The sequence below is a fragment of the Onychomys torridus genome, chromosome 1 (genome assembly GCF_903995425.1).
Source record: "Onychomys torridus chromosome 1, mOncTor1.1, whole genome shotgun sequence".
Taxonomy (NCBI): Eukaryota; Metazoa; Chordata; class Mammalia; order Rodentia; family Cricetidae; genus Onychomys; species Onychomys torridus.
Genome location: NC_050443.1, coordinates 28,276,983 through 28,346,131, shown reverse-complemented (window position 1 = coordinate 28,346,131; position 69,149 = coordinate 28,276,983). Strand labels below are relative to the sequence as shown.

The window sequence follows — 69,149 nt, the reverse complement described above, 5'->3', positions numbered from 1 at the left end:
CCCTGGAGAGTGATTCGGAAGCAGGCTCCTGCCTCCCACTTCACTGTCCTCACTCAGACCCAGCTTCTATCCGCAACCCCAGAGTCACAACAGCCTCTGCCTGGTCTCCTGCCCCATCTGCAGTTCCTGTATTCTATCCTCAACTGCAGCCAGAGGAAGCCTGAATGGCTGAGTCAGCTCCCACAGCCCTGCCCCAGAGGCATCTCCTTCCAGCTAAAAGCCAAGGTTCAGTGTCACCCTGTGTAAGTCCTATATCTGACCCCTTATCACCTCTGGATTCATGATCTCCATTAACTCACCAACTCAGCTCTGTATGTCAGGCCTCTCTACTGTCCCTTCCACACGGCAGCCACCTAGGTCCCCTGGCCTTGGCACATCCGTGAGGCATCTTTCCTAACAGTGTGCTCATCCCATCCCTCCCTCATCTCCATTCTCCTGGACTCCACTCGGGTACCATCTTCCCAATGAGACCGCTCAATTTAAAGTCACAGTGAGTGTGTGTATGTGTGCGTGGTGCTCAGAGGTCAACACTGGCTGTCTTCCTCAGTAACCTAACTTTGTATTTTGAGCTCACAGATTCTAGACTGGCTGACCGGTGAGCTCCAGAGACCCTCTTGCCTCTTTTCCCAGTTCAGATTGAGGGAGTAAAGTTACACACACTCCCTGGGAGGCAGACAGAGGAAGAGGGGCAACGTCTGGGTAATGAAGATGGTGGACTTCAAGATGGCTGACTTCTCCCCCTTCTCCTGACCTGAGTCAAAAGCTGGCAGCTAGAGGTCTGGCAGGGGTCCTTTTCTCCTGCTAATAGGGTCCCCTAGTGATGGGCTGGCTCGCCGAGGTCAAGGCCAGATCTGGACAGTTTGAACAGCTGTGAGCCCATCAGCCAGCCTGTCTTTCTTCAAACCCACTAACCCTAAGTTAGGTGAGGAAGGCCCTTCAGACTTTGGCCTCAAGGAGAAGTGCTCTGTGTGTGAGAGAGTCTTTTTTCTGTGTGCCTGCTGCGGCCATGTTCCCTCATCCTAATAAAAGCCTTTCTCCAACTGCCAGGCCTTTTGGTGCTGTCTACACTGTTCACGATTTCTTCACTGCTGACTGCCGCTTGACATGGTTTTTGTGCCTTTTAATTCTTTAACTGGCAGAGAAAACAAACCCAGCTAGGATTCCTAGACCGTCCCATTGCCATGTCCAGCTTTTCTGTCTCGAAGATTTGTTTTGTTGCTGTCTCTGTTTTATTTATTTGTTTATTATTTATTTTGAGTTTTTTTTTCTTTGTGTGTGTGGGGGGGGTATTTTGCTTGCATACATGTCTGTGTACCATGTATGTGCAGTTCCCAAAGAGACCAGAAGAGGACATAAGATCCCTAGGAACTGGAGTTACAGATGGCTGTGAGCCACCATGCTGGTGCTGGGAACTGAACCTGGGTCCTCTGGACAGGCTATTAAGAACAACCAGTGTTCTTGACCACTGAGCCATCAGCTCCTGTTTTTTTGTTTTGTTTTAGACAGAGTCTCACTATGTAGACCTTGCAGGCCTGGACTCACAGAGACCCTCCTGCACCATCATTCCGGGCTCTAATGTTTTAATATGTGTATGTGTGCCTGTGTGCACGTGTGTATGAGAGAGTGCAAGTGTCTGTGGAGGCCAGAGGTCTCGGATCCCCAGGAGCTGGAGTTACAGCTATGTGAGTCACTGACATAGGTGCTGGGTCCTCTGCAAAAGCTGTATGTGTTGTCAATCACTGAGCAATCTCTCTAGTATCCATTTAAAAAATGTGGGTGCTGAGGATGAAACTCAGGTCCCCATAATTGAGCCATCTCCTCCAGGCCCCTTAAAGTCCACTTTCTGCCTGACATCACTTCCTGGCACACAGTTTAGTGTCTGGGTATTAATTGTGTCTCTCTCCCCTCTGGAAGGGGCTGAGGAGGGAACTTGGCTGTCTCACAAGTTGCCACCTGCCCCACATAGAGTACAGATGCCTGGCAACAGCTCAGAGATTATTTCCTGAGTGGGAGCCACACTTGTGAGTTCCGGTGTCCCAGACCCTGTCTTCCTGAAGGCAGGCACCACTGCAGAGAATACAGTAAGCCTATGTAGGTGGAGGGGGAAAGAACTCACAGCCAGGCACCTGGGATCAAATCCCTGTGCTGACACTTTCTCATCATGTGGCCTCAGGTAGGCACAGCTCTCACTCAGGTCCTCAGTTTCCCCTTGTGGCAACTGGGATAATAATAGTCAGTCCCCCGCAGCGCTGCCCTTTTGGCTTCAATGGGGCTGTTGTGTGGGATACAGACAGCGTGACTAATTCTGGAAGCTGGTTCCCTTCCTGGAAGGCAGAGTGGCAGGGGTGGAGCTGGGGGGGTTTTCAACAGTCAACAAAGGAACCCTTGTGGGCAGGGGCCCTGGGGGGTGGGGGAGGAAATGTCCAGCCCTGTGGGTCCTGGACAAAAGTCCCGGGTCTCAGAGAGGATTACCAGGGCGGTCACAGTCTTTGAAGACTGCAACAAGTAATACTGGTTTTGGAGGGGAGACACTGCAGTGTCTGGGGTTTCCTATGTCCCCCTCCTTGCTATGAGCAGCAGTGAAGCTGGGGAGAGGTTGCCCCCGCCTTCAGATGAGGTAGTTAAGGTGACCTCCTGGTCACAGTGATTTGCTTGCATAACAAAAGTGAAAAAAAAAATAGAATTTAGCTGTACAAAGGGCTAATCGTTTTACCACCATAAGAAAGGCCAAACTGAGGGTGTTTGTGGCACCCACCCATGGCCCAGCCTGGGATTTTCCTCACATCCCCCCAAAAAGAAGAGCCAACTTGAGAACAAACCTAATATTATAGAAGACCACAGACCTGGAGTAAAGTTGAGAAACCAAATTAGTACCTCAATCAAACCATGCCTGATCTCTGACCTGGAAATATTAGCTACATAATCTAAAAATCTGACTCGTTTTGGTTTTGTTTTAATGATATTTGCAGTTACTTGTACCCCAAACAGCCACACTGGTATATGAAAGGGTTCTGTGGACCCACAATCTGTGCTTTCACTGGGAGACATATTGTCTATGGTTTCTCACTGAGTCTGAGCCATTGTGTGGTGATTTGGGCTTCAGTCAGTAAGAGAGTCTCTGGGCATTGTGTTTACTCCAACCAGGCCAGGGGCCCCTCTCTTTACAGACAGTCAGGGTTCCACCAGCCTGGACCTGAAAACTATGGAGCATTTGGACCTGTTCTTCTTTAAAGCACAGCAAGCAAGAGGAACCGTAAGACAAAGACAGCCCTGTGGGGTCAGGGACTCGAGTGTCCTCTTGCCGATGTGGTGGGATGGGAGTGCCCGGTTGTGTGACAGGCGCCAGGAGAGGGTGGGTGGCACCAGGAGGTATGTCCCATTCCTCTGCCCTGGCCCACCAGAGGATGGGGAGCAGCTCAGTGCAGGTAGAGCAACAGGGGGCTCACACACTCTGCCAGAAGGTATCTCTAGACATGTGCACCTGTTCACATGGGGCAGCCGTGCTGGACTGAGCCGCTCAGCGGACAGTGCCCCTGAGCACAAAACACAAGTCACACTGGCAGGCCTCCTGATAGGGTGCCAGGTCAAAGGGCAATGTGTGCACGGGAACTGGGACATGAGTCTCAGAGCCGACAGTGGCTGTGGGAAGAGCAGGTTAGTGCTAGAGGAAGACGGCTTGGCCTACATGACTCTGCGCATTGCTCGGCTGGAGGCATTTCCTACCAGAAGGGTACTGTAGGAGCAGAGAGGGACCAGTATGAAGATGAGGTGGCCATGTGATGGTGATAATGATGGATGTACTGGGGTGACAATGATGGTGATGGTGATGGTGGCCACAGGGTTCTGGTGCCAGGCGCACTGAAAAGGGCCTGAAGCGATTTGTTAGCTCCCCAGGGCTGGGGTATGGCTCGGCAGTGGCCCCCTTGCCTAGCATGCAGGAGGTCTGCATTCTGCCCTCAGGGCTACAAAAATAAATAAGCAAAAAAAGTAAATGACCCATCATCACAACTGAATGAAAAGAAAAGAAAAACAAACAGGACCTCCGTGAGCTGCTTCACATGGGGCCTGTCCCTGAAAGACTCCACATGTCCAGTGGCCTGCCAGTAGCTGGGAGATCACAGGGTCTCTCAGCAGGGCCACCTCCAGGCCTCTGTCCTGGCCAGCCCTCACCACCAGCCCCTGCAGCTCTCTGTCCCATGTTGGAAACCATTAAGGTCCTCGGGCCAAAGTCCAAACAGTTTTGTTCTGTCTCGGCGGGAGTAGTAGGTCTCAGGTTTTGCAGTCAAACCTACTTGTTTGCCTTCAAGTCTCAGCTCAGCCACCTGGGCAGGTCTCCCAGTGTGTGCCACCCAGCACCGCGGCCACCAGCCCCAGCAGCCAGGGCAGCCCCTGTGTCTTCGGGGCTGAGAAACTTCACACTTCTGGAGCTATTTCACACTCAATTTGTGTTTGTTCCTTGAGGTAAGATTTTGTGTGTAGCCCAGACTGGAGTGAACTCATAATCCTCCTGCCTCAGCCTTCTCAGTGCTGACAGGCCTTGGCTGCCACCCTAGGCTGCTACTGTTTAGTGTTACGGTGGCTGGCAGCTGCATCCAGTGTGGCAGGATTGAACTGTGGGCAGTGCTGTGTTTCCTGTCCCCTTCTAGTGGTGGGGGACATGAGTGTGCAGGCGTGCCTGGCTTCTACCTGAGTCTCGGTGTCTTCTCTTCCCGAGAGTGTCATTCCCACTGGCAGTGAGCCCCTGAGCAACAGGCTATGTGGCCCTGCGTTGGTTGACTCTCACAACTGCATAGGTGGGTGTGACAGCCTCACTCTTGACATTTTTTTTTTTAATTTTAAAGGGTACAGAGCACAGAAGTGTTCAGCGACTTTTCCAGGGTCACACAGAAAGTGGTGGAGCTGGGTTCTCATCAAGGCAGCCTGGCTTTGGGATCTGGGTTTTACTCAATGCTGCACAGGCAAGTGGAGACATTCCTTACCTTGAAGGAGAATGGAATGAACTGCAATCCCAGAACTTGGGATAGGCTGAGGCAAGAGGACATGAGATCAAGGCAAGTCTAAGCTGCATAGTTTGGGAGAGAGAGAGAGAGAGAGAGAGAGAGAGAGAGAGAGAGAAGGAAGAAAAGAAAGAGGAAGAAATAAATAAATGAATGAATGAATGAATGAATGAATGAATAAAAAAAGGAAGGAAGGAAGGAAGAAAGGAAGGAAGGAAGGAAGGAAGAACAACAGCAGAGCAGGTCCTAGCAATGTGGACATGCAATCTCAGCTACACTGGAGGCTGAGGATAAAGCATGGGAAGTTCATGCCTATCAGGGACAATTTAGCAAGTCTGGTCTCAAAATAGAAAACACAAAAAGGTTAGTCATGTAGCTTAGTGGAAAGCCCCTGCCTAGAATCCCCCAGTGAGGAGCTGGGGTGTGCTCAGTGGTAGAGCCCCTGCCTAGAATCCCCCAGTGAGGGGCTGGGGTGTGACTCAGTGGTAGAGCCCCTGCCTAGAATCCCCAGTGCGGGGCTGGGGTGTGGCTCAGTGGTAGAGGTCTTCTCTTACATGCACAAAGCCCTGGCTTTGATCCTTGGAACTGATCATAGTGACTGCTGAAACTGCTTAATGCTCTTGATAAAGATTGCCTGGCAGCAAGACGAGGACAAGGGAAGTGGACGTTTGTCCTTTGGGCACTGGCCAGTACCTACTGCCACCACTAACCTCATCCCAGCCTCTGCCAGGCCATGTCCCCAGGGGCCAAGCCTGGGTCAGGCAGACACCAACTGGAGGATTCTGTTCCCCGGCTACAGGACAGATTCAAGAAGGAGCCAATCAAAGTTGCTGGGACATTGTGAACTGATGTTTGGGCTTCCTTGGGACTCTTTCTTTTGCCAGGCAGAAATTGAGGGACTGCCAAGGATGTTCTGGGAGATTTTGTCTGTAGGAGGAGCCAATAGGGTGGGAAGCAATGCAGAGCCACTGAGGCGGGGCTGATAACAATACAATTGAATTCTTAAAGGAGACAGGGCTGAAATCCCACCAGTATTCATGAGGGAAGCCAACCCAGTGAACAGTCTAAGTGGGAGGACGCAGTGGGCTTGGTGAAATCCAGGGCAAGTACCCCTTACCACACACTCCTCAAGGCACTGAGGTGGGCGTGCATACAGCCACCAATCAAATGTAGAGGATGAGTCTGTCCAGACTCTTGAGACTGAGACACCCCATCTTAGTTTCTTTTCTATGCTGTAAAAAAACACCATGACTAAGCTAGAGAGATGGCTCAGAGGTTAAGAGCACTGGCTGCTCTTCCAGAGGTCCTGAGTTCAATTCCCAGCAGCCACATGGTGGCTCACAATCATCTGTAATAAGGTCTGGTGCCCTCTTCTGGACTGTAGGTGTACATGCAGGCAGAACACTGTATATGTAATAAATCTTAAAAAGAAAAAAACCCACCATGACCAAGGATGAATTTGGGGCTCAGGGTTCTAAAGGGTTAGAGTCCATAGTGGTGGAGACAGCATGACATGAAAACAGGGCACAGAATGGTGGTTTGAGCAACAGCTGAGACCTCACATCTCAAACTGCAAAGAGGAAGCAAAGGCCACATGCCAGAAATAGGGCATAATTTTTGAGACTTCAAAGCCTGCCCCCAGTGACATACTTCCTCCAACAATTCCATGCCTCCTAAACCCACCCAAATACTGTTATCCACTGGAGACCAAGCATGGGGACATTTCATGCAAACCACCGTACTCCCCTATAACCTTTGGGGTGTGACCCTGTCTCCTTAGATGGATGCCATACCCTGAACTGGCTTTACTTGTATCTGTCAGTCAGGATGTGAACCAGGGAGCATGGAAATGGGGGGGAGGGGACTTGTCAAGAAAGTTTTGGGTGGGGAATGTAGCCTTGGATCCCGTCCTGGCACCACTACCCCCAGCCTATGCTACACAGTGAGACTCAAAAGAAAAGCAAGGTGCTGGGAAAATGTATTGCCTTTGCACAGAGCCAGAGTTTGGTTTCCAACACCCACATCGGGTGGCTCATGACTGCCTGCAACTTCAACTCCAAGGGGTCCAATGCCCTCTTCTGGCCTCTGCAGCCACTGTGCACACACACACACACACACACACACACACACACACACACACACAAATAAAAATAAAACAAACAAACCTTGGAAAAGAAAACTAAAACACACCATGCCATCCCCAGTTAGCTCTTTTGGGTCAGGATGTAAGCACTCAGCTGCTACTCCAGCACCATGCCTGCCTGACTGCTGCCATGCTCCCCACCGTGATGGTCAAGAACTCTGACTCTCCAGAACTGTAGGCCACAAATTAAATGTTTTTTTTTTTATAAGTTGCCATGGTCGTGGTGTCTTATTACAAGATAGACAAGTAACTCGGACTCAGATCTGTGGCTTTCCTAGGACTAGCTAACACTTACCCAGAAGGGCAGTCAGGGCAGGCCCACAGCTCTGCATCTCCACAACTTCCCATGATGCTGATGGCCAGGGATAGCCTCTTGAGGACCAAAGATGTAGAAAAGGAGGCATTGGTGCAGGGAGTCAGGGGCAGTGACAGGGTGGCCTGGAGTCGGGGGAGAGGGGACCAGTGGATTGGGGAAGTGTGGGTAAGTTGGCCCTTAGGTTCAAGGTCACAGGGGTGGCGAGGCCTGGTGTGTTCAGCTGCTTGTGTCTTGTGATTTTTCTGGGGAGAGCTGAAAGAAATGTTTGTTTGTCCATCCCAAACAGGAAGGAAGATGATGGGCCAAAGAAAGTTTCCCTCCAGCCAGCCCAGGCAGGAAATACTTTTATTAGGGTTACTAATAGGAGCGTGGGCAACTCAGAGCCACTGCACCCCAAAAAAGTTCACCTTAAGTCAATCTCCCACTCCTTCTCCAGTATCAGCAGCAGAAGGGCAGGAGGGAGTGGCGACTTAAATCTTGGGGAGGGTCTCATGAGGGTGATATGACCCTCCCCATCCATTGCTATAATACTTAATCTTTTAAAATCATTTAAACTTTATTACATTGTGTGTGTGTGTGTGTGTGTGTGTGTGTGTGTGTGTGTGTGTGTGTAAGTCATGGTGTACATATATATGGAGGTCAGAGGACATCTTGAAGAATGAAGTTGGTTCTCTCCTTCCATCATGTGAGTCCTAGGGATCAAACACCATCATCTCACAGGTCCAGTATGGTGGTATTGTGTTCCCCAAAGTATTGTGCACCCTAATAAACTTATCTGGGGTCAGAGAACAGAACAACTACTAGATATAAAGGTCAGAAAATGGTGGCACTCATGCCTTTAATCCTAGCTTTCCAGAGGCAGAAATCCGTCTGGATCTCTGTGAGTTCAAGGCCACACTGGAAACAGCCAGGCATGGTAACAAGAGCCTTTAATCCCAGAGAGTGATGGCAGGAAGCAGAAAGGTATTTAAGGCATGGGGATCAGGAACTAGGGCTGGTTAAGCTTTTAGGCTTTGAGCAGCACAGTTCAGCTGAGATCCATTCTGGATGAGGACTCAGAGGCTTCCAGCCTGAGGAAACAGGATCAGCTGAGGAACTGGCGAGGTGAGGTGGCTGTGGTTTGTTCTGCCTCTCTGATCTTCCAGCATTCACCCCAATACCTGGCCTCAGGTTTGTTTTTATTAATAAGCCCTTTAAGATTCATGCTACAGTCCAGGTCCTTGGTTTGGTTTGGTTTGGTACTGGAAACTGAACCGAGAGCCTTGCACTTGATAGTGAAGGTTCATCATCATTGTCAACACGAGTGGATTCTTTAAAAAGAGCCCATTTCTCTGCTGCCAGCTGCCTGCTGGTTCCAATGGCTGCTCTAAAACAGTGGTCCCCAGCTCTGATGTCCTCCCTACTGAAAGGCAGAGTGTTTGTCCCTGCCCCTAGAGTTCAGACAGATTGACTGACCAAAGAGTTCAGACAGATTGACTGACCAAAAAGCAAAAACAAGACTGGGCGCCTTTAATCCCAGCACTTGGGAGGCACAGGCAGGCAGATCTCTGAGTTTGAGGCCAGGTCTACAGAGGGAGTTCCAGGACAGCCAGGGCTACACAGAGAAACCTTATCTCAAAAAACCAAACAACCAAACAAGAACAATGAAGCAAAAACAAGGCTAGAAAAGGCAGAAGCCTCTGAAATGCTATCCCTGGAGCCCTGGGCTCACTTGTAAGAAGTGCAAATGTCCTGAGGCAGCCATGATGGGAGAGAGCTCACATCACTCAGACAGAGGATGAACTAGTGGTCCCAGCAGAGGCCAACCTTCCAGCCTAGACACAGGTTATGGGCCAAGAAGCCTCCACAGTCCCTTACCACGTCCTTCCATCTTTTTGTTGCTTGCCAGGTGCAGCACATTATGGAGCAGACACAGTTATCCCTGGCCAACCGTTCATGCCTTGGAACCAGTGAGCCTAATAGAAGGGTTATTACCCTGCTGGTTTGGGCGGTTTGTTTTGCAGCCACAGGGTAGAACAGCGGCTCCTTGAGTAACGTACATTATTGTAATAACATGGCTTTTTATGCGGAAACCAAAAATCCATCTCCCTGCGCACACCAGTATTTGAACCTTCCCAACAATTACTTCTGAATGTAAAATTAATGGCCTTCACAGCCCTCGTTAATCATGGCAGCGTTTGCACTTGAGAAAGAGCCTGCACATTACTCCCTGCTTGGCTGTGCGGGTGCTAGCATCCTCACGCGCAGAGCCCACCGTTGCAGCTAAGCACCGAGGTTCTGTAGGCAGAAGAGAAGAATAAAGCCAGATGTGGAGGTAATCCCAGGAGTCCCAGGCAGGAGGATAGTATGTTCTAGGCTAGCCTGGGCTACAGCCATGGTTTGAATCTCAAATGTCCCCCACAGTCTCCTGCATCTGAATACATGGTTCCCAGCTAGTGGTGCTGGTCCCAGAGCCTATGGGATATTGGGGTAGGAAAGCCTAGTTGGAGGACGAAGTTCACTCGGGGTGGCAGGTGAGGGTGATGGTTACGGCTGGGCTCTGCTTCTGGTTTGGTTCTCTCTGCTCGTCCTGACCCAGCAAGATGTGAAGCACTTTGGGTTCAGGTTCCCACCACTATGACTGACTGTCCCAGCCTCCATGCCTCCCCACCATGATGGACTATATCCTGTGGTGATATTTTATTTGTACTGAAATGTGATTTTATTTGTATGTTAATAAAGTTGCCTTGAGGTCAGAGCAAGCCATAGCAGAGGCCGGGCGGTGGTGGTGCACGCCTTTAGTCCCAGCAGGAATTCTGCCATAGCAATGAGAAAAGTGACTATCACATGTGCAGAGAGATGCTGTCTCAGCAGAAGGGGCAGGGTGGGTTTATGTCCATCACGCCAGCACCCAAGAGGCTGAGACAGGAGGATCAGGGCTAAAGGTCATCCTCAGCTACATAGTGAGTTTGAGCTAGCCTGGGCTATGTGGGACCCTGGCCTTCCTGTTTTTCAAACAATGTGAACACAGGAGTGAAGAGAGAGAAAGTTTTCTGGAGGCTGAAAAGCCAAGGCTGGGAACCCCTCCCCCGCCAGTTGAGGGCATTAGGGTCTCATGGCAATGGAGATGCTGGGGTACCCAGAGTGAAGGGCTCCCTTCTGCCACACAGCGCTGGCCCTGGTGTTCCTCTGTGGTTTACATCTGGTGAGCCCCTTTGCGGCCCCTTGGAAGCTTGGTCATCAAGGACCTAGAGAAAGGGTTTTGGCGTGCTGGTGCTTGGAAGGAAGGTGTCTTAGTCAAGATTCCTGCTGGTGTGATTGACAGAACAGCATGACCAAAAGCAATCTAAGGAGGAAAGTGTCCATTTCAGCTTACAACTTCCAGCTCACACTCAGCCACCGAGGGAAGTCAGGGCAGGGACCTGGAGGCAGGAACTGAAACAGGCCACAGAGCAATGCTGCTTACTGGCTTGCTCTGCATGGCTTGCCCAACCTATGTTCTTATAGCAGCCAGTCCCACCTGTCTAGGGGTGGCACTGCCCATAGTGCCTGGACTCTCCCACGTCAATCATCAGTCAAGAAAATGCCGCACAGTCTTACCCACAGGTCAGTCTGATAGAGACATTTTCTCAAAGTTTCCACTTCCCCAATGGCCCTAACTTGTGTGAAATTGACATAGAACTAGCCAGTACAAGAGGAATCACTAAGCACCAGTGGGGCCCAAGAGTGATTATTCCAGAAGGGCAAGGCTAGTCCCTGCCCGTTCTCTGCTTGCAGTCTCCTCTAGTGATCTTTTCTCCAGGGGCCTTTCCACAGCATTACTGGATGCCATGGGTGCCCGTGAGCTGCATCACTCTTGGACTTCCAGCTTCTCAAATGGTGTGCTGTAGGAAAACACCCCACCTCTATTTTGGGACAGGTTCTCTCTGTGTAGCCCAGGCTGGCCTCAAAATCATGACCTTTCTACTTCTGTTCCCTGAGTGCTGGGATTATAGGTGGGCACCATCCTTCCTAGCTTATACCTCTTTTTTTATTTTATTTTATTTTTTGAGACAGGGTTTCTCTTTATAATAGCTGGAATTAGCTCTATAGATTATGCTGGCCTCGAACTTACAGAGATCGCCCTGCCTCTGCCTCCCGAGTGCTAGGATTAAAGGCATGCACCTTCACTGCCCGGCTCAGCTTACACCACTTAAAAATTGTTTGTTTTTTTTTTCCCCAAGTGTGTGTGTGCACACGTACATATGTGCAGATGCTCTTGGAACCCAGAAGAGGATGCCAGATCCCCTGAAGCTGGAGTTACAGGTGGTTGTGAGCAGCCCAATGTGAGTATTGGGAACTGAACTCAGGACCTTTGGAAGAATACCATTCACTCCTACCACTGAGCCATCTCTCCAAGCCCTTAAACATCATTTCTTTTTTCTTTTTGGAGCTGAGGATCAAACCCAGAGCCTTACGCTTGCTAGGCAAACGCTCTACCACTGAGCTAAAGCCCCAACCCTAAACATCATTTCTTAATAACCACCCTTCGGTGTCTTGTTACAGAAATAAAAAAGAAAGAAATACATGTTCAAATCTCTACCAGATCCCCTAGAATATGGCCACATCTCCTCCTCTCAGGCAGGGCCATGCTCTAGGCTCCCTACACTGTGCCCTCTGCACAAACATACTCCTTCCTCCAATATATCTGTTCAGACCTTCCACAGGGCATTATGCTCCTGGGGAGGTTACAGGCTTCTAAAATACAGGAACAGCACACTTTTTCAGTGACAAATACAAAGGGAACATTTATGGTCACCCCATCCAACACTCTGTATACATTTTCGTGTATGTAAGTGTGTTTCTGGGATTCAAACCAGGGCTTTGAGTATGCTAGGTGAATCTTGTTCATTTCTAGCAAATTAATGTTTAACTGACCCCTGAAATGCCACAGACAAGACAGTTTTGGGAAAACCCTGAGGGGCAGTGTTCTGTAAGAGATGAGTGGGGCTCGAAGGCTCTGGGCTGGCAACATAATGGTTAAGATCGACCCTGCTAAGGCTTTGAGGGATAAGGTGCTGATGGCTAGAACATTTCCCAGACAAGTGGACTGTGAGTCCCTCCAAGTTGCATCTGAAGAAATTTCTCCGGAGCTTGAGGCTGGCCACCTGTGTGTTCTAACATTTATCAGTTACAATCTTAAGCTGGCAGTGGTAATACACACTATTGAATTCCCACACCGGAAAAGCTGAAGCAGGAGGATTGTCACACATTCAAGGCCAGCCTTGGCTACATAGAGTACCAGACCCGTTATAGCTCCATAGTGAGATTCTGCCCCCCACCACTACCCCCCCCCCAAAAGGCTGGATGCAGTGGCCCTTGACCACTTGGGAGGCAGAGGCAGGTGCATCTCTACAAGTTCAAGCTAGCTTGATCTTCATAGAGAATTCCGGGATAGTCAGAACTACACAGTGAGATTCTGTCTCAAAAAGAAAAAATCCCAAAGCAAGAAAAAAACACCAAAAATAAACTTAGAATTTTTTTTGAAAAAAACTTGAGAAACAGCCTCTGTTGAGCACTTTCTCCTGGCGGTGAGCGGAGTGCCCCTTTTCCATTTAAGCCCAAAGAGCCTTAAATTCTCAAGCGCCAAGGCAGCAGCTCCCTCTGGTGGCCACCTCACTGCCACTGCGATCTTCAGGTTCAGGGGAAGAGAAGATCCAGCATCAAGAGAAGCTGGTACCTTGGACCCAGCCCTGAAGAAGGAAGGGATGCAGAGGGGCGGGTGCTTCGTGCTTCCTCAAAAGGCATGTCACTCACTCCCTCTCTGTCACACAAGGATTTGTTTTCTGTTGCCCCAAAGCAGATGTATTTATTGTTCCTGAGACACTGATGTCCACTTTTTTCTGGAAACAGCTCCTCATTTTCTTTTGAAGAGTCTCCCACAAGCAGCTCATGTGGTTCCTGAAGACCCAGCTCCCATCCCCAGGCAGCATTTCAGGTGCAAGATAATCCAACCAGATCATGTGACCCATCTGACCACTGAAAGCTGGGCCTCCTTAGGATTTTTCCCCCCTTTCTGGTGTTCTCATGAAAGGAGCATCCCCACCCCTTACCTCCACCCTCAGGCATCCTGAATCTGGTCCCCAGCACATATCCTCACTTACATAGAAATGGGGATATTTAACCACATTTCTTCTGGTTGTGGGAAAGCCTGCTTGGAGATGAAGCTGACGCAGAAACAGAGATTTGAGAGTTGCTGGATTGAGCAATGCCTAAAGTCAGATTCTCTTGGGTGTTTTAAACCCTCCCCCACCTCTCTCTCCTTTTTATTTTTTGAGATAGGGTCTCACTCTGTAGCCAAGGCTGGCCTGGAACTCACAGTGTAGTCCAGAATAGCCTTTACCTTGTGACCATCCTCCCGAGTGTGGAATTACAGGAGTGAGCCACCATGTCAGGCTTAAATGTGTTCTCACATGGGTAGGAATCCACCCTGATGTGCCTTCAGCCCTCTCTGCTGTTATCACAATGTCCACATTGCTGCTCAAGAATGTAAACTCAAAGACCCATTAATCAAAACCACCTTTATTATTTAAAGAGTATTCCCACTGGGGTGCCTGGAGAGCAACCCCCAGAGAACAGAGTAACATATATACATGGGGTGGGAGGTTGAGGCTGAGTGGCCCCAAGACTGAGTGGGCCAGCCACTGGGGAAGAGAGTCCTCGGACCTGTGGACTGGGTCTGTGAAGAAAACTGCTCTGTGTGAGGCCCCGTGTGGAGCCTGCCATGTGAGGCTGGAGGCATCACCCAACTCCATGGAGGCATGTGCAGCACAAAGCAGCGAGGTGAGGCTGGGTCAGGGCTGAGTCACCATGCCACTGGCTTCGGAGTGAGTCTAGGGAAAGAGCCATAGGCTTCCAAGGTCTCAGAGACTCCTTGAGACACTCTAACTACTGACACTTCCCCAGAAGCCTATGGGGACCCCCCTGTGCTCCAGAGTGCCCTCTGGTAGGCCCAAACACAGGTTTCCCCCAAACTTCCACCTTCCTTAGCAGAGTCCCAGATGGTCCTGCCCTATACCAACTCACCTTTATGGCCTGGAAGATCCACTCCCGGAAGTCAATGACTTTGGTGTACACTCCTGGCTTCTGGGCTAAAGCGCAGCCCGTTCCCCAGCTTACGATGCCACATAGCCGCCATCTTGACGTCCCAGAGATGCTGTCCTCACACACAAAGGGACCGCCACTGTCACCCTGGTGGGCAGGATGGGACACCTGGCTGGAGGCCACTGTGGCTCCAGTGGGGAGCCCCATTCCTACTACCCTGGCCCCTTCTCTGTAATGTTGAGCCTAGAGGACTGCCCCCCTGTGTCCCTCACCTGGCAAGCATCAACGCCACCTTCAGGATAACCAGCACAGAACATCTTGGGTTTGATCTGATTCCCATAGAAGTCAGGGCTGTTGCAGACTTCGTTGCTTATGATGGGGACCCGGGCCTCTTGGAGCACCACAGCCTGCTGGCCTGAGGAGATGTGGGTAAGGTGGCCAGAACTGGAAACACTCCCTCCCCTCCTGGTGCCCACCCCATGGCCTTGGGGTCCCTCTCAGGTCCACCTGGTCTCCCCCAACCAGCTTCAGTCCCCTCCTAATGGCATGGCTGGGCTTAGGACCTGGAACTTACCATAGAACTGTGTGTTGCCCCAGCCAGTCACAGTACAGACCTTGCCATCCACCAGGGCCTGTCCCGCAGCAGGGAGACACACCGGCTGGATGTATTCTGTGAGAAAACCATACCAGTCCAGTCCCTACTAGTCAGTCTGTCCCTTGTGGGCCACAGCTACACAGGCACCCCAGCCTCCACACAACGGCAGTGCACCCTGTCACTACCACAGTGGAACCTTCACCATCCAGTGTACGGGCCACTTTCCCAGATCTTTTCCTTTCATCCCCAGTCACCCCAGGGAGCTGAGACTGACCTTTGCCTCAGGAGGTACAAAAGGCCAAATCACCTGTCCAACGTTTCATAGAAGCCAAAGGAATAATCAGAACCAGAGCCAAAGTTAGCTCAGTTCCCCAAGCTTGGGCTCTTAACCATGGCCACGGGACTATAACTAGCTCAGAGGCAGGAAACAGAAAACACACCCTGCCCTTGAGACCCTTGGCTTCTACCTGTCCGAAAACCATCATAATAAACACACAGTCCTCCCATGGCATTGGCTTCCCTAGGATGGAATTGCCTTGTGCACTGCACAGCACATGCAAACAGTCCTGGCAGCCCCACTGTTGCCATGACGTCAACTCAGCCTCCCTGTGCTTCAGCACCTCGGTACAAAATGCAAACCACGATCATGCCCCAAGCTGGGGTTATAGCTCAGTGGTGGAGTGCTTGCCTACAGTATACAAGGTCCTGGGGTCGATCCCCAGCAATGAAAACACAGCATACACATGAATTAATTTCTCTGCAGGAACTGTGGTAAGAAATGGATGTGGTGTTGCAGACAGGAAGTGTTTATAAGACTAATAAGTATAAACAGCAATAGAGAGGCCACCCTGGAGGACTGTGGGAGAATGAAGTGTGTCCAGATTTGGGGCACATCAAGGCCGATGAAAACACAGTCACTTAGCAACAAGCAAACATTCTGAGAAATGTGTCCTCAGATGATTTTGTCATTGCGTGCAGATCCTAAGAGGCTCCTTCATGCAAATTAAGATGTCACAAGGCCATCTTATCTCATAGGACCACAGTTATAGAGATGCTCTGTCTGTGACCAAAATGATTTCATGCAACACACAGCTGTACATAAGTTCAGCATGCCACTGTTCTTATTTATTTACTATTATTTAAGTGGTTATTTATTTGGGGCATCTTGAGAGAGGGTCTCTCAACACAGCCCAGGCTGGCCTCGGACTCAGTCTCTCTTCCTCAGTCTCAGTGCTTAGATGACAGGCATGTGCCACACCAGCTGCTTCTCCTTTTTTTATAAAAAAAAATTTATTTATTTATGTATTTGTTTGTTTACTTTGGTTTTTCAAGCCAGGGTTTCTCTGTGTAGTTTTAGTGTCTGTCCTGGATTTCGCTTTGTAGACCAGGGTGGCCTTGAACTCACAGAGATCCTGCCTGGCTCTGCTTCCTGAGTTAAAGGTGTGCACCACTGCTGCCCAGGTCTCCATACTTATTTTTAAGATTTATTTTTATTCATGCACGCGCGCATGTATGTGTGTGTGTGTGTGTGTGTGTGTGTGTGTGCGTGCGCACGCGCACGCACACACACACACGCCGGTAGAGTTCAGAAAAGAGCGTCGGACTCCCTGGAGCTGGAGTTAGTGACAGTTAGGAGAGGCTGGCTGTGCTAGGAAGTGAATGAGGGCCCTCTGTAAGAATAGCAAATCCTCTCAGCCACTGAGACATCACTCTAGCCCCTCTCTGTACATTTTAATTCTGCACGGTGTTTGGAGGACACAGCCTTACTGGCCATGACTGCTGCTTCACACAACCGTACTCACACGGCTTACAATTCTCCATGTCAGAGTGTGTATGAGTTGATGGCTTTGGCACATTCCCAGCTTGGTACAACTGCCACCGTGTTCCACTTTAGAACACTTCATCTCCCCCAAAAAAACCTCAGATTCTTGACCTGTTGGCAACATCTCCACCCCTAACTGCTCTTCTACCTGGGTGAGCTATTTATTTATTTATTTATTATTAGAGTGTCTTGTGTAGCCTAGGCTAGCCTCGAACTCACTATGTGGCCAAGGCTAGCCTTGAACTCAATCCTCCTACCTCCTCCTCCGAGTGCTGAGATTCCAGGCACATGCCTTCATGCCCAGGTTACCATGACTGAATGGGCCTATTAAGAGCATCTCTGCACTGGCTCTCCAGGTGATCATCTGTATCCCTTCTCTTCTGTGTAGGAAAGGAATCACTGGGTCACAGTGACCGACTCCTGCATGGAGGCTCAAATGGTTGTGTGTGGCTATCTAGCATTCATGGCTGATGCTCCCTCAAGAGGGGTCCATTATAACCATGTAAACCTGAAGATGGATATACTTTGCTTCACTGGCCCCTTCTTTGTCCCCTGAGTCTCTGGAGTCCTTACCCTGAGGCTGGGCCTCCAGGCTTACCTGTGAGAGGCAGGGGGCTGGAGAGGTGGACCAGGGCGATATCATTGCTGTTCTCCTCAATAGTAGGGTCTCGAAAGGGAAGGTAGCCCCCATGATAGATCACAGTCTTAACACCTAGTTGCACGCCATGAGGTGAGGTCCGGGCCACAGCACCAGCAAATACTCGCCATCTAGACAGGACCCGGTTACGCCTGCCAGGACAGAAGGGACAAGTCCCTGGGCCCGGCCTCTGCAGACCTCTGTCCTGCCCCACCCTTGGTAGGACTGTGGGAAACACTCACTCTGGAAAGCAATGCGCGGCTGTCAGCACCCAGTCCCCGGACAACAGGGATCCCCCACAGAGGTGGGTCCCATCATAACGCAGGCTGACCTGCCATGGCCACCTTCCCAGGCTGCTGTCCTGACCACCCACAATGCGATCCACTGGCAGTTTTCTGCGGCCACAGTCTGTGGAGAGGAGACAAGGAAGGCTCAAAGTGGGAGGGATCTGGGTTGCAGGGCATAGTCTAGAGCCAGGCATGGGAGGAGACAGCCCTGCCCCAGTAGTTTGTGGGAACAGGGCTCTTTCCAACCTTGGGCATGTGGAGATCCTGGGCAGTTTGTGGGGGACATATTCCACCCTGGGGTCCCAGGCCCCAGTCTGGACTGTATCTCATTTGAGACCTGTGTCTCACCTTGGCAGATGGCAGTCAGGAATCGGCCTCTAGGGCAGTCGCTGGGAACATACAGGACAGGGGTGGAGACAGAGAGACAAACCAAGCGACCAGTTAGGACGATATTTGGAGGCCAGGGGTCTAGTGCCACCTGCAGCTGCCCTGCTCACCACACAGAGATGACATCCAACAACCTCTGAGCCGTTGGTAGGCCGCCCTCATCCACGCAGAAGAAGCCCGATGTACCGTTGGCGCCCGCGGTCCGCACATCCAGCTCCGAGTGTGCCAGGGCCCTGCACCGGGCTCAGGTCAGAGCCACCTCCCGCCCCAATTCCATGCCTTCTCCACCCCCGAGGGCCACCCGGGTACCTGAGGAAGCCCATCTCCTCACAGCTGAGCCCTGCCACCCTGGCGTTGGAGCGTGAGGAACACAGCAGCCTCCAGGTCCCCTCCGTCTTGTCGAACACCGCAAGCCGTGAGTCCCCGGGGCTGACCTGCACTGCAGAGCGACAGGGCCAGGCCTGGGTCCCACAGTGGCCCACCATAGGCTTCCCTGACCGCCTGAGGTCCTGGGTGCTCTGGTCCTGCACCCTTTGGCGCCCAGGGGCTTCATCTGCACCCGCTACTAGGCGGGACTTCACTAGTGGGTGTCTCTCCCTGCTGGGATACCCAAGCTGCTGGAAACCTAGGACACCAGGAACCAGGGAAATGATTTCATTTGACTTAGGGAGAAAGCAGATGAGAGAGAGTGAGCCTGCACAGGGTGTTCACTGTGGATGAACAAGCCCAGATTCAGGCAGGCTTGGGGAACCGCCAGCAGGGGTCGCAAACCCTTGACTAACTCACCAGGTTACTAAAACATTTATATAAGTATGCCATGGAGAAGCCTAGCAGCAGGAGGAACCGGAACAGGTGCCTGTGATTCTAACTGCAGAAGGTAAAGACTACAAGATCATGAGTTCAAGGCCAGTCTGAACTACCTACCAAATCGGAAAGAGGGGCCAGTTATGGTGGTGCATGTGCCTGGAATTTGCTGAAGAAGGCGTTGGCAGGAGGATTGTGAGTTAACCAGGTGTGGTGACACTTGCCTTTAATCCCTGCACGCAGGAGGCAGAGACTGGCATATTTCTATGAGTTAGAGGCCAGCCTGGTCTGTAGAGAGACTTTTAGGACAGCCAGGGCTTGGTAGAGAGACCATGTCTCAAACAAACAAACAAACAAACAATAAAATAAAATAAAATAATAATAATAAAATAAATAGAGGAGGAGGAGAGGAGGAGAACCCAGGCTCTTCTGTTGGCCAAGTAAAATCTGGGAGATAGACTTGGTGATCCCAGAGTTACCTTAGCTTGGTGGATGGCTTCCATATACCATCCCAACACTCAGGAGGCTGGCAGGAGAGTTATCACAAGTTTAAGGCTAGTGTGGACTACATATTAAATTCCAGGTCAGCCAGGGCTATAGAATTAGAAGACCTTGTTTCAAAAATCAAAACAAAAGTCACCCAGCCAATACATCACTAATAGCTGATAAGAGTCAGGCATGAAAACACCTGCTGTACCAGCACTTGGGGGGCTGAGGCAGGAGGGTTGTGGGTCTGAGGTCAGTCAGGGCTATATTATGTCTCAGGATGGAATGAAAGATGAAATGGAGGGAGAGACAAAAGGGGAGGGGGGAGGGGGAGGCGTGGTATAATGCAGGACAGGGTCACCTCAGAAGGCTAGTTCACAGCACTGGTTCTGTCTGAGGGTGGCTGGGGCAGTCTATGTGGCTGGCCAATGCTCCTTGGCCATCCATCTGTCCTCATAAGGTCAGAGAAGTCTTCTTCACACCTGAGTCAGGTCAAACCCCTTAGGGGTGGTTTTGTGTGTGTGTGTGTGTTTTCCACATACTTTGAACATGCTGGTTACTATTTTAGACAGTAGATAAATCACACAAAATTTCTTCCTGTATGCAGTGCAAAGCCCAGGAGACCAGACAGACAACCAGCAGGACAAATAATGGAAACGTGTCCTGTGTCACAGCAGAAGGGGCCATGGAAACAGGCAAGGGTGACAGAAGGACGGGGATCTAGGGGGTGGGGGTGGAGTTGCACTTTACTGTAAGTGGGCGGCAAGGCGAGCTTTGGTAGGAAGGTGCCACATGAGCAATGAGGAGAAGGTAGACGAGGGAGGTGAGAAAGAGGCTGAGATCTGAGAGGGGCCGAGAAGTAGGCCAGAGGAACTGAAGAACAAAAAGCGGAGATCTGAAGGCTGAGGCAGGGAGCTGGGTGAGGAACAGCCAGGAGGCAGAGAGAGGATGGCAGAGTTAGCTTGCAGCTGGACTCATGCAGCCAGCCAGCCAGGCCAGGACTCAGAGCTGGGGGTAAGGGTCACACACTGACCTGACTCAGGGATGCTGGTGGGGGTACACTGTAGGGCAGGAACTGGTGCCCACACTATGACCTCAGCGTGACAGGGACAGAGGCTAGGCCAGCAGGGGGCAGCACAGGGACTAGAGCTGGATTCTGGGAATATTTTGTAGGCATAGACCTGAGGACAGTGGGACAGGACTGTCATCTCACCTACTAGGAGCCTGAGGCTAACAGATCAAAGTTTAAAGCCTACCTGAACAACTGAGTGAATTCTTAGGGAAAAGAATCTCAAATAAAATGTAAAAAGAGGGCTGGTGTCATCCTTGCTCAGTGGTAGAGCCCCTGTTTAGAATCCCCTGTGAGAGGCTGGGGTGTGGCTCAGTGGTAGAGACCCTGCCTAGAATCCCCCAGTGAGGGGCTGGGGTGTGGCTCAGTGGTAGAGCCCCTGCCTAGAATCCCCCAGTGAGGGGCTGGGGACATGGCTCAGTGGTAGAGCCCCTGCCTAGAATCCCCCAGTGAGGGGCTGGGGTGTGGCTCAGTGGTAGAGCCCCTGCCTAGAATCCCCCAGTGAGGGGCTGAGGTGTGGCCCAGTGGTAGAGCCCCTGCCTAGAATCCCCAAGTGAGGGGCTGGGGTGTGGCTCAGTGGTAGAGCCCCTGCCTAGAATCCCCAAGTGAGGGGCTGGGGTGTGGCTCAGTGGTAGAGCCCCAGATTGCATGATTAAGGCTCTTGGTCCAGTCCCTAGCACCAATAAAAACAACCAATAACTTATGTGCACATCTCACAGATGGCGTACTGAACATCAAAGTATATACTTGTTCAGAGCAGACAGCTAACAATCAGCCAACCAGGATTTGACCTCAGAGTGCCCTCTGGCTTCCACATTCTCTGCCCCTTGCTTGGGTCTCTGAAGAATTCTTGCCTTTCGCTGCCCAGCACATACTCATCCACAGCAAGACTAAAGCTGCCTGTGCAGCTGGCTCTAAAAATGGCCTTCATCTCTGGCCTTCATCAAGGACTGGCTGACAGCTCCCACTGAGTGGTGCCTACCATCCCCTGACTCCCAGGATAAAAACATGAACAGCAACTTGGGAGTCAGGAGGCATCATTCCTAAGTGCTCAAGATATTTCCAACCATATGGGCATTTGGAGGGGGGTGAAGGGTCAGTTTTTTTTTTCAAGGCAGGGTTTCTCTGTAGCTTTGGAGCCTGTCCTGGACTAGCTCTGTAGACCAGGCTGGCCTCAAACTCACAGAGATCCATCTGCCTCTGCCTCCTGAGTGCTGGGATTACAGGCGTGCGCCACCACCGTCTGGCTCAATTTTTTAATGAGTGTGCATTGGGAAAATACTGGAGATAGGGGATGGGAAACATCAAATATGTTCTTTTTTGTCTGGTTCTGGTTTTAGGAAGACAAGGTCTCACTTGGTAGCCCAGATAGTCCTGGAACTTGTAACTAACCCTCTTGCTTCAGCCTTCTGAGTGGCTGTCCAGCATGGCTGTGCACCCACAGGCCGTTTGTTTTAAAGCCATGTCTGGGCTGTTGTTAGTTACTTTAAAAGTGTTTCTTCTGGTGTCCTGTACATCGCCAGGTGTGCTTACCAAACTGTTAGATCTATTTAGAGGTGTGAAGGTCCCAGAGTGCAATAAGGTGGGGCTACAGTCAAGGTCGTGTTTCCTTGTCTGTACCGTCTATCCCAGTGTTCTAGGAAGTGCTACTCACAGGGTACAGGCACTGGCTGGAGCCCTGACTGAGTCAAGATTGGTGTCTTTCTTCCTTGGCTAGTTGGCTCTTCAATTTGTCTTTGTGCTTTTTTTCTTTTTGGTTTTCTAAGACAGGGTCTTGCTATGTAGCCCAGGCTAGCCTCGCAAACTTTCAATCATTTTGCCTCAGCCTCTCGAGTGCTGAGATTACAAGTATGCTTAACTCCAACTCTTCTTGTGTTTATTCTTAAAGGGGAGATTTCCTGAGCACCCACTATGTGCCACAGATAGCCTGATTCATAAAACATCTCTGCCCCCCTGGAATGCTCAGAAACTGTAAGTGTGATGGTTCCACTATGACAGCTGGATGGTTATGGAGTGGGGGAGCTATGCAGTGAGGGCTTTAGGAAGGGCTTGCTCAAGGAGGGGTGAGGAGGAGATGCCTAAAAGCTGAGCCCTGCATAGATCAGGGGGACAACTGTCTCCTCTTTTCCCACTCGCTCTGCTCCCCCCACATCCCAGATGAGGAAGTAGGAGTTCTCAGAAGCCCACAGCTCAGAAATGATAGAAGGGAACCCCAGCTTCAGGTGGGTGCTGGTGAGTTCTGCCCTGGCAAGAGGACAGTGGAACACCTGGGGATGCAGCCTGTGATCCTAGCTACTCAGGAAGCTAAGATAGGAGAAGTCCAGGTTTAAGGATAGTTCAAGATCAGCCTGGTCAACTTAGCAAAAATTCTATTTCAAAAAGAAAAGTAAAAAAGGGTGGGGGCTGTCATTCAGCAGTAGTGTGCTTGCCTAGAGTCCCCCAGTGAGGGGTGGGGTGTGGCTCAGTGGTAGAGCCCCTGCCTAGAATCCCCCAGTGAGGGGCTGGGGTGTGGCTCAGTGGTAGAGCCCCTGCCTAGAATCCCCCAGTGAGGGGTGGGGTGTGGTTCTACCCTTGCTAAGCAGTTACGCATGTGTGGGTCCCTGAGTTCTACCATCAGTACTATGAAGGAGAAGGAGGGGAAGACTAGAGGAATTGGGTATTTAGGGACCAAAGGGAAGCCCTGAGTCCAGAGAGACAGATCTACAAGCTAAGGGAAACTGCCGGTCAGACAGGCCATATCCTGAGTCTTTAGGGTTGGGATCCCATCCTGGTGCCATGGGGAGCGGTAGGGCCTGCTGGTCTATTGCTCTGTCACTTACTGACCTGTGGTCTTAGGGAAGGCAATCTGCTTCACAGAGCCTTAGTTTCCCCCGTATGCAAAACACTAGGATGATGGTAGCCGTAGACTGCAGCCAGGCCTGGGGTGTGGAAGATTTCACTATGGTAATGACTTCAGCAGTTACTGGACAAATAACTGTGCAGGAGTTATACATGACTACCACCTGACTGCCTGGCTCTTTATGACCTGGGTAAGAGCCTGAGTCTCACTGTGTAGCCTAGGCTAGCCTCAAACTCACAATCTTCCTGCCTTATTCTCCTAAGCATGGGGAGATGTATGCCACCATGCTGAGCCTCGGCCTGTGTCTATGCCCTTCACTCTACAGGAAAATATGCTCTCGCAGGACTGAATGAGCCAATACCATCAAGCCTCGAGGCTGTTCCTTGGCCTCGGGGTCAGTGTTTCTAAGTTCAGTCAGGATGACTGAGTCCAATGTCAACTGTTCAAATCTGGAATCTTGTTTCTTCGAAAAAGCATGCTCCACTTCCCCATCACCACCCCTTTTTGCTTCCCTGGGTCACAGACAAGCATGCTGAAGGTGGCCTCAAGGAGCCTCAGCCCTTCGTTCCGCTTGGGTTTCTGCCTTTGTGTTCCTGTGGCTGCTCCTTCTGCATGCACAGTCTGTTCTGACTCTATCCTTATTGGCCGCCATCGCATAAAGGACAGATAGAACCGCTGTTTCCTCAGAGCTGGGAGTCTACTGAATTCATCCCACCCCTCTGGAATGAGTTTTGACCACACTCTATGGTAGACATGTGTCCATCACAAAATATATCATGATGGGAGGTCTGTGGTCCAGGGCATATCATCACATGGTCAAGCCTCAGTTTCCCCTCATGTAAAAGGGAAGAATAACAACCCCACATTTAAAAGGCTTTTGAGGCTGTATGTGTATAAAGAGTGAACTTTTTCTCTCTTTGGGAGCGATGCACTTTGATAATTTCTAATCTTTTCCAGACTCTGTGTGTGTGTGTGTGTGTGTGTGTGTGTGTGTGTGTGTGTGTGTTTACAGCAGGTACACATATATATTTGTGTATGTGAAGAACAGAAGACAACATTGGGTATCATTCCCTAAGCACTGTCTACCTTGGTTTGGGGACAGGATCTCTCACTGCCTGGAGCCCCAGGGAGCCCCGTGTCTCTGCCTCTGTCCCCAGTGCTGGGAATACAAACTTGCTCCATTATACTCTGCTTTCTCACATGGGTTCTGGGACTCAGGTCCTCAAGCTTGCGAGGCAAGCACTTTGCTGAGCAAGCTATCTCCTCAGCCTCAATTTCAGGCTTGGACTACGTAGTGATGCACACCTGGTAGGAGGGTCAAGAGGTCCAGGGTCCTCCATACTAAGTTTGAGGCAAACTGGCCAGCCTGAGACCTTTTCTCAAAAATAAAGTTGAAAAAGAAAATGTTTTCAACTGCATAGGACACTCGTGGGTGACTTGTCTATAGCTTGGATAGCAACCACATCCTTGGGAGGTAGACCTCAGAAGTTAAGCAGAGTTGGGTCTGTAGTACTTGGATGGGAGTTCCCTGAGTCACTTAGACAAAAGCCTATGACTTAGGCACAGTGGTTCATGCCAGTAATCCCATCATCATGAAGTTGAGGCAGGAGGATTGCCACAGATCTGAGGCCATCCTAGGTGAGTTCTAAGCCAGTCTGAGCTACAGACACAATCCTTTTTTCCAACAGCATGACAGGCATCAAGTACAAATGCAATTATCAGTCCCAAGAATACTTTGAGTTCCCCAACACACTTTTCCTCCAGGATACCCTAGGGATCCAGGCCTACTCCACTCACCTGGGTACAGCGGCTCCTGGTCACTCCGAAGTAGGATGGTCACTGTGGAGAAGGGAGAAGTGAGAGCAGGCAGGTTGCAGCCCTTGGGGTAGGTGAGACCTCAGGAGCTGGGGGAGGGAGATGCTCTCACCAATGGCCCAGGATGCGGCCCCAATGCCTGTCAGGAGCAGCAGAGTCCCCACAGTGAGGGCCAACACTTTGGGTCTGGAGCAACATGATGCAGTCCGGACACCTGCAACAGACACCAAGCTGAGGTCACTGCCAGGCCTGTCCTCAGCACAGCAAGGGTTGGGCACTGGGCCAGTACCCTGCCAGGGAATGGAGAGTACCTTATCAGACCTGGGCCTGCAATGCCTAGAGCCCCATTTCCCAGGGCTAGGCAGCTGGCAGGGCTATCCTGTTGCAGTCTCGTGGACAGCCAGGTGTCTGGCTCCCCGAGGGTTCCAGCTGGGAAGGGGGTATGGCTCTGCCGGCTGCCAGCTCCCTCCCTCCCTCCCTGGTGCTGGCACAGTTCTTCCTCTCCAGTGACATGGCACTTCTAGACTTCTTTGGTTGCCTCCTGCTAGCCTGTCCTCAGACCCTCTTCCAGAAATTCTTACAACTTTGACGTGTCTGTGTCCTCTGACCTTCATCTTCTTGGTAACCCTAAAGCCAGACCTCTTTCTCACAAGACCCAGCTCCAAGATCAGATTTGCCCCTGGGGTGTTGAGAACACAAGTTTTAAAACTTAGCTGAACTTATTTGGGTTTTTGGTTTTGATTCAGTTTGGTTTTTGTTTTATTTGTATTTTGAGACAAGGTCTTGCTACATAGCAATGTCAGCATCAAACTCACCATGTAGTCCAGGCCGACCTCAAACTAGTGGGTTTTGCTGTCTTGCCTCCCTAGTCCTGGGATGATAAGCATGTACCCCATACGGCCCATGCTTCTGGTTTTTTGTTGTTTCCTTTCTTTGTTTTTTTCTTTCTTTTTTCTTTTTGTTTTTTCTTTCTTTGTTTCTTTCTCTCTTTTGTTTTGTTTTTGTTTTTTTTTTGAGGTAAGGTTTCTCTGTGTTTTCCTGGCTGTCCAGGAACTTACTCTGTAGCCCATGCAGGCCTCGAAAGCACAGAGACTCGCCTGCCTCTGCCTTCTGGGTTCTGGGATTAAAGGTGTGCACCACCAATGCCCAGCTATGGTTTTGTTTTGTTTTGTTTTGTTTTATTAAGATAAGGACTCTCATCGAAACTCAGACTGGCCTCAAACTTGTGATCCCCCTGCCTCTGCCTCCTTGAATGGTAGGATGATGGGTATGTACCATCATGCCTGGCAACCCCACTTTGAAATAGTGGCCTTGGAGAGATGGCTCATTGAGTAAGAACACTTGCTGGACAAGCATGGGGACCAGAATTAGGACCTGGCACCCACATAAAATACCAGGTGTGGTGGTGCACATCTGTAAGCCCAGCACTGTTGGGTGAGCTGCAGGCTCAGTGAGAGACTCTGTATCTAGGGAATAAGACAGAGTGACAGATCAGGACACTCAGTGTCCTCCTGTGTCCTCCCCAGCATGTGCACAGGCACCCACACCCACACACATCATACTCATGCACATTTGTGTCAATGCACACACAGAAAGAAAATAAAAATACATAAAGGAAAGGAAAAAAATAAGATTAGTGGCCTTACCCTTTCCTGGCTGGGGTCTTGGACACGTGAAACTGCCTCTGTGAGTCCCAGGTTCCCCATCTGTTAAATGAGCACGCACCTAGCACCCATTCTTTAAATGACTCTAAAGTACTTTAAATGAATAGCCAAGTCCAGCTGCCACCCGCCATGTGCCCAGTGTTCAGCCTCTATCTCTGACTGGCATCATGGTGCCCCTTTTCCTGAGAGGTTAAGTCACACATCTCCAGTGACTCAGCCTGCAGCCACTTCCTGAGCCCTGGGCACACTGGGATCCAGGTCCAAAGTATGTCCTCAAGAAGGCAATCCGCCTCTTGCTGTGCCTGGCATACAGCAGGTCCTCGGCAAATGCTTGTAAGCCATTATTGCTGTGTGGTCATGGGTAACTGTCATCGTCTCTCTGAGCCTCGGTCTATCAATATGATAGAACTCTGCTCCATCCCTCTGTAGAGCGGGGGGTCAAGTGGGGCTTCTGAAAGGAAACGGGGAGACGCCTTGGGAAGAGATTAAGACCTGCAAAGGGAGGTACTAAGGTGCAGAGCTGCGCATGGAAGGAACTTGCAGGCTAGGACTGGCAGGCGTGACTGTACACACTCTGTTAGAAGCAACAAGGCCAAAGAGGTAGCCAGAGGTTGGCATGAGCTGGAGGAAGGCCATGGGAGGCCAGTAGACCAGAGAGAAGAGGACTTTCTGTCTCAGCATAACAGAGATCCTATAGACTGACTCCACCTGCCAAGAAAGCCTTCCACTGACCCCAGCTTGAGTGAGGCCTTTGCAAAGTTCTTTCAAGGCTGCAAGAGCCCCAGCCCTCTCACCCATGTCCCTGGTAGCAGGGCTAGTGGTCACAGTTCAAAATCGCACTAGGAAGAGAGCAGGGAGTGGTTCAGGATCTTGCCAGGGCAGTTCCTGTTAGTGGTTTAAGACAAGGTGTCATTTACAGAGGAAATAGCTCAATAATGCCTGAGAACTGGGCATGCCTATCAGCCCAGCATTGACCGCCCTGCTGGGTCCTGCAGCTTCTTCAGCCTCTGCACACCTTCCTCTTTACATTCACCACATCCGTGCTGGCCAGTGTCTCTCAAAGCCTGCCCCTCCCCTCCCCACAGCAGCCCCACCTCAGAAGCCCTCACCCCAGGACCTCCTCCCTTCCCACAGGACTCCAGCTCTTCACCCTCATCCCAGGATCTCCTCCCTCCCCACAGGAGTGTCCAGCTCTTCACCCTCATCCCAGGACCTCCTCCCTCCCCACAGGAGTCCAGCTCTTCACCCTCATCCCCAGGATCTCCTTTCAACTGCTGAACACTTCCTTCCTGCTCCAACTTGCTAGCTCCAAGCCCAACACCCATAGCACTAAATTGGCTCGTCTCTACACGGAGACCTAAGAAATGTAAATGTGAACCCAAACTGTCCCTTCTCTATCCAGAACATTCCCTTGGGCATCCCTGGTGTCCTGGACTGAGCATTTCCAGCCCCCATCAGAATAAGCATGACTTTTAGAGTCCAGAGTCCTGAATATAGGTCTCTTCAAATTCTCAGACAGACATTGGTCATTATTAAAGATCTAAAAGAACTTGCACAGGGTATCCCAATGATAGAACTCACAGAATGCTGATTAGAAGCCTGTCATCCCAATTTTCAGGAGGCCGAAGCAGGATTATTAAATTTGAGGCCATCCTGGGATACATAGTGAAACTAAATGTCAAAACAAAAAGAAAAAGGAAAAAAGACTGAGGACATGGCTCAGTGGTAGAGCCCCTGCCTAGAATCCCCCAGTGAGGGGCTGGGGTGTGGCTCAGTGGTAGAGCCCCTGCCTAGAATCTCCCAGTGAGGGGCTGGGGTGTGGCTCATGTAGAGCCCCTGCCTAGAATCCCCAGTGAGGGGCTGGGGTGTGGCTCATGTAGAGCCCCTGCCTAGAATCTCCCAGTGAGGGGCTGGGGTGTGGCTCAGTGGTAGAGCCCTGCCTAGAATCCCCAGTGAGGGGCTGGGGTGTGGCTCAGTGGTAGAGCCCCTGCCTAGAATCCCCCAGTGAGGGGCTGGAGTGTGGTTCAGTGATAGAGCCCCTGCCTAGAATCCCCAGTGAGGGGCTGGGGTATGGTTCAGTGGTAGAGCCCCTGCCTAGAATCCCCAGTGAGGGGCTGGGGTATGGTTCAGTGGTAGAGCCCCTGCCTAGAATCCCCCAGTGAGGGGCTGGGGCATGTTCAGTGGTAGAGCTCTTGCCTAGCATATATGAGAGCTTAGCTTTGATCCTCACTATTCCAGGGGTAGAAAGAAAAAGAAAAAGAGCTAGGGCAGCCTCCAGCACTACCTTATGGAGAGACCCACTCTGTCAAGGATGCTCCTGAGGTTGGTCAGCCACAGGCACTAGCTCCAGCACACACCTGTGCTGAGCACTGTGCCCCATCTTCCCCTGCCTGGCAGGCCCTCCTTTCTCCCTCTCCTTGATCATCCTTTGAGTTGTATCTCACACATCCTTCTAATTCCAGGGCCCCAGCCACAGTGCTGGAAGCCTGGAACACACTTCCATGGCCATCACGGTCTCATAAACACCAGCAGTGGCCACTGAAGAGGCTTTTGGGATCACACATCACTAACTGCACTGTCCTTGGAACCCCTTTAATCCATGCCACAGTTAAAGAGGACGGAGCTGTTATCATCAACACTTCACCTTTCCCAGGGCTGCCCTCTCAGAGCACTGCAAGCTACCTGGGAATGCAGGGAGCATGCTCTGTGTCTTCCCTTTTCTTCCGCAAAGGCCCTATCCCTGATACCTCACTTCAATTATCTCCAGGCAAGAAAGAGTCCCCAAAGAGGTCAGGCTCTGTCACTCACCTGATCACTTTGTACAAAGCGAGGGGGAGCCTGAGTTCACAGTGGACCACTACTGGCCTGGAGTCTGAGTCCAGACACCCGTGCTTATCACTGGGCCCACATGTTTACTGCCCCTACATAGCGTCAGTTAGGTCCTGACACCACAGTTCACATGGCCGTTTTAGAGAGGAAACAGAGGCCCAGAGAGTATACGGCATGTCCAGGGCCACACAGCTAGAAAGGGCCTGGGAATGAACTCAGCTAGCCTGGCTCCCAGAAGACAGCCAGAGTTGGGGCAGGGGCCAGGGAGGACTGCTCTGACTGGCATGTCCATCTAGTCCCCAAGAACAGACAAGGCAGCAGGAGAGGCTGGCCTCCAGTGTGAGTGTCTCAGTGACCCCTCGGGTGCCTCTCTTCTCTCTACCCATCCAGGTCAAGTCCAAAGTCCTTCTTCTGTTCTTTTGCCCACAAAGCTGGGAGGTAGAAGGAATGCCTGGAATTGTGGGGGGTCTTGGGTCTTTGGGTTCCTGGGTCCCCACAGCCACTGACCTCCTTCAGAGCACTCTGGGTTCCAACACGTATCTCACGCCCCAAGTCCCAAGCTATTGCCTGTGTGTTCCATGACCCCAACAACCTCATGGAGGGAGTTATTATTATCCGTCCATACTTGACTGCAGGGAAGGGTGGACTGAAGCCCAGAGATGTGATGCTACTTGCCCAAGAGCACACAGCAAAAGCCAACAGGAGCAGCCTGCCTGACTCTACTCCCTTAGCGGAGATGGTAATGGCAGCAGCCCCCACCTCAGCCCCAGAAGACAACATGTCCTTGGTTAGCTGAGAAATCCCCGGGGACATGAGGGGAAACTAAGGCACCAGGAAGGTCATATGGGGGGTGGGGAGACAGCCACACAGAACGGTTGGCTAATAGATAATCAGATGAGCGAGGACTCTGGCGGCGCAGGGTGGTGGTCTTGAGTCTGACAGGAGGACCCCAAGACAGGGAGCTGGGTACAGGCTAGGAGACAAACCAGGAGATGAGTGCTAGGTAGGGCCGAAGCTGGGGTTCAGGGACAGGGGGACTCACCCTCTTTCTTCGCCATGTCAGAGACTCTTGTTAATGATTCCCAGGTTGACCTGTTGGGCCGGGGCGGGACCTAGGGACAGGAACAAGGAGGCACGACCTGGGGGAGCCTGGCTTGGCTCTGTCCTGGCGCCCCCAGTCCCAGGCTCTCATCCAGGGAGCAGCTGGCCCTGCGCTGGGGACAGAGCATGCAAGAGGTTGGGAGGGGGTCAATGGTGGCAATGTGTGACCAGCCACCAGGGGGACACCTGGAGTGGCGAGGCAGAGCCTGGAGGGCCGAGACTGCAACTCCAGGGCACTTGAGGGCTGAAAAACTTTGGGGAGTCCTCGGATGTCTGAGCTTGCAGGAAAAGCAGGGTGGAGGTGATCTGGGGTTCCTGAGATCCCTTGTATGGGCTGGTGGGCGTCAGATTGGTGGGGGGCAAGGGGCTCCGCATTCTGCGCCTTACCCTGGGGTCCGCTGGAGATGGTGCGGGTTTGGGGTTAGTCTCCGGGCCTGGGTAGGGGCATGGCGTCCCCACAGCCGCGGGCAGCGCGGGAGGCAGGGGTGGCAGCGGCAGTCAGCAGCGTGGGCCCTGCTGAGCCTGCAGCCTCACCTGAGGAGGAGGGGGCTGGGTGGGAGGCGGAGACGGGGCGGGGAAGGGCGGACCCCAGGACTGGCTGCCACTGAGGCCACCTGGCTGGTGGGGCGGGGCCTGAAGGGGTTGGCCCGGGTAGGCTCAGCCACCAGCCTGGCCTCACACTTGCAGCGGGCACTCAGGTGTGCTCAGAGGCCCGAAGGGTGGGATTCTAAACTGGAGGAATGAGCTTCAAAGTTCTGGCTTTTCTAGTCCCACCATGCTTGTGGCTATGTAGCCGTCCATTCGCATTTGCTTCCACGCCGGTCCCCTTCCTCTGAGCAAGTCCAAGCCGCCATGGGCCTCCTCTAGCCTTTCCTGTGCCTGGCGGCCCGGCCCTTCCCCCAGCCACTTTCCTACAAGTCACGGGGGCTGGTTTGTTTTGGCAGCGGCTGTGCTGCCTGCCCAGTGACCTCTGGAGCCCGGAAAGTCCTGATAGGGGGGTGGGGGGGGCTTGGCCCTGAAAAGGCAACACTGATTGCCCAGGCCCAGGCCAAGTGGCCGGAAGTGGCTAGATGCAAGTGCAGTCCAGTCCCACCAGCAGCCAGGTGCCATGTGCGTCAGACCCCAGACCCGGAGCCAGATAAACACCAGACAGCCTAGGAGGCCATCTACACCTGCCCAGTGGCCCAGGCTGGCATTTGAGTCACAACAGCTGTCCCCACACAACATGCCACCTACTTGCCCTCTCTGCCTGTCTCTGTACCTCCTCTCAGTCAGGGGACACACTGGTTCTGCCTGGCCAATGGGCCTGCGTCTTCCTGGCTGACTTCCTTCCCTTTTACTGCTCTCTCTCCTTCTGTCTACCTGTCTCTATTTCTTTCTCTATCTCTCTGCCTCCATCCATCCTTCTCGCTCTGTCTCACTGTATTACCCTCTCTCTCCAAAACTGTTTTTTGGTGGTGGTGCGGGGGTGTTTTGAGACAGGCTTTCTCTGTGTAGTTTTGGTACCTGTCCTGGAACTCACTCTGTAGACCAGGCTGGCCTCGAACTCACAGAGATGCGCCTGGCTCTGCCTCCCGAGTGCTGAGTACTGGGATTAAAGGCGTGCACCACTGCTGCCTGGCTTCCCCAAAACTTACTCACAGTTCTCAAAGCATAGCAAGCCCCACGAAACCCTAACATCCCGTTGCCTGTCCATGCAGATCCCAAAGCCACCTCTGGACTCCGGTTCTGACTCTTACCCACTGAAAACAATGACTTCCAGAGCGTCAACCAAGCTCTAAGCACTTCATCAGCCCCTTAAATGTGTCAGAGGCCCTGTGCTTGCAGGGAAGGGGGATTCCCAAGAGACACTTGAGGCCTTGGGACTGGGGCTGAGGGGAGCGGAGGATGCTAATGAAAGCCTAGAGACTCGAGTCCAAGAATCTTTATTTCATGAACAAAAACTACTTCTGTAAAGAGAGAGGAGGCCGAAGAGGCCCTTCCCAAGAGACCACAATTGAAGGCTGGTGAGAGAGGGCGGGTGGGCCAGGGCTAGGAGGTGTCAGAGAGGGAACCCCAGGTCCAGCCGGAGGAAGAGGAGGGGAGATGAGGCCCAGAACCCCCTGCCCACGACTGTCCCTGTCCCGGCCCCCACTCTTGACCCCATCAAGCAGGGCTGGGGCTGGCTGGCCTGGCAGTGCGTGTGGGAAGTGGCCTATGTGCAAATCAGCAAAAAGAAGGGGGCGGAGCCTGCCCCCTCACCTCACCGCCCCCTCCCCCAAACAGGCAGCAAAAGCAGGGTGGGGCGGCCATATTGCTTCACCCATCATGCATGGCGGTGGGAGGGTGGGCGGGAGGCGGTGGGTGAGGTGGGATCAGTCCCTGCCCGCTCCCACCCAGGTGGCTCCAATGCAGGACTGTGAGGTGGGGAGGCCGATGGGCTGACTCCTATTGCCGCGGGGAGGGTCCCCATCAGGGCCTGATCCCCACTGCCAGGAGAGGGTAGCCATCAGGGCTGGTTCTTCCTTGAGGTGAAGCCCAGGGCCGGCAGGGTAAGAAGTGGAGACTTGGAGATCCAGTCCCTGAACCTTCCTGGCTGGCGATGCCCAGACCGGTCCATCAGCCTTACCAGCGCTATTCAGCCACCTGGACGCCTGTACAGTTCTCTTTGCTCTCAGATGTAATGGCCAGGTATTCCGAGCTGTTCAGGGAAAGGCAAGGCACACAGTGACCCTTGGGCCCAACCCTGAACAGAATGGGGTAGCTGAGTCCCTGCCTCAGGCATGCAGGGGTACTGAGACCTGAGAGAGCCATGGGCTGGGCCGAGCGCCCCCTGAGTCTGAATGAGAGGCCTCTCTGTAACTACAGGGCACCTCTGTGACATTCAGGAATCTGTGGAGGCAACCAAAAGACTTGGGTTCGAATCCTGGCTTTGCTGCCTGGCAGAGGTGTGATCCTCCCATTCTCTGGGCTTCCGTTTTCCTCATCTGCAACCAACTACTCTATTCGTCTCTGACACAGACGCGCTGAGTGACAGATGGTACCTGGGTGGCCTCAGCCCTCCTCAGCAGCCCCACTCACGCATTCTCTTGGGCGGCAGCTTCCGTGGCAGCAGCTATCTTCTTGTAGCAGTACACCATCTCCGCCACGAGCCATATGGTCAACACCACAATCAGGACATACATCATGATCTCTGACACAATGGACGCCATGTCTCTGTTGGCTGCAGGGGCCGGGCAGGGTTTAAGGAGATGGCAGAGGCTCCAGGAGACACAACAGCCCCAGAGTGGGACACACTTGCTGTGTAAACACAGGCAAGTGCTCTACCTCTCCCAGGCTGCAGACAAGGTCACTGTGTTGGTTTCTAGAGGCTTACAGTTACTCTGACAGTGGCAAGGTGCTGGAAAGGGCCTAGGGATCGCTGTCAACTTGCTTCCCTGTGGCATTTGTGACATTTAGGAGGGTGCACAGGCTGTGCTGACAGACTGTAACTCGCAAATCAAAAGCCTTGGGGTCACTCTGCCAGCTGTGTGACCTTGGAAAAGTAACTAAGCCTTTCTGAACCTCTGTTACCTCCAACAGCAAAAAACAAACAAAAGACCAGTTTCTCAGGACAGTTCAGCCTGTCAATAACTCTCAGCAAGTGTTCTTATTACTGTTGTAATTGGGGTCACTCTGGGTCTGTTGTTGGGGTTTGAACTGGCTTTGCTCCCCCCCCCCTTGAGACAGGGTATCTCTGCATAGCCCTGGATGTCCTGGACTAGCTCTGTAGATCAAGCTGGCCTTGAACTCACAGAGATCCACCTGCCTCTGCCTCCTGAGTGCTGGGATTAAAGGTGTGCACCACTACCATCTGGCTCTGGCTTTGCTTTTTATTAGTTGTGCAACTGACTCCCCCTCTCTGAGCCCCAGTGCCCCTGTCAGATGAGGACAAAACCACTCAGAGTTGCTGGGCAGAGACAACAGAAGAACACGGAGCATCAGCCAACACTGCTCGGCATTGGCTGTTTTCGGGAAAGCCTCCCCGCTTTCTGCAGCACTGGCCTGCCTCTCCTGCTTCCTTTCATGGGACCTAAATTTAAACTGTAAAGGGAGTGTGTCCAGCCAGAGGACTGGAAAGGAAGGACACTTTGGCACATGTCCTCAGCCGGATTTGGCTGGTGTCCACCCTACATCCCTGGCCCCCTTGGTAGCCTGGACCTCACCCCCCCATGCCCCACCCCTACTGACCAGTGAGGTTTTTCTCTCCTGTGAGCTTTGTGCTTGCCACCCTGCCTGGGCAATGTTGCTCTTTCTGGGTCGGAGGAAGAGAGGGCAGGGTGCAGGGCTGGATGCTTCCCCATTCATTCATTCATTCATTCATTCACTTATCAGCCTTATGCATGCCATAAGTTACCCCTCTCCACCTGACTCTGTGCTAAATTCTCTTTGTTTGAGACAGGACTCCCTATGTAGCCTAAGCTGGCCTCAAACTCACAACCCTCCTGCCTCTGTATTCCAAATGCTGAGAGTTAAGGAATGCCACAACCACATTCCATTGGGTTGTCTTTTCTATCTACAGTCCAGAGAAGGACTCCAAGGCCCAGAGAGGGCTGAATGCTGAGTCAAGGATACACAGCAAGATGGGCTCGGAGCTAGGGCTCCGCCCCAAGCATAACTGTTCAGAGTGCACTGTCGCTGTCCTGTGGCCAAGGTGAGCCCTATAACAGCTGAGGAATGCCCAGGCCATCTCCACCAAACCATGGGGCATCTCAGGAGGAGGAACTGAGGGTCCTCACTTTACAGATGAATTGAGGCCAAGGGAGATCCCATCGAGTCACACAGAGGGGCTGTGGCTCCTTCTGGGTGGCTCTGTGAACACCCCCACCTTTCTGGAGGACTGAAGCCAGACAGAGCCTTACACATGCTGGGTGAGCCACATCCCTTTTTTCATTTTGTGATAGAGTCCTGCCATGTTCCCCAGGCTAGCCTTGAACTCTCTCTACAGCCCAGGCTTCTCTCAGCCTCAGCGTGGATGGCAGACCAGGCCTTTGCCTTCTTAAGACACCAGGGGTTCTCTAAGGCTGCCTGTGGGCCCACACAGCAGCCCTTCTGTGGGCCAGAGTCCTCAGCAGGGTTCAGATTCTCCTACGTGTATTACCACCATCTCCTGTGGTGCCCAGCTGCATCCTGCCACCTTCCACAGCTATCCCGGGAGGGGTCTCCTCAGCCCTTCATCCATCATTCTGCTTTTGGGTGTGATTCCTTGTGTGTTCAGGGGCTACCAGTGGGTGACACCAGGAACCCAGGAGGACAGAGAGTGAGAATAACGAGCAGATCTGGTAGGAGCCAGGTGGGATGGCTCTCATCTCCAGACTCATAGTCCCTGGGAGGCTGAGGCAGAAGTCTCAAACCAGCCTGAGCTGCAGAGAGAGAGGCTGCAGCAAAAAGCCCAGAGCGGGTGCTCAGTCTGCAGAGTGCTTTGCCTAGCATGCACGGAGCCCTGGGTTTGTGCCCCAACACTCAATAAAATGGGCAAAGTGTCACGTCCCTGTAATCCTAGCATGTGGGAGGTACAGGAAGGAGAATCAGGAGTTCAAGGTCATCTTTGGCTATATAGCAAGTTGGTCATTATATTAGCCTGGGTAACATTAGACCTTGTCTTTAAAAGCCCCAAAAGAATATAAATAAAAAATAAAACATTAAAAAACAACAACAACAAAAAAAAAAAACCATAGCCAGTTGCCCATGGTGGTGCATGCCTTTAATCGCAGCATTCAGGAGGCAGAGGCAGGCAGAGCTCTGAGTTTGAGGCCAGCCTGATCTACAGAGTGGGTTCCAGGATAGCCAGGGCCACACAGAGGAACCCTGTGTCTGGGAAAATAAAACAACACTTAAGTTTTTCAGGTGTGGTGACTCACACCTATAATCCCAGCACTAGGGAGGTTGAGGTAGGAGAATTTGTTTGAGTAGAAATGTGAATCTGAGGTTAGCCTGGGCTACATAGTGGATAATGTGTCTCAAAATAAACATTTAAGTAAGTAAATACCAAAAAATAATACAATAATACTATGGCCACCTAGATAGCTCGGCAGATAAAGACACTTGCCGCTAAGCCTGACAACCTGAGTTTGATCCTCAGGGTCCATGTGATGGGAGGAGAGAGAACTGATGCCCACAACTTGACCTCTGACCTCCACATGTGCACCATGGCATGCACATGCCAGACGCCTCTCAGACCAAAGAAATAAAAATATAATAAAAACTTTAAAACAGCAGTACTGTGTGTAAATGGTAAGCAGAAAATGCTAGAATATGCTAGATTATTCTGTAAACATGAGCTCAGCAGAAAGGGCTCTGTGTTCTGAGCACAGTCGCCAGCACAGGCTTTGAGAGTTATAACAGAATGCGGATAAAAGTCAAGCTCTACAGTGGCAGTGCCCTGAGCAAGGACCCATGGGAACAGAGACTGATGGCGCTCTCCAGCTTCCTTGTGAGGCCTGGTTTTGGGGTGGCCTGAGCTCTACTGAACCCCACTCTTACAGGCAAAACTCCACTGTCTGCCCACCACCCACCACACACCCAGCATGGTGACGTCCCCGTGCCTCCCTCAGATGCGCCTCTCACTTGCCTTCTGTACCACTTTGATGAGAAACATAAAAACAGCTAATTATAAAAAGGATCCTGCAGGCTCTGGCTGATGGTGCACGTGAGAAACTGTCTGGGGCTGGGGGCTGTTAACCCAGCAGGGCTGGGTTCCGATCCGACTCAGGTAGGTGACTTGGTTGCAGGATCTCATCTCCCCGAGCCTGGGTCTTTGGGTCCACAGAATGGGGGTGGTGAAGCCTCTCCCTCAGATGCTGGTGGGGGAGTCCAACGGGGACTTTCTAAGAAGCCAGAAGGTCAAGGCACCAGGTTGGAAGATATGAAGTGCTACTGGCCCCTAGGGACCCACTTCCCAGAGTCCTTTACTGCCTCCAGGCTTGGAATAGCTCCCTGACTTTCTAAGACAATAGGACACGGCGGGGGACTCTGGAAAATTCCAACTGATGCTAATCAGAAGATGGTCTACCTGTGGAACATATCTTTAATCTCCCTACTTGGGAGGCAGAGGCAGGCGGATCTTTGTGAGTTTGAGGTCAGCCTGGTCTACAGAGCAAGTTCCAGGACAGCCAGGGCTACACAGAGAAACCCTGTCTCAAAACCCACCTCCTAAAAAAAAAAAAAAGAGGAGTTGGAGGGTATCCTGGGCTACAAAGCAAAACCCTGCCGCAAAACTAAAACATAAGAAGGTTTGAGGAAGAGGTCCAAGGCAGCTAAAAGTAAAATGCTGAGTGCAGAAACACCACAGGGATCTGCTATTCCTATTGGGTCCCCAAAAAGGCCCAAGGCCCACCGTTGTGCGGCCTCACCTGAGAGACACTCCAAGCCACATACAATATTCTCTCTGGTCCCTGGGGACATTCCTGGGTCTCAGAGCTAGAAAGACACCTGTCAGAGGTCACACAGCTTGAGTGCAGCCTGGTGCACACTACTTGTGAGGGGAAAGGCCTGCTCTGACCTCCCATGGGCTGAAGTGCTGAAGATTCCAGAGCCAGAAAGGGGGGTGTTCTTCCCCCTGTGGCTACAGGCTGTTGGCTGGTCTCTGTGTGGCACCAGCCTGTCCCTTCTTGCCATCTGTCCCTCCATCTGGCTTGCCGGAGGGTGACAATGCTCAACTCACCCTTGTCCACCACCTCCAGGTGGATCTTCTTGACGACGCTGGTGTTGTGCTCGTAACTATCAAAGAAGAGGAGACGGTAGACGTGACATTCGTAGTCACCAGAGTGGTTGTAGGTGACATTGGTGATGAAGATGGACAGGTCCTGCAGGTCCTTGGTGCCCCGGCTACCGTTCCACACCACACGGCCCTCAAAACGTTCATCTTCTTCCAGCTGCAGCACCTCGTTTTCATAGCGTAGGATCTTGGGGTGGTTAGTGATGAGTGGGGTATATAAGTCACTGTCTGGGGCTGAAGAGATGGCTCAGCCTTTAAAGGCTAGGCTCACAACCAAAAATAAGTCACTGTCTGGGCCTATCTTCCACAAGCGACCATCAAGACGTCCCCAGTCTGACCCTCCCAAAGATGAATGATGCATATATGGGAGCAACATCTTTTGTATGTTCTTGTGTGTGTGTGTGTGTGTGTGTGTGTGTGTGTGTGTGTGTGTGTGTGTGTTTCTAGCATTGTAACCTTTGAACATGCTAGGCAGGGGCTCTACCACTGAGCCACACCTCCAGCCCCTCACTGGGGATTCTAGGCAGGTGCTCTACCACTGAGCCACACCCTAGCCCCTCACTGGGGGATTTTTGGCAAGAGCTCTATTGCTAAGCCCTGCCCCAGCTCCGTATTGGTGGGTTTCAGACAAATGCTCTCTCATTGAACTATTGAGCTATGTCCCCAGCCCCAGCTCAGACATCTTGACTTTGGGCAGTGAGGAATCAAGGAGGTTGAGATCTCACCTTGGACCATAGCAGCTTCTGACTGTCCTAGCCCCAAGCCACATATACATACACAATTCCACAGTCTGAAGCTCTGCCTGGCCTCTGCAGCCCCTTCCTCTCTTTCTCTCCCAGCCACCAGTCTCCATCAGGCACAGCCTCCCTCATACACAGACACATTTCAAAGATGCACACAGTGTGAAGCCTTGCTCTTTGATTTTGCTCTCTGACCCACCCAAGACATTTTTGCTGGTGCCACATAATTCCAGTGACATTTTTTCACTACCTGCCATATGCCAGCTGCATCAGCTCATTTAGCCTTCCCGCAGACCTAGCAGGTAAAGGTGCTTGTCACCACACTGATAGCCCGAGTTCCAGCCCTAGACCCCATGTGGTGGAATAGAGTAGACCTCTGCAAGTTGTGCTCTGCTGTCCACACATGCCATGGCACGCATGCATGCGTGCACTCATGTACGAACACACACACACACACACACACACACACACACACACGTGATATAAAAAAAAAAATGAGGCAGAGACCATGGCCCCTCACTGTTACAGGACCCATGCTCAGTGACTTGCCTAAGGTGAGTGGGGATTTAAATCCAGGTCACCCATCATATCCACATCTTCATCATTAGTAAAGCACTCACACAAGCTAAGTGCCCGTAATCCCAGAAGCTGAGGCAGGAGGATTGCCAAGAGTTAGAGCCCAGACTGAACTACTTAGCAACACCCTGTCTCAATAGCACTAAAAGCAATACTGAAAAGCAAGCAAACAAACAACCTTGAGATCCAGCACTGTGGGCTCCATTCCCCCGGATGCCAGCCCAGTCCAGGCACCCCCACACACCTTGACAAATTCCTCTGTCCCCTTCTGGCGGAAGGTCCACTCCGTGAAGGTCTCGGCGCTGGTCTCACTGCGACGCTTACAGGAGATGCACAGGATTTTGAAGGTCTTCCCATACACGGCCTCAGTCTCGGAGTCCACCTCCACGCAGCCCCCCCAGGCTGAGGACACTGCGCACACAGCGGGCTCCAGTCAGAGAGGCACCTGCCACCCTAGGTGACAGCAAGCTCGCTGCCCCACAGAAAGCAACTGTCTCCTTTTTAGCATTTTCACAAATACTGGATGCCAAGCCGCTCCCCGATTCTCACTCTCTGTGTGACCTTGACAAGTCACCCATCTTCTGGGAGCCTCAGTTTCCCCCACCCTTACCTCCTCTTCCCTTCCCCTGCCTGTTAGCTAGAAGAAATTGTATCTTTGTTCCCTGTAGTTGCTAGGTAGAATATGCACCTCGAAGGTCCCAGGAAACACGATGTCCTTGTGGGGAGTAACTCTACCGAAGTGCCCTGGTCCCCAGAGGGCCACAGCCTTCTAGGCAGTAGCTCTAGTATTCCATGTCAGTCCCACCATGAAACTGGTCTGCAGAACCAGCCATGGGTTGAGAGATGGGAAGGCTGGCTGAGGGGGGCTCACTCCAGCCCTGCCGTCTTTAGCCTCTGCAATCCACCCCTCTCCATCTTCACCACCCGGCCCTGTTCCCGTTTCCCCCAGACTCCCTCACGTCAAGACCTTCACCCCAAGTTAAAAGTTCTTTACTGCCTCAGGGTCTTTGCTGCATCACTGGGTTCCTGGCCCTCGGGTCCTTCCTTCACCTCATTACCTGCCACTCTCACCTCTACCTCTCACTAGCTGATGAAGTCATGTCTCCGACTCCAGCTCTGGGTCTCTCCCTTGTCCCCCAACCTCCTGATCTCTCTTAGTCTTCAGGGCTTCTGGCTCGCCTTCCCTGCTGCCACAGTCTCCCCCATATTTATTTCTTCTAGGGGTGTCTGAAGGTCCCAGCATGGACGTGTCCCTCACTCCGTCTTCCCATCATTGTAGAACTCACCATTACTATTGCTGTTACTGTTTTAAACTCCATCTGGCAGGCATTCTGTCCCTGGGGCTGCCTCTCTATCTCCATCCCCTCCAGGTCCCTCCAGATCTTTCCACCTCTCCCAAGTTTCTCTGTCCCTGGCTCCGGCTCTTAACTCGCTCGCTCCAATGTCCCTATCTGCCTCGGTCTCTCGGTTTATTCCCACGTCCAGGGCATACCTGGAGTCTTCCCTCGGTATCCATCCCTCCGGGTTTGTCTCTCCGGGCCCCAGTCCCCGGGCGCCGCCTCCCCCCACCCCTCACGCGGCTGTGGGTGTCACATTGCATCCTGCGGGGCTCTGGAGCAGCTGACTCCGCGTCTCCTCGCCCCCGGCCCGGCGCCCGCAGACCTACCTGCGTGCCAAGTGCCCCCAACTCCGCCCCGCCCCGAGAATCCCCTGCAGCTCCAAGATCCTCTCGTGTCGTCCGGGGTCCCGCGACCCTAGCGACCTCGCACCGCGCACAACTTCCCAGGCAGAGACTTGGCGAGCTCCTGGGTGGGCGGGGGGCATCCCGAGCGCAGATGGCGCGTGTCCCCCAGCAGCACTCACCCAGCGCCGCGCCCACCACGAGGGCCAGCAGCGTCCCCATGGCCGCGCAGGGCGGCGGGTGCTCAGAGCGCGGCGACAGGCGATGGGGCCCGGAGGAGACTGGCCCGGGCGCGGGCGCGGGCGCGGCAGCTGCGGCTGGGGGGGCGCGCCCCCCCGCTCCAGTTACCGCCAGGGGCCCAGCCCCGGGGCCGGGAGAGCGGGCATCCCCGCCGCGCGGCGGGAGGCTCTGGATGCTGCGTGCGCTCGCGCCACAGGGCGCATCCAGGCTGCGGTGACCCCTGCCTGGTTCCGGACGCAGCTCGGGAGCTGGTTGTCGGGCTCTTGGCTCTGGGGCGCGGACCAAGGGCTCCTGCGCACTGCAGCGGCGGCCCGGGAGGGAGGAGGGAGTCGGAGGAGGGAGGAGGGAGCGGGAGGGGGCGGGATGAATCACCGCGGGGGGAGGGCGCGGCCGCCCAGCCTTTGCCGCAGCGGCGGGGAGGCGCCCGGGCACCGGCCTCTCTGGTGGCTCCGCGGCTTCTGCGCACCCGATGAGTGGCCTGGGTAACTCCGACTTCGCCAGACTCTTTGGGATCGAGGGACCCTTTCCTCTTCTTCTTCCGAGAAAGGTCATCTCCATACCCACAAGAGGACTTGGAGGACAGTTTGGGGGACCGGTTTCCTTCTTCCTAATTATGGAGGTCAACCTTATCGAGTTCTCGAGGAGATGGTGCTGGAACATCCGAGGGACCTACTTCTGACACCTGAGATCCCTCAGACTGGAGGTCACTGAGCCAGAACCTAAGAGGGCATGAAGGGGTGAAGGGGGTCAGGCTAGGGCTATATAGAAACCTCCAGACTTATCCAAGACGAAAGGGTACCTTGGCATCCCCCTACTCTGGGGGTCGGAGGTGCCGGGTTTCAAAAGGGCCATTCCCGCGATCCCCCGCTGCGACTCTGACGTCATTTTCTCAGCTCTCCTCCCACTCTACCGTCCACCGGTTCCCCCACCCCCAGCGCACCAGCTCATCACTGCTTCAGGGCCTTTGCCCTACTTCCTGCCTGGCCATCCCCCCACCCCCCCCCGGCCCACTATCCCCAGGTGACGGAAGGACTCGCTGTCTGTTCTAAAGCCTAGGGCTCCAATGTCACCTTCACAGTATTTTCTTTGCCCATTTTGAGTAATCTGCCTCCCTCCGTACTTACTGGTTCAATTTACTTTGTGAGAACAGTTGTTAGTACCTAACATTATGGGGGTTTGTTGGGGGTTTTATTACATTTTATTTACTCTGTGAGTGTGAGATTACACACCCATACCAAGACACACATGTGAAGGTCAGAGGACACCTTGGGGGCGCTGGTCTTTACTATGTGGGCCCTGTATGTTGAACTTAAATCATCAGGCCTCCCAGCCAGCACCCTTAACTGCTAAGCCTTAACTCACCAGGCTTCCCCATCCCCACTTCCCTTTATAGGCAGGCTCTTACTATGTAGTCCAGGCTAGCCTCTACCCGGTGATCCTCCTGCACCACCACATCACACCACACGTGTTTGTATTCTTTTATATGGCTAGTCTGTTGGCTGCCTTTGCCTCCCCCAAGGGTGAGGATACTGTCCTGTGTCCTAACAGGTCCCCAGCACCTTGATCTCTGCTTGCCCCATTACAGGGCTCTGGGCCACCAGAACTAAGGTGGGAGACTCTTGGCAGGGGTGGGTGGCCAGTCCTAGTTTCCAAGTCTGCTTGGAATAAGGTCCTGGAGAAGCCACAGCATGGGGCAGGTCCAGGACATAGTGGCAAGTAGCCAGGGACACCAGACACCTTTGTGGTCTGGGCTTTTGTGCCAGCACCTCTTGAGCCGTGAAATTCCTTGTGCAGAAAATAACTCTTTCACAGTTCCAGTGGCCCTGGTGGGGGCAGTGAGGTGAAGGGAGGACAGGCCTTAGGGACAGGGTCACCCCCTCACAGCCCTACAAGACTGGTGTCCGAGGAGGCCCCCTGTGGTGGAGGCAAGCAGCCTTTCACTCTAACGAACTTAATTCTTACTCCAAGGTGTTGTCCCTTCACCCAATTTTCAGGTGTGAGGACCCTCAACATGGGGAGCAGCTAGGCTGCAGCAGTGGAGGCGGGGCGAGGTGGGGAGGGGTGGAGCGAGGAGAGGCGGGGCGAGGCGGGCTTTGCCCTTCACTTGTTACTGCTTTCATCCAATCCTTCCACCCCACAACTTGGCACGTGACCTTCCAAGGTCCTTCTAGACTGACAGACTCTTGGGTCCCTTGGGCCTCAGCCCAGATATTGGAGGACATAGCTGGGTTCTACCTGCACCACTGAAGGCTGATGGGGAGGCGGCTGGTTCTAGAAGGGATAGCACCTTGTGTATAAACCTGAAGATCTGGGGCTGGAAAGATGGCTCAGCGGTTACGAGCATTTGCTGCTCTTGCAGAGGACGCAGGTTGGGTTCCCAGCAGCCACATGATGGCTCACAACCACCCAGAACAACAGTTTTAGGGGATTCGGTGCCCTCTTTTGTGTGCGCATCCATACATGCAGGCAAAACACTCACTTGTACACATAAAGAAAATAAATCAGCCGGGCGGTGGTGGCGCACACCTGTAATCCCAGCACTCAGGAGGCAGAGGCAGGTGGATCTCTGTGAGTTCGAGGCCAGCCTGGTCTACAGAGCTAGTCCAGGACAGGCTCCAAAGCTACAGAGAAACCCTGTCTCGAAAAACCAAAAAAAATTAAAATTAAATTAAAAATTAAATAAATAAATCAGAAACAAAAATTTACATAAGGAAATGTCATGAGGGAGTGAGTTTGTCCCAGAATGAAATGAGCAGCAGAGCTTGGTCCCCACTTGATGCTCTCCACACCAGTTTCTTTTCCCTTCCAATGCTGCGGTAAAGAAGTTTTGGCTCCCTCTGTGCCAAGTCCCGTTAGGAGCCACATTCTGAGCCTGGTGGTACAGGCCTGTCACCCGGCTCCTCAGGGGACTGAGCTAGGAATACAAGTTCCAGGTCCTCCTGGGGCTTTTCTGGGTGCATTCAAGACCAGATAGCGAGACCCTATCTCACAGTAGAAAAGAAATTAGAGATCTAAGTCTTAAATCTGATTAAAGATGGCCTACACCTTTAATTCCAGTCTTGGAGAGGTAGAGGCAGGCAGATCTCTGTAAATTCAAGGCCTGCTTGGTCTATATAGCAAGCTCCAGGAGAGCCAGGGCTTCATAGTGGAACCCCGCCTCAAAGTAAATAAATAAACAAATAAATAAATATAAAATTTCAAATTAAAAAAATGTGAAAAGACTGGGGATGAGCTGGGCAGTGACAGTGCACACCTTTTATCCCAGTACTCAGGAGGCAGAGGAAGGCAGATCTCTGTGAGTTTGAGGTCAGCCTCCTGGTCTATAGAGTGAGTTCCAGGACAGGCATCAAAACTACACGGAGAAACCCTGTCTCGAAAAGAGAGAGAGAGAGAGAGAGAGAGAGAGAGAGAGAGAGAGAGAGAGAGAGAGAGAGAGAGAGAGAGAGAGAGAGAAAAGAAAGAAAGAAAAAAAAGAAAAGACTGAGGATGTAGCTCTGTGGTAGAGTGCTTGCCTAGCAAATGTGGGGGCCTTAGGTTCGATCCCCATCCCCAAAGGGCCACATATACTGACTTCAAATCTCTTTGATGGCATATCTCAACTGTGGTCCCCTCCCATGTTGCTGTGCCCCCATTAAGGGGCTGTTAGGTATGCAGACCATCTGGGGCAGCTGCTCTGCACTAGAATAAGGCAGACCTGGCATCAGAAGACAGGGACAGGACACTGGTATCGGCACCCCAACAGTGAGTAGGAAGCCCCCATCTGCTCCACAGGCACAGGCATAGCTATTTCCAACCCTTTATTGAGTTGTCATCCCCAAATAAATATAATACATTAAACCCAGAGATGAGGGTCTCATGCACCCCAAAAGGTGCCCCCCACAACCCCAGCTGGGCAAAATAAGTTAGTTGGGGGAAAGAGCCTGCCAGAGGCCAGGCCAGCTCCCTGGCTGCGCAGGCAGTGGCAGCTGGGTTTGCACACAGATCTAAAGTGCATCTTGGTTCTATGGTCCCCAGGTCTGTGTGGCTCTTGGCGGGGCCACTGGGAGGGGCGGGCAGGAACCTTCCAGTGGCGTTCACACCGTGCCAGCAGTGGCTGCCAGGGTTCCGTGTGTCCTTCTGTCCATTTGGGGGTACGGCTTTTCGGTCAGGAGTCCTCAGGGGAAGCTATCATCAGGCTGTGGCTGAGTGTCCAGAGGAGGATCTGGGACAGTAATTCCTTGATGTAACTTCTCCAAGGAGAATTTCATCTGCCGGAAGAGGAGGAGGTAGGATGAGCACACTAGATAGATATGCTATCTTGCACGGCCACGCTGCCTGATAACTTCTCAAAGTACAATCCTGGGACCCAGGTGGTCTGGGTTCAAATCCTGACCCTGCTATTACTAACAGTGGGTACATCCCTTCACTGTTATGGGCCTACTTTCTTGCCTGAAGTATGCATAATTAAGATCCCAGCTTTATAGGATTGTATCAGAGACTAAGGGATGCTAGAGTCTGGCCCACAGTAAGTTCACTAGGCGACCTTGACCAAGTATCTAGTCTTGAACCAAAGGATGCCACACACCTCCTACATCGCATCCGCTTACAAAAGGGGGACAAGATGTTTGTTACTTCTTATATCTCAAAGGGCTCCCACAGGCGAGTGTTGAAAAATCCCCACCAGATGGCGCTGTTGGAGAAGGCTGTGGAGCCTTCAGAAGTAGGGCCTAATTGGTTACTTAGGTTATGGTGGGAGGCATTTGAGAGTCAAACCGGACCACTAATTCCACTTCCTGATCTGTTGTTCTCAAGCTCCCAGGGCACCCACCATATGGACAGCACATCTTGAGCCTAAAAACGTTTCCTCTTTTTATGGTTTGGCTGTGAAATGGCCCGCACCTGGGCTCAAGTCCTTGAACACTTAATTCTCAGCTGGTCGGGAGGCTAACTGGTGGAGCTAGGCCACTAGGGACAAGCCTTGTGGATTATAGCCTGGCTTTTCTTCAGGTCTCTGTTTCATTTCTACTTCCCGATCCCAATCTAACCTGAGCAAGAACCAAGCCACTAATGACGTGGACACAGCCTCCCCAACCACCATGACAACTGTATCTAGAAGCCGTAAGGTAAAACAAGGCTCCCTGAGTTGCTAAGCGCTGCCACAGTCGGGGGGGGGGCACGGTGGGGGGGGGGGGGGAGGGGATCAACCAGTTCACCTTGCATCTGCCACAGATGTTGGTCACAGTGAACTTCCTGCAAGGCTGGCTGGGGGACAGGTCACTTCCGGTTAGTGGCGCCAGCCAGCCCAGCTATGCCAAGGCTCTTGCTCTCATTAACGTGTGACAGTGACTTGGGATTCTCAGGAATTTAGGGAGAAGGAAATAACCAAGCTTGAACTCAGGATTGGGGAGTCCTGCTCTGCTCTCCGTGAGCGAGATGACCCTGTCTCAATTTCCTCCCTACTCCGTCCTGTGTGCCCTTTCCACTGAAGCATCTCTCTGGGAACTTGGTTTTGGGGTGCAACAGTGTCCCTAAAAACTGGAGTTTCGTTTTTAACCTGTGCTGGAGGATAGAATATCCTTAGTTTTGTTTTGGTTTTCTGCCCCACACCACCCCATACACAACATATAACCCATGTGTTGTGCGTGCTAATCAAGAGCCCTACCACTGAACCACATCGCCAGCCCCTTACTAGAGGATTCTAGGCAGGGGCTCTCCACTGAGCCACACCACCAGCCCCTCACTGGGGATTCTAGGCAGGGCTCTACCACTGAGCCACACCCCAGCCCCTCACTGGGGGATTCTAGGCAGGTGCTCTACCACTGAGCCACACCCCAGCCCCTCACTGGGGGATTCTAGGCAGGGCTCTACCACTGAGCCACACCCCAACCCCTCACTGGGGGATTCTAGGCAGGGGCTCTACCACTGAGCCACACCCCAGCCCCTCACTGGGGGATTCTAGGCAGGGGCTCTACCACTGAGCCACACCCCAGCCCCTCACTGGGGGATTCTAGGCAGGGGCTCTACCACTGAGCACACCCCAGCCCTCACTGGGGGATTCTAGGCAGGTGCTCTACCACTGAGCCACGCCCCAGCCTCACTAAACAGTATTTCTGTCAATCCTCTCAGTTCAGCTCTGATGCCCTTAGGGACCAGATAAAGCCAGTCTTCTCCCCATTTTCTCATCTCCCTCCCTGTCATAGGCACCCCCACCCCAGTACCTCACATTTTCCTCAGTCTTCCACAGCTGCTGGCTGCAATCCTCTCAGGCCTAAGGGCAACACTGTATTGAGCACCTACTGTATGCCTGGGTGGGGCTCACCAATAGCAAGTCCATGAAGTGTTTACAGTGTGATTGGCTCCACATGGCAGTGCGTTCTCAGCTCCTAAAGGATGGCATTGCTCCCTCATGTTCAAAAGATGCAGACAAGGCTCCAATGAGAGTCACTCACATAAGGTCACACAGCAGAGTCCGACCTTGGCTGTCTCCTGAATTATACATCAACCTCATTTTGGAGATGGGACCCAAAAGCCCCTGGGAGGGCACTCCTATAAGCAGACCTGAGCCCAAGAAGGCAGAGGACCAAGCCCAGCCCAAGCTGGCCACTCTGATCTGCTGGGGGAAGGCTGTGCAGGACCCCAGCAGCTAATAACAGAGTGCTAGCCTCTGCGTGTCCCCCAAACCCACCTGCCACCAGCAGGAGAGAACGATGGGAGCCCACTACAGCCACGTAGCTGGACGCAACCACACCTGAAGGACATTCCTTCAGGATGTGATAGTTTTTCCCTTCCATTCCATGGACCTCCCTAGCAAGCTAAGAGGTCAGTACTGGGACTGGCTTCCTTGTTTTATGATAGGGGATATTGACCCCACACAGCTGCCTCATACCTCATCCAGGAGCTCCACGGATGCTCGAAGGATCTGCTTCCATTTGTGAACCTCAACGCTGTGGAAGTGTTTCTGCAGAGCCAAGATCTCGGCCCACTCAGTGGCTGTCCGGGGGAACTTGCTGTGGAGATGCAGAAACCAAGTGAAGGGTCCTGGCTGCTTCAGTCCACTTGAGCTCTGTCCCTAACCCTGCCCTCAGGCTCTCTACTTACCCCTTGGCCAGTGCCAGGCTGTGCCAGGACTCAAAGGTGTGAGCCGTTCTCTCGAGAGCCCAGAGACGGTAAAAGAGGAGAGCGTTGAGGGCGATGAGGACAATGAGGCTGCAGACAGAGCCAGATATCAGGGCCTGGGATCGGGATGCCCTCTCTGGTCTGGCTTGGAGCTCTCCACTGCCCCCAACACACTAGTGTAACCATACCTTAAAGAGTACCATGACTACCCACCCTTTTCCGAGGAGGAAAGAGGCTCAGAGGGGTGACTGATATGCCTAGGGGGTCACACAGCTCATAAGCAGAAAACACGGGGTTCACATTCTGACCTATGTCATGCCTGCATGCTTGCTGGCCACACTACGCCATCTTCCCTGGAAGAGCCAGGGACACTGGACAGGGAGAGAACGCTGCAGGGGGATGAGCTGCAGGGGTGAGGGGTAGCAGGGGAGAATTCAGGGCCTACCTCACACAGATCCTGCCGAGGCAGCAAGGGGAAGACAGAGATGTGAGAACTGCCCAGGACGGTGCTGGTGCCCAGCCCTCCTCCACCCAGGACAGCTAGCTCTGAGTCCGGTAGACAACAGGGTTCCTCCTGGGTGACTTTAGGAAACTGACACCTCGAGAGGCTGAGCGTGTGGTCTGGGTCACCTTGAAACTGGGAGATTTTGCTTGTTTTTCCTCAGAGGTGTCCCTCTATACATGCTGTCCTCCAAATGCCAAGCCCCACCGAGTCTCAGCTGGGCCATCTCAGCTTCCCTGAATCTTCGCTGCCCTGGTCTCCCATATCAGCCCAGCTCCATCCCTCTGGTCTGATGGCCAATCTCCAACTTCCCCACCACTCCCATGGGCCTCTTGGTCACTGCTGCATCTCTGGCCTCATCCAATTCAGGATTGGGTGTAGAAAAACCAGAGTACAGTGTATCCATGACCTGACTCCTTTTGAGTGGTTAACTCCACATATTATGTCTCTTCTTCTAAAAATTTCTCCCATGGTTCCCAGGGTGGCTACTGTCCCAGCAACAGACTTCTCTAAGACAGATGGATCAGCACGTGGGGACTCTGCTGGCCACACCCTAAACTCGGTCTCATGCAATCCTTCTGAGTTAAGCCCACACCCCAACAAAACCAGAGAGGCCCAGAGAGGCCCAGCCCTCCATCCATATCATACAGCCAGACTGCAGATCCACGTCAGTGCCTTACTCACACAATGCTGATGAGAACCAGGGCACTGGGGATGCCTGCCCCAGCGCCCTGATCTATGGATGGTTCCGAGAAGCGAGAGCTGAGGGAACCTGTGAAACAGCAACTTGGGGTGAGCCAGGCACACCTCAGGGAGCACCTCCTCCAGTTGCCCACCTCGACATAACGCACCTGAGGTGTGTATGCTGGCCCGGGTGCAGGGGTCCGGGTCTGGGTGCTGAGGCCCGTCTCCATGCCCCCTCCAGCTCAGGGGCCGCTTCCGCCTCCGCAGGCCTGACAGTAGTCCACGAGCATCCTTCCCACTTTCCTCCAGGGACAGCTTCTCTGCCTTGGCGAGTTCTCTCTCTGAGGGACAAGAGCTGGCTCAGGAGCTGGCTCAGGATGTCTGCACCAGCTGGGCCACAGCCCCTGCCCCACCAGCCTTCAGTCCCCTACCCAGGTGGTGGAAATAGTCTTCAATACCACTCCATGAGTTCTTCTCAATGAGAGACTTCACAAGGCTCCACGGCTGCTTTCGGTAGCGAATCTCTGAGGACACACTAGGATGGGGACAGGAGGGGAACCCAGGTCAGGTCTCTCGGAGGGGAATCTATGTACCCCAAACTTCTAATTCAGAGAAAGGTGTTTGTCACTGACAAACAGTCCTTCTTGTGGTTCAGGCTAAACACCTCAAGCCTAGGCCTCGACCTCTTCAGCTTTTTCCATCCACACTTACATTTAAATCACACAGCCTTTGCTTTTGGGCTGTCCGGGGAATTGAACTTCCTACCTGCTAAGTAGGAGCTCCATGGTTGAGCCATGCCCCCAGCCCCTCCCTAGAGGATTCCACAGCGGCCCTCTTCATTTTTTTTTTTTTTTTTTTTAATCTTCTTGCCCAGGACAACTTTGAACTCACTCTGCAGCCTTGACCTTAGGATCCTCTGGTCCCAGCGTCCTCAGGGCTGAGATTATAGGCCCTGCTTTCCACCTACAATACCTACCCAGAACCCACCTACTGTCTTTATGCCACTCCTGATGACCTGGCTCCTACCTCCACACCTAGACAACAGAGTGGGAGGCCTCCTCTTGGTCCCCCTGCCCCCTTTTGTAGCCAGAAGGAGCCTGTGTGTGGAGTCCATTCAGAGTCATCTGTGTTCAGAGCCCTGCCCTGGATGCACCTCGCTTCAACTGATGGTGAGTTCCACCATGAAACCTTGCAAAGCGTCATGAACTACCATGGACCTTGGATCTCACCTTCTCCTTCTCTACTCCAGCTACTCCCATGCTCCTAAGGCCTTTGTACCAGCCATTCCTGAGGGAAAGCCCCCTCCTCTGGTTATTGTGAAATACTCCTTTCTCAGAAGACCCTTCCCAATCACCAGAGTCAGGGAACAACCCTCTGCCCCTCACTCCAGCCTCCTGTGAGGTGGTGAACTGAGGAACGTTCTAAAATCTCTTAATTCACTGGAATTTCTCCAGTAGAGTTTGGGGGCCCTAACGGAAGGATTGTTTGTGTCCCCCAGGCCTACAATAGATGTTCAATAAACAATTGAACACATGAACTATTCCATTCACTTAATATACACTTCTCAGTTCTCCAATGACCTCTGCCAACGGTGGTCCCTGGGGTTACTCTCTGTCCTCCGCCAAGGTGGGAAGTAGCCCTGAGATGAGGTAAAGATGGGGTACACTTGGTCTCACCGAAGCCGGGCCTTGTTCCGGGCCAGACCCAGGATGCAGTAGCGGTGGGCAGTGTAGAAGTAATCCTGGTATGGGATGCCCTGAGTGAGCACCTCGGAGTCCACCACACACCCGCCTGCCTGTGGGCCACGCCGGAACAGTGTCTGTGGGGAGCAGAGGGGCAGGAGGGAGGTCAGGGCTGCCTCACACATCCACCCGACCCAGGCGGCCACCTCACCCTGCCCACCTGCGTCTCCACCACAGAGGCGCTCTTGGGGCCTAGCGGGTTGCTAATGGGGATAGTGTAGGTGAGGACTCTGCGCTGGTGGCATTTGCTGTCGCTGCTCCAGGGGCTCAAGGTCACATCTAGGGGAAGAAAGGGGAGAATAAGGACAGTATTTTCCTTCCTTCGCTGCCAGGCTTTGGAGACTCGGGCTTTCCAGAGGGTTCTCGTTCTCTGGGGATTTGTCCCCAACTGCACCACCCTACCCCTTGTCACATTCAGTTGAGAAGATAAAACGTTTGGACTACAGTGACAATGACAGCTGGGGCACTTCTGACCCAATATTTCTGACCCCTTGTGGAACCGCCTCATCCACTGCTGAGGCCTTGACTCTCCAAAGCATTAAATGAGGTAATCACAACCTCTGGGACACCTTTTCCTGGAGGAACTCTCACACCTACCAGGCCCCACACTGAACTCAGTACCTCTCCAATTCCACCACCCCTCATGCTCCCAGTGGAGTCCTAGGCTTTGACTTCCCTAACATGTTACCTCTATCGTCTGGGGTGGGGGTAGGAGCGCGTGTCCGCATGTGTGTATTTATGCCTGTGTGTGCTGATGAGTGCAGCTGCACGTGTGTGGGTGCACATGGGAGCCTCTTCAGACGCACCCACCTTGTTCTCCTGAGATGGGGTCTGTCAATGGCCTGATGCTCACCAGCTGGGGCAGGTTAGCTGGCCAGGGGTCAACCTGCTAGTGATGGGAAGCATGTGCCACAGTGCCCAAATTCTAGTGCCCAATTTTTAGAGCTATTTTATTTTTAGTGTTTTGTTGTTGTTGTTGCTGTGTGTGTGTGTGTGTGTGTGTGTGTGTGTGTGTGTGTCCCCACATGAGTGCAGTACCTATGGAAGTACTGTACTGGATCCTGCTAGAGTTACAGGCAGTTGTGAGCAGACTCATACGGGTGTCAGGAACTGAACTTGGGTCCTCTGCAAAGTAGTACATGCTCTAAACCTCTGAGCCATCTCACTAGCCCCTTCAAAACATTTTTACTACATTTATCTATGTATCTATCTATCAATCTATCTATCTATCTAGCTGTCCATCTATCTACTTATTGGCAGAGCATCTATCTATCTATTTATTTATTTATTTATTTATTTATTTGTTAAGGGAGCATCTATCTATTATCTATCTATCTATCTATTGGGGGAGCATCTATCTATTATCTATCTATCTATTGGGGGAGCATCTATCTATCTATTGGGGAGCATCTATCTATTTATTGGGGGAGCATCTATCTATCATCTATTTATTTATTAGGGAGCATCTATCTATCTATCTATCTATCTATCATCTATCTATTTATTGGGGGAGTATCTATCTATCTATCTACCTATCTGGGGAGCATGTGTACCAGGGTACAAGTGTGTCAGAAGACAGCTTGAGTAGTTAGTTCTCTCCTTCCACCATGTTGGTTTGGGGTAGGCACTTAGCCATCTTGCTGGCCCAATACCTGACTTTATGTGGTTCTGGTACGTGCCTGGGCCTTCATGCTTTCATAGACAGCACTTTAGAAACTGTGCCATCTCCCTAGCCCAGATCTCCTGTCTTCTAGTCTCCTGGGGATTGTGTCCAGTTTCACTTATTTCTGCCTGCTCAGGGTTCTACCCAGGAATAATATCTAGTTAAAATCAAGCCCCCGACATTCCATCGTTCCCCAGACCCTTAGGAGGCTGAGAAAGCAGACACCACACATCCGACCACTAACTTGATCGGTTGGAGTCCGTGCAGTTACGGCTGGAGGCACTTTTCTAGCAACTACGGCACGGTAGCAGCCGCGGCACACCTGACCTGTGAACTTGCACTGCTGCAGGAAGCCCTGCAGGAACGGCGAGTCCGAGAAGAGCATCTGCTGGAGACGCTCAGCACCCACGTGGAAGACAGAGTTGATGAGGAGACGGCCAGAGAGGTCGGGAAGCAGGGCGGCCAGATCACCTGGGAGACAAAAGGCTCCTCGTTATGTGGGTACACCCCTCGCTTCCCCTGGGCCAACTGTTCCTCCTCAGGCCTCCAGGGTGGAAGGGCAAACTCATCTTCCTGAACAAGAGACACTCAGGAACCTGGAATGGTACTCAACCCTTCCTACCCAATAGACTAGTCTCACGGTGGGCACACACCCCAGCCCAGCCAACAAAAGCCACCACCACAGCATCCACTGGCACAGACCCCTACAGTCAATTGGAGTCATTTGTCAAACCAACTGAAGCCAAGTCTGGGATTTTTGCTATAGTTACTGTGCTGTACATCGTCAGGTGGCCAGGCCTAGGGCTCTGTCTCTGTGCTCACAAGAGTAAAGTCTACCTGAAAATCAGTACAGAGACAATGAATGTAACCAACTTTACAGCCTGCCTTTTCAGGCCACATAACCTTTAATTCAGGGCACAGGCACACCGTTTGAATGGCATCACTTGCCACCTGCATGTCCTGCCCTGTGTACCAGTGCCTCCCCTATTACTGGCCCCAACTTGGGTATAACCAAAGCGAATGAACTGGGGCCCCCTGCCTCACCTTCCTCCCCAGTGGATGAAGATGAGTTACTCGTGTCTGTCAATAGTTCCTCTCTGGACAGCAGATCCAAGGGGCCCAGGGATGTGGGCCCATCTGGTGGGGCCGGCTCAGTACTTGGAGGTTCTGCTACTGGGGTCACTGGCTGGCTGGAGGAAGCATCCAGCTGACTGGCTGTCGGTTCCTCCTTGTCCTCCTCGGCCTGCAGAGAAGGGCTCCATCCAGCCTTCTCACACCTCGATTCCAACCCAAGGGTTCCCCGTGGGTCAGCGAGTTTGATAGACTGTTTTAGTGACCAATTCTGGAGACGTGATATCTGTACCTGGGGGCTCCTGGCTAGTTTGCAGAGGCCGCAGGACCACCCAGGGATAAGGGCTTATGCCGATGCCTGGCCTACAAGCTATACCACCCACTGTCTCCTATCCATCTATCTCGCTCCCCATGTCCTGCCTTTCCTCCTACTCTGCTACATTTCCCTCTACTTATCTTGTCTGTCTTCCCCTTCCACCCACCCCATCTCATCCCTCTGCCAAATTCCTGCCCTCTACTGATCTTCCATGCTCCTTCCTCTGTTCCCAACCTCTCCATCCCTCTCCACAAGCATCCACTTGCTCACCCCGTGGTCTGCATCACTGCTGGCTCGAGAGAGGTTCGGGGTGACCCGGCCACGCCTTGAACCTACAGGGCTTGGCTCCTGGCTGCGGTCAGCTGCCCCTGAGGCGGTGATGTCGCTGAGTGCAATCACATCTCCTACGTCTTTGGGACTCCTGCAGGGGAAAAGAGGAAGTGGGAGATGGCTGGATCCTCAAGCCTCCATAGGCTATGTTCACTGTGTTCTTCTCCCACCCTCCCTGGACGCCCAGCTTTGCACAATAACCTCTGACCACCCAGCACTCAGGAGATCCAGAAAACATTACATTACTCATGTCCATCTGTTTGTCTCTGGACAGCAGATCCAAGGGACCCAGGGAGGTCCCTCAGAGACTCCCAACATCCCTTTGAGCCACCTCCAACTCACCCAAGACCATTCAGTTGCAAGGGACAAACGTAGTCTTCATCTTCACTGGTAAGGCCCAGCTCCGAGCCATAGCACTGATGGACCAGGTGCCAAAGCTCTCGGGGACTCAGTGTCTAGGCATAAGGGATGCAAGGCTGGCATCTCATTCCCACAGCCGAGTCCCAGCAGCTCCCTTGGCTTCCACAAAGGAGCAGCATGGCCACCCACCCCAGAGCCAACTCATTTCCATCTTGCTGGCATCCATCACTAGCCAACCTGTTTTTGCAAAGCCTGGGCCCTGGGTGCTACAAGCCACACCTTAGACCTCCTGAGTCCATGACATGCGGTCCAGGGAAGCTTCCCATTTTTACTGAGAAGAATCTGGAGACTCAGGAAGAGGAAGTCACATGCTCAAGGTCACACAAATGACCCACAAGGATTCAAACCCAGCCAGATTCCAGAAGAGCCCAAGCTCTCACCCCCTATGCTGACCTGTCTCCATCCTCCTCAGCAGCCATGGCCTTCCCACTGCCCACGGATGGGCTGGGCCACAAAGACAATGAAATAATAGCAACTAATGATAACAGCCAGGGCCATGGCAGCTGCTGGCATTCCTACAACCTCTGAACCAGTGCTAACTCAAAGCAGACATTAGTGTGATGCTATCAGGATTTCAGGACGAGCCCAGTAGCCTCTTCAAGGTCACCCAACTGGGAGGTAATGGCACAGAGATCAGAGCCCCCACAATGCCTAATCCACCCAGCCTGGATCCAGCCCGCACCCAGTCCTGGGAGCTCTGAAGTAAAGATGGCCCCACTTTGGGATCAGCCCTAGGCCACAAACAGCTGCTTGGAAATAAGGCTGGAAAGGCAGGGCCTGGACTTTTGTCTTCTGCTCTTGTCCTCTCTGGGGGCACTGCCCACATCCAGCTCCTGAGTGGAGGCCTCTGGTAGTTCTTGTTTTTGAGGATGTCCAGTTTGGAGCTGCCCTGAGGGATGAGCGCCCAGGAGAGAGCGAGGCACACAGCCAAGCAGGGATGGGAGAGGGAGCCTGAGGGTGTGGGTAGTTTTGGTGCACAGGTGTGATGGCTGCTCACCTTCTATGCCCCTCCCTCTCTGCTAGCAGAACCTCATGTGGAGGCTTCCCTTGACACTGGGGACCAGTCTATATCAATTCCTTCCTCCTTCATCAGGGACTTAGACATGGGAACTCTTGGCCTACCCCTGGCAAGACCTTTGGAGAAGCCACAGACCACACGAGGCCTGGTGTCCACAGAAGAGTTGGGAGTTTCCTATTAATTTTGGGGTCCCCCCAGTTACCTCCATCCTGAGCTCAATCATGCCCACCTTTTCAAGCAGCGCATTCTGCCAGAGGCGGAAGATGAGGAGGAAGCAGCGATCACGGGCCCCAAAGGAGGTGAAGAAATGCTGTAAGGAAAGAGGTAAGAGCAGATGTGGCGGAGGGAGCAGGTGCCCCATGGTCGCCGCAGGGGGGGAGGCTTCTGGGAGCTCCCTTCCCCAAGCCTGAAGCTGAGACCACCAAGCCCAATGTGCTTTCGTAGCACTCTTTGTTGTCAGAGATGTCCAACTCCTCCAGCCTCAGGCCAACAAACACAAAGGGAGGCCGGCTGCTGAGCCTTTCCCGTCAGGACCCAGAGGGACACAGCTATCTTTCAACAAAACGGACAAATGCCAGGTGTGCTGTTGTCCCAGCACTAGGGAGGCGCAGGCAAGAGCTGGAGTCTGAGGTCAGCCAGGCCCCATCTCAAAAGCAAACAACAAGGTCTAGGGGGCTGAAGACATGGTGCAGAGGTTAAGAGACGGCTTCCTCTTCTTGCAAAGGACCAGGATTGGGTTCCCAGCACCCACTTCAGGGGGCTCACAACCATCTCTAACTCCAGTCTCGGAGATCTAATGGCCTCTTTTGGCTTCCATGGGCTCTGTAGGCATGTGGTGTATGTATATAAGCAGGACAAACACTCATACACACAAAATAAAAAGAAATAAATATTTTAAAACAAACAAGTCTTTAGACCTAGCATTCAGGAGGCAGAGGCAGGTGGATCTTTTGTGAGTTCAAAGCCAGCCTGATCTACAGAATGGGTTCCAGGACAGCCAGGGCTATGTAGAAAGAGAGCCTGCCTTCCCCCAAAAAACAAACAAACAAACAAAAAAAAACAAACAAGATCTAGGGAATGGCTCAGTGGTGGAGTCTTTATCTGGCAGCTATAAAGGCCTGGATTCCAATCCCAGCTTTGGCTGGGTGGGGGCATCCGAACTGCAGGATTCATGGGAAATTGCAGGATCACTGTGTTGCAGGACATCTATGTGAGGGGACATTGCATAGGAAAGAGAAATGCCAGTCAAAATGAGGGTCACAAGGGCTGCGAGTTAACGGGCCACGTGCAACACACAAAGAGGGCTCTGCTCTGACAGGTGTGTCTGGGTGAGCTGGGGATCCCTGCAGTGATCCTGGTACAGGGCTCCCCGCGTCAGGTCCATCACTCACTTTCTCACTCTCAGTACAGATCTGAATGGCATTGGGGATGAGCTTAGCCGTCTTTTCCTTCTTCAGACAGGTCACTTCCTTCAACTGGATGGAAATCTAAAGACAGCACAGGACAGTGAGAAGAGCCGGAAGCCCCGCCCATCCGGAGGCCCCTCTGTAGCCACCTGTGGCTCAACTCACTGTGGTCTCCCAGCGGAAGATGTTGCTGTAGAAACAGATCCAGTTCTCCGAGAGGTAGAGGCGGCCCTGGAGGAGGATCTCCCGCTGCAGGGCGCAGGAGTAATCTGAGAGTGGTGGAGTGAGACCGGGCAGACATCTGAGTCACCATGCTGTGGCCCGGCAGCCCACAGGCCAGCGGGGAGGCGGGAGGGTCAGAAACGGGGACTCACCCACGATGAGGCGCTCTGCCTCGGGGAGTTTGCTGAACAGTTTTCGGAAGTCTTCATTGCGTTGTTTGTATGTGGGACTCAGCATCTGCCCAGAGGTTTGGGGATGGGGACCCGAGTGCAGAACCCAAGCCCCTATTTGGCCCCCAAAAGCTTTCAATCCCTCTCCTCGGCCCTTGGGGCCTCTTTGCTCATAATACACATGTCACCATAAGGTCACCTGCCACTTACTCACTTTAAAAAAATTTATTTATTTTATGTGTATAAGTGTTTTTCCTACATGTATGTGTGTGCCCAGTGAAGGTAGAGGTCAGAAGAGGGCATCTGATCCCCTGGAACAGGAATTACAGGCAGCTATAAGCTGCCATATGGGTGCTGGCAATCAAAGCTGAGTCCTCTGCAAGAGCAGCCAGTGCTCTTTACCATCTCTCCAATCCTTACTTACTGGCATCATACATGAGCCAGGCTCTGTGCAAGGTACCGCTACCTGCATCAGTAAATCCTACTCAACTCCCAAAATCCCATTGGCCTTTCAAGACTGGGCTGCCGCTTCTCAGGACGGGAGAGGAAGGCTCAGACAGGTTAAGTGGCTTGCCCAAGGCCACTTAGCACAACAGCAGGCATCCCATCTGTGTGTTACACAGAGGCATCTCATGTGTGGGTCTGTAAATATCACGCACTCCCTGACCGCTCCAGTCTGGGGCTCCCTGTAGGCAGACTCCCTCCCACACCTTATCAAGCCCCATGTGCAGATACTCACACTGTACCAGCTCTGCATCTTCTGCAAGAAAAAGAGATAAGTCAGCAGGAGCCTGGTTTTGTTTTAACTCTTTGACTCTTTGGGGGGGCCTGCCACCCAGCTCCCAAATAATCACACAGATATTTATTTTACTTATGAATGCTCAGCCTTTGCGTGGCTTATTTCTAGCCAGCTTTTCTTTTCTTTTGTTTTCTTTTCTTTTGTTTTCTTTTCTTTTCTTTCTTTTCTTTTCTTTTTAAGACAGAGTTTCTCTGTGTGGCTTTGGAGCCTGTAATGGAACTCACTCTGTAGACCAGGCTGGCCTCAAACCCACACAGATCCACCTACCTCTGCCTCTCCAGTGCTGGGATTAAAAGCGTGCACCACCACCACCACCACCACCACCACCACCACCACCACCACCTAGTTCTAGCCAGTTTCTCTTAACTTAAATTATCCCATCTACCTTTTGCCTCTGGGCTTTTACCTTTCTCTATTCTATATGTTTTTCTTTACTTCTTATTCCATGTCTGGCTGTGTGGCTGTGTGGCTGGCCCCTGGCGACCTCTCTCCTCCTTTTCTACCTCCTCCTTCTTCTCTTTCCCTCCTCCTATATATCCTTTCTGCCTGCCAGCCCCGCCTATCCCTCTTCTGCTTAGCTATTGGCCATTCAGCTCTTTATTGGATCAAGCAGGTATAGTAGCACAACTTCACAGAGTTAAACAAATGCAACATAAAAGAATGCAACACATGTCTGCATCATTAAACAAATATTCCACAGCATAAACAAATGTAATGCGTCTTCAACTAATATTCCACAACAGGGATCCTTGTGTTTTCTGCCCTTGCCTCCCTCTCCCAACCCCACCGGAGCTCACACCCACCTTACTGTTGCGGATGAAGTTCCGGCTGCCCAGGCTCTGGGTGCTGGGGGTCCCAGGCACACCCCCCTTCTCTGAGGAGCTATCAGACCCCTTCTCCACCATGGTGCCTGGTTCTGGCTCAGGAGCAGGTGGAGGCCGGCTTGGAGGCAAAAGCTGCAGTCGTTTCCGAAGAGAAGGGGAGCTGCTTGGTGAGCTCCGGCCAGAGTGGGGTGTGGTGCTAGGAAGAGAGAGGAAGAGGAGTAGGTGTGTGGGGGGAACAGGCCAGGGGCAGGGATGAACCTGATTTTAAAGGTGCGTCCATCATCTAGTGGCTCTGCCTGCCTGCCCGCCCACCCACCCATCCATCCATGCATCCATCCCCAAACTTGCCATCTACCTATCAGTCCTTCCACCCACGCACCCACCTGCCACCCACATACTACCAATCCATCCATCAGTCCCTCTATCCTTCTACCCACCTCTTCACCCACCCAGTCACCTACTTCCTGTCTCTCTGATCCGAAGGCCTGTCCCTGAACATCCCACCCAGTACCTCTGCTGCTTCACTGTGCCCCAGGGAATGGTGACCGTACGTCTATTTGAGGGATTACAGGAACCAAACTGTGAGGTCTCTCTAATGCAGCTGGGCACAGTGAGCTCTCAATGCCACTTGCTAGTTTATGACCACAAGTGGAGGTCAGAGGACAACTTTTGGAAGTCAGTTCTTCCCTTTCACTGTGGATTCAGGGGATTGAAGTCAGGCTGTCAGGCTTGCATGGCAAATGTGTTTACCCAATAAACCATTCCACTAGCCCAAACCTGATAACTTTTCAACATTATCTTACTAATTCATTCACAGAGCAAACTTCATGGTCAAGTGACACTCAAAATGCAAATCTAAGTACCTTTCTTCTTAAAGTGTTATGTATTTGTGTGTGTGTGTGTGTGTGTGTGTGTGTGTGTGTGTGTGTGTGTGTTGTTTATGTGCACCATAGGTGTGCAGTGCCTGTGGCGACCAGAAGAGGACGTCAGATCTCCTGGAGCTTGAGTTACAGGTGGTCGTGAGTTACCATACAGGTGCAGAGAGCCAAACCCAGGTTCTCTGAAAGAGCAAGACGGGCTCAGCCACTGGAGCCGTACCTCTAGCCCACACAGCATCTTTTTAATGTCTCTCCTTTCCTTGTCCGTATCTCTAGTCTGTCCACAATCCCACCACCTCTAAACCCACTTCCACTTTCCCTTTCATTACCACGGCTCTTCACTCCAGCCTCCACCCCTTCCCACACACAAGCCACGGAAGTTTCCTTTTGTTTTTGCTCCTGTCCTTCCCCACAGTGTCCCCTCTCCTCCAGCCCGGGAAGGAGGTGACCAGCTGAGTCAGTTCAGGGTTCTCTAAGCCTGGACTCTGATGCGACTAGACCCTGTCAACTCCCTGCCCCATGTCCCTCCTGGTTGTTCCCACCATTCCAGCCTCCTTGTTTTTTAAGCTCCCAGGATCATTCCCACATCTGGGTTTCTGCATCTGTGGTTCCCTCCATCCAAAAAGCCCAGCCACAGCTTCAGCCTAATGGGCCCATCTCTTCATTCTCCACACTCCTCTTCCAAGGTCCCTTAGTTTGAAAATGGCCCCTCGCCCCCTCTCCACTCACCCACACTATCTACACTCACCCTGTTCATTTGTTTACTCAGTTTGCTTATTGCCTGCCCTAAAGCATGAACTTGAGGAAGTCTTGGTTGCTATCTGTATCCCTGGCACCTGAACTAGAGACAGGGCACACAATTAATGCTTAATAAACACTGTGGGACTGAATGAACAGCCCCGAGCTGGCTGGAACCAACGCTGAAACACGGCTTGGTTTTGGTGAGTTTACCTCCTGCCGGAGGCAGACGTTAAGCAAACAGGACATTCTGGTACCTGTGCAAACACTAACTGTAATAAGGGCAGTGGCAGTGAGTGGCAAGGACTTTAAAGGGACACCGTTGTTGACTTCTTATCGGGATTATGTCAAGCACTCTGAGCGATTGACTTTTATCCTTGCTCAAGAACACTGTGCTTGGCCCCATGACCATCCAGCTTTACAGTGGAAACTGAGGCTACAAGTGAGAGGCACTGGGAGAGGGAGGCACAGCTGGTTTCTGGGAAGGACTGATCTATTTTGGAGTACAACAGGCATCTCCTCTTTCAAAAAGTTTTTCAGAATTTGGTTCTCTCCTTCCACCATGTGGATCCCAGGAATCAAACACGGGCGGCTGGGTTTAGCAGCAAGCTCCTTTACCCATTAAGTCATCTCGCCGCCCCCACGGTGTTTCTCCAAATGTTTATCTCCTGTCCAATCTTTAGTACATGCCGGTCCCTCTGGTCCAACTGTCCTTGCTCTTCCTGACCCTGCCTTGGGTCCCCCTCTTTTTTTTTGCTGAGCTAGGAATTGAATTTAGAACCTGGTGTATGCTTAGTGGACATTTTATCACTAAGCCACCCCACCTCCTGCACACCCCTCACCTCACCCCCATCCCTCACTGGGGGATTCTAGGCAGGGGCTCTACCACTGAGCCACACCCCCAGACCTCCTTTACTTTATATTTTGAGGCCAGGTCTCTCATTAAGTTGACAGGTTGGTTTTGAACTCACTCAGTACTCAAGGCTGGGACTGAACTTTCGATTGTCCTGTCGCAGCCTCCTGAATAGTAGTTGGGATAACAGCCTGTGCCACCATGTCTGGATGGTGTTTTGATTAATTTTTTTTTTTTTTTAAAGCTAGGGTCTGGTTGGCATTGCTTTTGTAATCATACCAAGAAATCACTGAGAAGGTGGTACTTAGTAGGCTTATAGGCCACACTACTGTTCCCTGAAAATTCTTACACACACTTCAAGACTCTGGTGCACCCTCCCTTCTGCGGGTCTCCACACCCTACTGGGGCAGCAGTCACCCAGCCATGACTTTTCTGTGACGACAGTTCCATGGGCTTCTAGGGACAAGCCTTGGCGATGTCTTAGCCCTATAGGGACAAGCCCACTCTGCCCTAGCCCTGCTCGGATGAGGTGCAAGAGAAGGAGTCACGTGATTCTTAGAAAGTAAATTCATTTAATAAATTATGTGACAAGAGAAAAGATATAAACAGTGGCCTGGGCCATTCCCTCTCCTCCTGGGCCAACCCAGTGTCTCCACTCACTATGCTGTGGTGTCTGAACTCAGTCTGCTCCAACATACAGCCCAAGAAAGCCTATGGCCACATGGGGCATATCAGAGCCTTCCTGGTAATCGGGTTTTCCCACCCTCCTTACCCCAGGAAAACCCACAGCTCTTCCCTGGCCCTCACTGGCTGAACTTTCTCTCCCCTGGTTCCTGCCTCCCCTCTCCCTTCTGCTCATATGCTCTTTCCCCACTGGATATAAGAGGAACTCAGTCTTGAGCTCAACAGACATATCTCCATGCTGTATTTGAAATTGTATAGCCCCTTGCCGACCCCTCACCTGCTCTGTTCTCAGAGCATCTGACAGAGATAAGCTGCCCCCTGGCTCTGCATCCTTCTCCACATTGCCTAGCAGGTGCCCACGAATAGGCACCACCATGACATGAGTGAAGCGACCCTGCTCGCTAGTTTCCTCCCAGAGCAGGATTTAAGCACACTTGAACTCAAAGACTCAAAGGCTTCCAGTCTCAGGGCCATGATGCCTGGAGGAGGGGGGGGGTCTGAACCTTCCCCAGCCTCCCTTTCACCTGGAGTTCTCACCTCCTAGTGCTAGAAGCCACATGACATGTAAGGCAAAGGGACAAAGAAGCCATGTGTAACGGCTTTCCCTCCGCAAGGTTGCCACCAACCTTCCTGGAGCTGTCCAAGAAGCTATGCTTATCCTGGAGAGACCTCAGCTGGTGCCACAGGCCTTCCTGCCTCTGTCTCAACATACATGAGCACTTACCCTGCAGCTGAAGCTGGAGACACAGTTCAAGCAACAGATTCCAACTATCTCCCAGCCGGGACTGGCTGCACTAACCAGGGGGTCAGAGCATCAGAAAAAAAAACCACAGAAATCAGGACAATAGCCTTTCACCGCCTGCCATTGCGATAAGGCCCAGGACACTACCACCAACAGCACCAGGAACTTGTCTGAAACGCAGATTCCGGCCAGAGGTGGTAGGAATGCACTCCTGGTAATGCAGTACTCCAGGGCTGAGTCAGGAGGATCACAAGCTTGAGACCAGCTTAGGCTGAATACCAAGATTCAGTCTTAAGAACCTCAGAGTTGGGGGTGTGTAGCTTAAGGGCCTTGAACCCACGGGTGAGGGCCTGGGAGCATGGCTCATCAGCAGACTGTCTAGAAGTCACCAGAGAGGAGCTGGGGTGTGAGTCAATAGAAGCCACCCATCAGGAGCTGAGGGTATGGCTCTTCGTCGAGAGTACTTGCCCAGCAAGTGCCAAGCCCTGGACTCCATCACCAGGACGGCCACAAAACAAAACAGAAATATAAATCTAAAGGCTCTCTTCTGCCCTCCCCACCAGAAACCTCAATTTACAATTGAATACACACGGAATTTTGATAGAACCATTAGGCGCAGCAAGGGTTACTTAAGTGAGCCAGACTGCGAAGGCTTAGCTGGGCAAGGCTCCCTGAGGCCAAGGGCTAAGGACAAAGAACAGAGCTGGCAAAGTGTGGGAGAAGACAGTGCTAGACTCACTCAGGACATCAAGTTCAGGGCCAGGACTGAGGCTGGCATGTCTGAGACTAGCGGATGGCCAGCAGAGCTGAGGAGGACACACAGGCTCCCAACACAGGCCTGAGGACCCTGGGCCGCTGTCCTGCTTCTAGGGAGAAGATGACCCTTCCCGTGGCCTCTTCTCACCCCTGGCCTGTTCTGAAGCCCCAGGTCTACCAGAGGGAAGGCAGGAGGCACAGACAAGCCAAGCTCATCCCCCAGTTCCTGCTCCTGGATGGGACAAAGAGGAAGTTCTCAAGGGCCGGCAGCAGAGCCCTAGGGCGGCCCAAGCCTGTCAGCCAGTCCTGGCAGGGTGAAGAAGGGAGGGGTTAGAAGTGGCGAGAGGACCGTTATGGGGCGGGGACTGAGGAGGAGAATGGGTTTCCCTTGTGTAGGATGCTCAGGCCTCCTGGGCCTCAGAAACTGCCTCTAGACAGAGGAGCAAGAACACACAGGTGTGTAGGGAAGGAAAGTTGGCTGAAAATACACTGTGTCATGGGCAAACTTAGCTGCAGGTAGAAGAAGCCTATCTCTCCCACCTGTCTGTCACACACATAAACAACCACAGCATTGTAAGTGTGTCATACTCATACACAAAATGCCAGAAATATTACACACACACACCAAAAACATGCTATAGCCACACAATGAATTCCAAATTCATTCATAAGAGAAACACAGAAAGTTCAAGATAAATTAGCTTAACATATACAGCCACAGGAAAGTTTCAGAGAGACACTGAAGCCCGGAACGACAGCAAAAGCCACAAAACTAACTACTCACACAGCACACAGACCCAGACATGCACCTCTAACGTAAGTTAAGTCATCTGGTCAACCTACACATCCTGACTGTAAACCACAAAGGCTAGTTCTCAAGGGATGAAAAATGGAATTGTCAGCTGTCACAGTGACAGAACCCTGACGTTCCCATAGCCATGGGGGACTCGGGAATAATGCAGATAGTGAAGTGAGGCCTGGGAGGACTTTACAAGGCAGTTAAGGTTACACCCAAGGTCCCAGGAGGGAGGGAGGGTCCTCAGCCAAGAAAGCCACAAGAGGTCTCTCTGTCTCTATTCACAGACAAAGCCACAAAGGGTCTGAGAGGCACACAGAATCTCCCACACACCCAGAGACACGCAACAATGCCAAAATGGATACATAGGAACCTTCCCATGGATGCCACAGACACACAACAATGTCACAGGTGGACACATACAATTTCTTCTTGTCCACTGAGTCAAAAGACTTTCAAAGGTGGATGACAGGCACACAGCCGCAGATTCCCAACCACATGCACACATACTAAAATCACAATGGGGGCTCACACAGCAACAACTCACAGAGACCCTTGGAAGCATGGTGTAATTCATGGTAAATTACAGGCAGAGCCAGCCAAGGAATACTGTGACTTAGGTACACTTGGAGCCCCAAACCCACCTCAAGACACTCCAAAGTCACAATGAGGCACAACCTCAGAATGTGTAATTTGCACATGGTGCCACAAAGAAAATGAGACAGGCTTCTCACACAACCATGGCGGGTCCAGGAGGCCCCAGATGCACTCAACCCGGTAGCCATCACACACAAGATGATAGGTAACATGCAGACAGCCACACAAACACTGCCCCAAAGGATCCCAGCTGTTACACACACACACACACACCACTCAGAGCTCAGGCACTTCCAAGACACAATCACAAACGGAAAGCCGCGGGCACAGGGAATGAAGCAGGAGTGTAGGGGGGGATCAGGTTGGAACACACACGACCCCCACCCCGCCTAAATCTCAGGCTCAAAGAAGCTTCCTCCCCCAGGCGCCACGAAAAACGGGGACCACCAACCCGAGGGACTGCGGGGCCTGCCAGTACTGAGGGGGGTGGGGCTGCTCGCGGTGGTCCCTTTATCGGGAAGCCGGGTCGGCCCCCATCAAGAGGGACGATCCAGGCCTGGGGGAGCACCCCGCTGCCCGTGCGTGTCCCAGGCCGGCCGTGACGCCCCAAGCTCGGGCCTCGCCGCCGGGCTGAAAGACCCCACGCACTCCGAGACACGTGTCTCCGCTCCCGGTCCCCATCGGGGTCGCTCCTACATGCACGAGCTTCGGGAACCCGCTTCGGTCCCCTGCCCCGGCCCGATCACGCCGCCGTACCCGCTTCCCACCCCGAGATCCGGTGCTTACTCGAACATGGATGCGGCGCCCTGGCTGCAGGGCAGGACCCGGCCGGCTGCGCTGAGCTGGGCCTCCCGGGCCTCGCCTGCCTCGGCCGCCGCCCCCACCGGACCCCGCGGCCCGCACAAAAGGCCGGAGCCGCCGGAGGCCGCCGCGGCGTCAGCGACACCCCCTTCCTGCTCCCGCCCCGCGCGTCACGGCACCGCCCCCGCCGGGAGGGGGACCTGGACGCAGAGCGCGGGCCTCGGCCTAGAAGGCTTGGGAAAGAGTCCGGCGGGAGACCTGCACCGACCAGTGGACAGAAGAAAATTTCATTAAAATCAAGCAGCTTTGGCCAGGCGTGAGAGAGCACGCCTGACATCTCAGCACCCGAAAGGCTGAGGCAGGAGGATTGCCGTGAGTTCAAGGCCAGCTTGGGCCATATAATGAAGTTCAGGCCAGACAGGAATACAGAGTGAGAACTTGTCTTCGAAACAAACAAACAAACAAACAAACAAAAGGAATCTAAACGCCCTAGCTTCTCCCCCTAGGACTTAGAAGAGTCCCCGGGAGGAACCGGAGAGGTGGTATCAGGCTGATGCTGGGAAGAGCAGGTCTGGGGCGGAAGTTTGGGGGAAACCGCAGCTTGGGGGGGCGGAAGGCCTCTGCCTCCTCTCCCCACCCAGTCCTCCAGCCTCAGTTCCTGCCTTAGAAGCTTCCACTTGTGTGGGGACTTCCCCAGCCTAGTCCTGCAGCCCAAATCAGACTCCAGCCCACCCCTGAGAGCCTGGGCAAGTCCCTCAGGCCTGGGTAGCCCACTGCTCGGAAGCAAGGGGTTTCCCCCAGAACAGCGCAGGGGCAGGGCTCATCAGCGCTTTTGATACTGGGAAGCTTGCCTAGCCTCAAGACGGGAAATGACCATACATTGCAGTGTAGGACGAGTTCTTGTGCCAGCCAACCCTGCATCCACTCTGAAAGCCAAGGGTGGTTGTCCTTGCTGGAGAATGCAGTGTGAACCCTAGCTTTGGGACCCAGATGGCCAGTCCTGGGATTTCTCCCTATTCCTCCCCAGGCTCTTGTCCAGCTGCAGCAGGCCTGGTGCTGCCTTGGTCAGCTTCCATTCCTGCCCCCACTCTGTTGCCACTTGCAGCCAGAGAGCCTGTGAACAGCCAAGTCCACCCCTTGGCTTCAAGCCCTTCCCTGGCTCCACCTTGTTCCCTGTAATATCTAAGTGCTCACCTTGGTGTCTAGAGCCCTCCTGATCCGGGCCCCTCTCACCTACCTGTATGACTCGGCCTCCTCCTTTGATTCCAGGAGTCAACCTGCCTCCCTGCTCCTCCCTCTTGCCTTCAGCCTCAGGACCTTTGCACTGCTATCTGACCCTTCTGCACTAGGAAGCTCTTCTTGCACGACTGCCTTCCCTCCTTCCGCGTCCGTTGCTCGTTTTATACTTCCGTTGTGTGTTTCCTCTTTGAAAGGCATTTGCTTTGGTGGTAAGTGCGTGGGGGTAGGGTGAAGGGAGGGTCAGAATTTCATTATGTAGCCCAGGCTGACCTCAAACTCACTGTGTAGCTGATGCTGGCTGGCCTTGAACTCCCCCCTACCCTCCCCACAGACAGAGTTTCTCTGTGTAGTCTTGGCTGCCCTGGAACTCACTCTGTAGACCAGGCTGGCCTCAGCTCACAGAGATCCTCCTGTCTCTGCCTCCCGAGTGCTGGGATTAAAAATGTGTACCACCAAACCTAGAAACCTTTCCATTTTTAAGTAGAGAATATTTATGTTAAATGGCCATCTGTGTCCCTACCACCATATGCATTAAGTATGCATTAAAAAGTCTCTTTAATTTGTTTAAAGATTCTGAGTTATATCTAAGGACAATGGAAAGTCATAAAGGGTTTAAGTGGGAGATTTGCATATCAAAAAGATCACTCTGGACTTCTGCTTTTGGTTTTGGTGGTTGGTGGTTGGCCATTTTAGTTGGATTTTTTTTTTTTTTTTTAGATGAGTTAAAACTGTTACGCTGATGTGGTGGAACAGGCCTCGGAGGCACTTGGGAGGCAGAGACAGGAGGATTGCTGTGAGTTTTAGTGCAGCTTGGCACTCTGCAGGCTGAAGCAGGAGGACCATGAGTTTGAAGTCAGCCTGGGTTATTATGCAAGACCCTGTCTAAAAAACCAGCAGTCCAAAGAGCTGGCTCCATGACTATGAGCATGTACCGCTTTTGCTGAGGACCTGAGTTAGGTTCCAGTACTCACAAATGCA

General features: G+C 52.6%; 3 protein-coding genes across 8 annotated transcripts; all 3 read right to left on the bottom strand.

The window, feature by feature from the left end:
- Positions 1–13,976: 13,976 nt before the first annotated feature.
- On the bottom strand, positions 13,977–32,220 carry Hpn (hepsin). Of its 5 annotated transcripts, XM_036181768.1 has the most exons (14): positions 31,241–32,220; positions 30,795–30,864; positions 26,906–26,965; positions 25,372–25,473; positions 25,242–25,283; positions 18,556–18,685; positions 18,357–18,479; positions 18,208–18,248; positions 17,815–17,980; positions 17,534–17,724; positions 15,093–15,188; positions 14,791–14,933; positions 14,501–14,665; positions 13,977–14,307 (listed from the first exon to the last, which is right to left on the bottom strand). In XM_036181768.1, exons 2-14 carry the CDS (start codon positions 30,808–30,810, stop codon positions 14,269–14,271), a joined length of 1,314 nt encoding a protein of 437 aa, XP_036037661.1. In that variant the 5' UTR covers positions 30,811–30,864; positions 31,241–32,220; the 3' UTR covers positions 13,977–14,268. The 5 variants fall into 5 exon arrangements, with proteins under 5 accessions (XP_036037661.1, XP_036037735.1, XP_036037580.1 ...); XM_036181842.1 differs by having other exon boundaries at positions 13,996–14,307; positions 14,501–14,630; positions 30,795–32,220; XM_036181687.1 differs by lacking the exon at positions 13,977–14,307 and having other exon boundaries at positions 14,315–14,665.
- Positions 32,221–32,762: 542 nt separating this feature from the next.
- Scn1b (sodium voltage-gated channel beta subunit 1) lies at positions 32,763–42,165 on the bottom strand. Its single transcript, XM_036182007.1, has 5 exons — positions 41,768–42,165; positions 40,149–40,315; positions 38,535–38,775; positions 33,914–34,055; positions 32,763–33,533 (listed from the first exon to the last, which is right to left on the bottom strand). The coding sequence occupies exons 1-5, from the start codon at positions 41,805–41,807 to the stop codon at positions 33,467–33,469; spliced, it is 657 nt and encodes a 218-aa protein (XP_036037900.1). The 5' UTR covers positions 41,808–42,165; the 3' UTR covers positions 32,763–33,466.
- A 3,440-nt stretch (positions 42,166–45,605) lies between these two features.
- Gramd1a (GRAM domain containing 1A) lies at positions 45,606–67,260 on the bottom strand. 2 transcript variants are annotated; one of them, XM_036173944.1, is made up of 20 exons: positions 66,918–67,260; positions 60,067–60,283; positions 59,204–59,224; positions 58,447–58,531; positions 58,238–58,341; positions 58,058–58,153; positions 56,896–56,976; positions 55,571–55,683; positions 55,169–55,319; positions 54,556–54,754; positions 53,839–53,982; positions 52,009–52,127; positions 51,783–51,925; positions 50,538–50,641; positions 50,274–50,447; positions 50,107–50,194; positions 49,366–49,377; positions 48,903–49,010; positions 48,691–48,811; positions 45,606–46,072 (listed from the first exon to the last, which is right to left on the bottom strand). In XM_036173944.1, the coding sequence occupies exons 1-20, from the start codon at positions 66,923–66,925 to the stop codon at positions 45,980–45,982; spliced, it is 2,181 nt and encodes a 726-aa protein (XP_036029837.1). In that variant the 5' UTR covers positions 66,926–67,260; the 3' UTR covers positions 45,606–45,979. The 2 variants fall into 2 exon arrangements, with proteins under 2 accessions (XP_036029837.1, XP_036030629.1); XM_036174736.1 differs by lacking the exon at positions 49,366–49,377.
- Between the last annotated feature and the right edge of the window lie 1,889 nt (positions 67,261–69,149).

Excerpts from the sequence above, each read along its gene's own strand:
- Hpn (XM_036181601.1), bottom strand. Across the intron at positions 18,480-18,555 it reads GAGGAGATGGGCTTCCTCAG|GGCCCTGGCACACTCGGAGC; the intron begins GTACCCGGGTGG and ends AGCCCGGTGCAG. Across the intron at positions 15,189-17,533 it reads CAGCCCCCTGCCTCTCACAG|AATACATCCAGCCGGTGTGT; the intron begins GTAAGCCTGGAG and ends GTTTTCTCACAG.
- Scn1b (XM_036182007.1), bottom strand. The coding sequence starts at position 41,807 with ATGGGGACGCTGCTGGCCCTCGTGGTGGGCGCGGCGCTGG. Across the intron at positions 38,776-40,148 it reads GGACAGAGGAATTTGTCAAG|ATCCTACGCTATGAAAACGA; the intron begins GTGTGTGGGGGT and ends AACCACCCCAAG. Across the intron at positions 33,534-33,913 it reads GCTGCCGCCCAAGAGAATGC|CTCGGAATACCTGGCCATTA; the intron begins GTGAGTGGGGCT and ends TTCCCTGAACAG.
- Gramd1a (XM_036173944.1), bottom strand. Across the intron at positions 58,532-59,203 it reads AGATGCAGAGCTGGTACAGT|ATGCTGAGTCCCACATACAA; the intron begins GTGAGTATCTGC and ends ACCTCTGGGCAG. Across the intron at positions 48,812-48,902 it reads AGCCTGGCACTGGCCAAGGG|CAAGTTCCCCCGGACAGCCA; the intron begins GTAAGTAGAGAG and ends GCATCTCCACAG.